The sequence below is a fragment of the Cheilinus undulatus genome, linkage group 5, assembly GCF_018320785.1.
Source record: "Cheilinus undulatus linkage group 5, ASM1832078v1, whole genome shotgun sequence".
NCBI lineage: Eukaryota > Metazoa > Chordata > Actinopteri > Labriformes > Labridae > Cheilinus > Cheilinus undulatus.
Genome location: NC_054869.1, coordinates 52,701,013 through 52,773,101, shown reverse-complemented (window position 1 = coordinate 52,773,101; position 72,089 = coordinate 52,701,013). Strand labels below are relative to the sequence as shown.

Here is a 72,089-nt window from a genome sequence, read left to right as displayed (position 1 = left end):
CCAAATAATTTGGTAAGACTTACATTGATAATGAATTGACACCAATTAAATAGAAACGCCTTATTGCCACAGACAGTGACATAGACTAAATAGGTCAAAGTTCATCATCATACAGTCAAGATTCAACAGGTCATAGAAGTAGCTTTGTCCCTTAAAATGTGTTCTCCATGTCAGCGGATGGTCTTTAAGGTCAGATTATTATGGTGGATGAACTCAAAAAAAAAAGTGCAAAAATTAAAAGTGAACACCCTTTGAAAAATCGACCATATTCCTGTAATCTAAAGGTTCAACTTCAGACCTGGTCTTCCTGAAAACCCTAAATATGGCTTGATCTAATGTCATTATTTAACTTCCTTTCCTCGTAACTTTAAGAAATCAACTGTCATCAGAACTTCATTGTACTTTGTAAAATATATTTTCTTTAGAGAACCTGTTAATACCAATTTTTGATATAGAATTAGTTCATTTAAGGGGCCCAGCTTCTTTTCTGATTTGTCTAAAAAAGCAAAAGTGACTGATTAAAAAATGCAATATTTCTTATTAGAGTACTCGATTAATTCCCAGAAGAATCAATAGAGTACTCGACTACAAAAAAAATCTATTGCTGCAGCCCTACTCTGAAAGAGGTAATGTCAAAATGTGGTGCTTTGGCCTACTGGAGATTTTTGGACTTCAATTGCATTATTTCTATGGGATATATATGCTAAAATTGCAAAATAAATAAATGAATAAATTAGGCAAAAATGAAATTTTTAACTTGCTAACTTGATTCTCTCTGATCCAGTAACATATATACACATATTTACGCTTCTGAATAAATTTCCCAAGTACCCTCTTCTTTATTGTACCTTCATCATTCAAATAGACCTTGTAGTTACAGAGTTATACTCATTTAAAGATGGGCTGTAAATTTTGAGCAGTAGCCTAATTAAAGAGGCTAGGGCTTAAATGTCAGGTGAAACCTGTGTTAGTGTGGTTCTTTCTGGGTTTAACTGGCTCATTTTCTGAAAAACAGATGCAAACTGCAGAGTTTCTGGTGTCCCTCCCTCTGGTGCTCATGGTAGAGATGGAAAACTAAAGAATGAAAAAACACCAATGCGTTCCACCCAGAAGAAGGGTTTGTTTTTCAGTTTGAAATTTGAACAGTTTAACCAGAAAAATCACTGTAAAGAAGAGACGAAGGGCTTTTCCTTAACTCTCAGTAAACAGTTTATTTATATGAATTTTTCACTTTACATGAATCAGGACAATCATTTTCTCTCATTTTTGGTTAGATTTTTTTTTTTTCTTATCAACTTTTTGAATGGTATAAAAATACTTCATGGATCTACCCAGTGGTTTTTTTAATACTAACAAAGAAAAAATACATTTTTCTTTCAACAGACAGCACATTGCAAAAAAAAGTTTTTTAACATAGTTTTAAAAACAAAACATCGATCCCATTTATTTACGCTTTATTGCTCTTATAGTAGTAGTAGTATAGAAGTTGAACAGTATACTACCACCCTGCAGCTGCATCATACACACATTTAGTATTTTTCCAAGTGAAGATTGATTCAGTAGATCTATGATGTTTCTCTGCAGCAGAATTTGATGTTGAATCAAGGAAAGCAGTTGACTATTGGATGTAATCAGACGGACCATCTCCTAGAAAAGACCGTCATGACTCTGAAGTCTTCTCCTGTGGCCGTTTAGGGGCAAGGCTGAGCGTTCGGCAGAGGCACGCATCGATCCACAACAGAGTGGATCCCTCCAATGTTGACTCCTCTGAACATCCCGCTGATGGATGTCGATGTGGTCCGTCCGTTTCTGTACGTGCGGCTGAGGCGAGCCGTGAAGGGGATATCTGCCTCATACTTGCGCCCCACCATGCTGACGCTGCAGGAGTGGATCGGGGGAACGGTTTGCTGGATAGAGACGGAGTGAGTGGTCGACTTCATCACAGTGGTTCCGCTGGAGAGAGTTTCTGTTGTCTCAGTGCTAAACGAGATACCAATAGACCCAACGAAGGGGATGGAGGCGGTGATGCTGCTGCTGACCCCAAATGTGAGGGAGGTGCTGGAATCCCATCTTTTCTCCTCCTGATATGTTCTTGAGAGTTGAGCTGTCTTTACAACTGGGCTGCACTCATTATTGATGATGGATGACTGGCTTAAGACCTCTGGAGGGTGCTCTGTGACTTCTACATTGGCAGTGTCGTAGACAACATCATACATACGCTCTGAGTAGATATCTTTGTTGATGGTCAGAACCTGGTAGTCCCTGTACCAGTACTCATCACCCTCCCAGGGGAGATAGAAGCACTCGTGGCTTGAGTGCACCTTCCCAAGGCCGTACTTGTTCTTCCCAACATACTTATCTCCCCAACTGCAGGTCTGAACTGAGTTTTGATGCACCCCACCCCATGAGTTATCCTTCCACTCCAAAACCTCGAAGTTGTCTCTGTTCACCAGGATTTCAAATGGGTATGCATACTTCTCTACTCCTGCATAGGGGTAGTGGCAGTAAGAGCCCATACTTGGGTTGAAGAAGCCTGACTCGCAGCCGTACTTGCAGACGTAGTCGTAGCGTTTGGCATAACTGTTGTAGATATAAACAGCACCAGAGGGGATGGATCCGTACGACGTCTGCCATCTCAGAGTGGAGCCATGAATGCGGATGGTGGGAGATCCACCTGTTCTGTTAAAATCAGGAGTCAGAAAAGGCAGCCGTGACCTGTTGGTGGGGATTTTGGGGATTCTGTTCTCTAGCTCCGGGTTCAGGTAGGGAACTGCACATTGGAGATAAAAGAAAAGACACTGATTAAATTACCATACGGGGTGTTTAAGCCATTCTGATGGTGACTTTTTCAACTCGGGCTGTTGGTGACCAAAAATGTGCCATTGAAACCCATGAAAACACAGTCTTTGATCCTCCACTTTCCAAAAGGCAACCATAACAAATAAATAAAATCTTGAAATTTTGAACAAACAAAAAAAAGAAAAAGATAATAAAAAAAGCATAAAAATCAAGGCAGTTATAATCCAATTCAAGGAATCCACTTTGCATGTTTAATAATTAAAGGGAGGGTATTATACTTTTCCGATTTTTAAAACATAAATATAAAGTCACACTGTTGTGTGTCCATATGTGACGCCCACTAATGTGTGGTCACATGTGGGGTATAATTTTTTAAAATTTTTCCTTAATTTTTCTTCTGTCAAATTATTATTTAAAGCACAGTTAATAGTTTTTTTTGGACTATGAATACAAATCTGTATGCACCTCCAGACCAGTAGGGGCAGTATGGGACGGGCTCGGCTTCTGCAGAGTGTGAATACGGTAGAGCCGCCATCTTGCCTCCATTGTATCCACAGCAACGAAACAACTAAAGCCACGTCTCTGCCTCTCTTCTTTGTTATACTGTTTTACAGGTTTGTAAAGTACAAAACAAGTTGAAGTGACAGCGTTTCATTCACTAATACAATGTGTCGGGTTATAAACATGTAGATTGGGTCGTAATGTTAACAGGAAAAGCCGTTATGCCAAGTGAAAGAGTGTACAGTGTTATCAGCTAGCGCTAAGGTGGGAATGCTAACAAGCTAGCGGTTGCTACAACATTAGTTTCAAGCTCTGTTTTGGCTTATGTGTTTTGCTTGAGTTTAATGTTAGTTTCAGCGTTACTTGTATGCTTGTATGCTTTTCCTGAGCAGTGCTTTTGTGTCTGTGTTAAAGATGCACTTTAGTAGTTAGGATCATTTACAAATCATACAGAGACACACCTGAACACACACTACACATACCTGCGCACACACCACACGCACGCGCACACACGCACATACTCACGCGCACGCGCGTGCACACGCAAATCCATTCCATTTTGCTGAATAAGTTGTGTTAAATGTTTTCCCCAGTGCTTATTGAACTTAACCAGCAGGGTTTAAATAAGAAAGGTTTTCTAAAACAAAGGAAATGTTAGTTGATGAAGTGCTTAAGTGCATAGTAAAAGGTGACATTAAAAGACATTTTTCTGTGAAGTTGATGTGAAATAATAGTTAAGGTGAAGTTGTATATTTACAGAAACGTGAGAAAACTATTTCTACATTTATGTCAAATGGACATTCGTCATACAGCATAGTAATGCAAATAAATAAGTTTATGGGAGAAAATGTGTTAAATAAAGTATTGTATCCACAGCAACGAAACAACTAAAGCCACGTCTCTGCCTCTCTTCTTTGTTATACTGTTTTACAGTGTCACCCAGGATCAGAGACAGAATTAAACATTATTAACTGTATACATGGTCTTAGCTCTGGGACCTGTAACACATACTTCATGTATGCAAATTTTCAAACTGCAAGATGAATGTATGTGGCAGTTATCTTGAATTAGCGTGTAGACTGATGAAACTGTTGATTAAAAATCTCTCCAAGATTTATCCGAGACAAGATTTTGATGGAGCGAACTGATGAGGGCATCGTAATTGGATCTCCTGACTGGTTCGTCCGTGCTGCCAGCAAAGTGGAACAGATTGCCCCCACAAGGCCTTTTAGCCATTTAGCAACACAGTCATGAAACACTTACCAAACAGATATGTCCTGCTCTGTCCTTTGCTGCTGCTGGTTTTCTTCCCCCTCTCTCTCCAAACTATCAGGGTCAGACTCTGGGTCTAACACGTACGGACGTATATCAAAATTCACCATATTTTACTCAGTCAGACCGGTTCATTCAAAGTTTATAACTACTAGCATAATAACACTAGCCACATTGGAGGGGGCGGGCACAAAACATTGAGTCCTGCCCTGGCCAGTCTCCGGAAAATCAGCCAATCAGAGGAAAGCAGGTCCGTGGGGGGGGTTAAAGAGACAGCAGCGAAAACGTAGCGTTTCAGACGGAGGTTAAAATAAGGGTTTTTCAGGACGCCAGTGTGAGAAACATGAGGAGTTTTTTGAGCTGTAAACCATATGACGCTACTACATGGGTATCAGAGAGATGGTGTAAAGGCTTGAAAAAAGGCATAATACCCCCACTTTAAAGTCTTTTTTTTTTTTTTTTTGCTCCAGCAGTGAAAGGGTTAAATTCCCCAAAATAATCAGAATTTAACCCCATAAAGCCTGTTATATCATTTTTGATACATACTTTTATGATACCACTATCTAATCAATACAATCAATAAATGACAAAAAACAAACAATAACAAACAAACAAAAAAAACTTGTGAATACAATCTGATAAATTAAAAAAAAAATGCCAACAACTTATGTATCAAATGATATACAAAAAAAAAAAAAGTGTTCAATTTTAGGGAAATTTGGATTTTTTTGGATTTCAGTAGAAAGTAAAAAAAAAAACATTAACACACATAATAATAATAATAATAATAATGATAACAATTATAATAGTAATAGTATAATAATAATAGCAACATTTATAATAGTAATAACAATGATGATGATAATAATAATAATAATAATAATAATAATAATAATAATAATGATAACAATTATAATAGTAATAGTATAATAATAATAGTAACATTTATAATAGTAATAACAATGATGATGATAATAATAATAATAATAATAATGATAACAATTATAATAGTAATAGTATAATAATAATAGTAACATTTATAATAGTAATAACAATGATGATGATAATAATAATAATAATAATAATAATTATTATTATTATAATGATAATAATGATAAAATAATAATCATAATGAAAATAATAATAATAATGATAAAAATGATAATAATAATAATAATAATAATAATAATAGTAATAATAATTATTATAATGATAATAATGATAAAATAATAATCATAATGAAAATAATAATAATAATGATAAAAATGATAATAATAATAATAATAATAATAATGATAATAATAATTAAAATTGTTGCTCATTGTTAACTAGTTCAAGGCTGTAATAATCCCTGTCAAGGAAATTATTTTGGATGTAAAATATTAAAAATGTTTCACTTTTCATTTTCGTGTTTTTTCATTCCTATGATCAAGTCTGATTTTGAACTATGATTAATGCTTTTTTTATGTTAAGTGATTTTAAAATGAACTTGTTGCTCGTTATTAACATGTTCAAGGCTGTGATAATCTCCCTCAAGGAAATCCAGTACATATGCACGTGAAGAACAATCCCTTTCTTGTATATTTTATAATACAAACACTAGAGATTTTGCACTTTAAAAAAATTAAATAAATGAAATATTCCTTCATAGTAACACAAAGGGAAAATTCCAAACTTCTTAAAGTGGCATTAAAAAGGTTTACATTCTTAAAGAATAAATGAACATTTGGTATAAATGATCAGGTCTGATCTTGAGCAGAAACAAATAAAAAAGTGGATTTCTTTTTTTATCTTAAAAAAATGCATAAAAATCAAAGCTGTGGCTCATTATTAACATATTTGAGTCTGTGGCAATCCCCTTTGAGGAAATCTAGTTTGCATTTAGTTTATTTTTTTCTTTTTTTTTTTACTTCACAAAAACATTTTTTTAGCACTTAAACTGACACTGAAAGGGTTAAATTCCAACAATTTCAACATTATCAATATTAGTATTCATGATCAGATCTGATATTGATTTTAAAATAGGGCAACAAAAGGTGAATTATAAAACATAAAAATGATGCCTATGATGACTATCAGCAGCATTTATGTGACCTAATGGATATGACAGGTAATTTCACTGAAACGGTGTCCGTTTACCGTCTGTTATCTGTGAGTCGTTCTTCATGGCATCCTGCAGAGAATCCTGCAGAGAATCCTGCAGAGAATCCTGCAGAGAACCCTGCAGAGCGGCTGAACTCAGAGCCAGGAGGGAAGACAGCAACAACACCAAAAGCTTCATCTGAAACACAGAGAACATCCATTTATGATAAAAAGTCTAAAATCACAAGAAATTCTAACAAACAGGGATGATTACTGGTGACTGGGAGAGGTCATGGACTTTAGTATCCCAGTCATGAACCTCTGAGCTGCTCCACTGACAGACTGAGGAGATCCTTCCTCTTCATCAGCGGTATGCCACACTGGGATCCTGGACTAAGTAAAGGCTGCTCATCTCCACATAAACTCACCCTCTGAAACTAGACTTGATGTTTTGTACATTCATTTCCCATAAAAAATGAAGTATGAAAGCCCATAGATGCAAAAATCTTTTCAACACCAGTCCTAAACCTTAACCCTCAGGCATCACCAGGGACATTTTGGTCCGTTTGGGAAAATGTTTCCTCTTTCTCTGCTCACCATTTTGGCTGTGTTAGTGCATGTGGTCTATTTTTTTTTGCAACAAAGTTTCTTTCTTGGCAAATTTTCAAATTCAACTTTCAATAGCTCTAACAGGTCAGGGGAACACTGGGAAACAAATTTACTATCCTTGAAAGCCATTAAGAACAAAAATGTCCACTTCCAAAAAACTGCTATAAAAACTTAAGAGATTCATATTTTTTCTGCTTTTTTTGCATAAATCTCTTAAACAACTTCAGCTGTGCTCAAAACTACCAAACATTTAGTCATTTTGAGGCTTTTAACCAGGGCTTGACACCCACCAACTAGCCAAACTAGCCACGACTCTAACTAGCCACGATGGCGAGTTGAATTTATCAGTGTCAACTTATGCTTCACTCTGAAAGTGCTTGTTAGTTAACCCTTATGATTTAGACTTGTTACGGAGAGGCTGTTTGGCACATAAAGGCTCGACTTTCCCTCCTAAATAACTGAAAAGTGTCTGGTCTCTTCATCCGTTCGTGCGTATTTTACGCAGCGCCAATGGCTTTGATGCTGTATGACGCACATAAACGCGACACTCACAGACGTATACGGACACACACTCGCACTGACGTGTTGGTCAGACTGAAGGTTTCTATCTGTTTAGGGAAAATGTTTCAGAATTTGCAGGATAAACTCAGACCTGAACTTTCTCTTTCTGCGTTAAAGTGCCTCTCTGTCCATGTGCGTCAGCACCGTTTATGTGTGTGTGCTCTCCAGCTGTGTGTGTCTGTGAGCCAGGGCGGGCGGTGTGTCTAAACATTGTTGAATTAATACTCCATCTATATTCTTTGTTTGTTGAGGGCGATCTAAATGATAAAAACCTCCTCAAAGGTGCGCGTATACTTTAAATGTCATTGAAACTTTTAAACGTTTGTATATTCAGGGTTAATTATAAATTTGCCATAAATCAATAATCAACGGTTATAAAAGACTAGAAAAACTCCAAAACTTTAAATCAGTTCACTGAGGCAGTGAGAAACAGAGGCAGAAGGATGAAAGTCTCTAACTGATCACTTAGGAGTCCAAGAGAATTCAACTAAACGGTGATTTTTTTTTCTTCTTATATTATACATCCGTTGTTTAATGTTCTCCAAATGTGAGCTTCACCACCAAATGTAAGTCATCTATTATTTAAAGAGATATTTGAATTAGTATTACACACAAGTATGAAAACATTTCCTCCATACAGTATAGAGCAGAGGACAGGAGAAGCTGGACACTTAATTTCTCTGGTGGAGATTTGTCAGAGTGAAAATTAGAGATGTTCTTGTAATCTGCTGCAGCTTTTCTAATAAACAGCCGATTAACAGTATTTTAATTTTAGCATAAACTTGATACCCATTAAGAAAATAAAAATCTAAGAGTTTTGACTCTTAGATGACTGTCTCTAACAGTCTGACCCATATCTCAGTAGTGTGCTGTTTCATATGAACAGGGAGAAGTGCTTTATAAAGAGGAGAGCTGATGTTGATCATATTGGTGAGGGAAAGTAGAGAACGTGTGTCGTATCATACCCTTTGTACCAAATTTGGCATATAGCTCATAGTTACCAAACACCAAAGTTGTGGCTAGTGGAAATACTAAGTGGCTAGTAAGTTTGCAGAACCACTAGCTACCATGGCTGGTGAGCAAAAAAGTTAATGTCAAACCCTGATTTTAACCCTTTAAAGGCCAGTTTGATTACTTAAAGTCAATGTTGTTTTTTATGAAAAAAAGTGAAAAAAAAGTGAAATCCTCCTTAAACCAAATGTTGAATAGTTGGGGCATTATTTCTAAATCCAGCATGGACATGTCAATGATTAGCCAAAATATTGACTTTGATGCATTATTAGTTTTTAAAATTTACTACCCTTTCGAGTCATTAAGGACAAAAACGTCCACTTTCAAAAACGGCAATAAAAATAGTAAACATTTATATTTTTTTCTGCTTTTTTTGGTCAGATCTTTTGATCAACTTCAGTTCTAATCAAAACAATCAAATAATGAATAATTTTCAGGATCTTAACCCTTTAAATGCCAGTTTGATTACAGGATGGTCATATTTTTTCTAAACAAAAACACAAAACATTAATTATTTTCCAGATAAGAAATGTTGGGGGGATGGGGTTTTTAAATCAGTCCTGGGTGTGTTAAAGATTAGACAAAATATTGACTTTGATGCATTATTAGTTTTTGTGTAGCATCCAATTTAAAACGTACTACTCTGAGGTGATGCCTGAGGGTTAAAACTAAAGCAGCAGCTCTCACAGTGTGACCTGTCTGATTACTGCTTAAGAACTAAACTACAGTCAAAAATGAATGGAAATGATCTTACCTCTGCAGTCCTTTGTGTTACCTCTGCAGTCCTCTGTGTTACCTCTGCAGTCCTTTGTGTTACCTCTGCAGTCCTCTGTGTTACCTCTGCAGTCCTCTGTGTTACCTCTGCAGTCCTCTGTGTTGCCTCTGCAGTCCTTTGTGTAGTCTATCTCTCGTCTCCTCCATATATATATACATCTCTTCTTTATGGCAGACCATAAATCACAGCGCTCTAAAATGACTCTGACTGATAAGATCAGCCACGTTCAACAGTTAAATGTTGACACATGTGAGGTTCCAGGTCAATCTCTTTATCAAATGCATTCAATCTTTGAATACACCAAACCTTTTCCATAGAAAGAGTTTTAGAAAGTTAGTTCTCACATTTTCACGAACGTGCAGTCTGAGCAGCACTGATACCTGATACAGCACAGAGCAGCGCCATAGTAGCTCACGTGATCTTGATGTTGTGAAGAGTTGTCGTGAGTTGCGGTTTAATGACACATTCAGTTATTTTCCATCTAAAAAGTTCACTTTTCTTTGTCAATGGCAGTGTAGTAGTTCTGTGACCCCCTGGCCTCCTGATGACCTTTGTGCTGCAGGATGAGACCTTATTTAGATGCAGTAATGATTTCCTGTCAGGAGTCAGAGCATTGTGTTTTATTTTGAAATAAAGGAACTCCTCCACAAACCACTGTGCCATTTGAACACTGAAGACGAGGGTTTATATGATGAAAACTAGAATAAGAATGACAACACCTGTGTTCAGAGTGATGACAATTGTGCCAAAGTTAATGCTGAAAATGTGGAATATCATGATTTGGATAAAAAAGGCTGCGCTAAAAATAAAAAAGGCAGTGCTGATATACTAAAGTTTATGCTGAAAAAGTTTAATATCATATTTAGAACTAGAAAAGCACTCGGAGAGCGCAGACCTCTGCCATTAGCCCTATCTCCCAATTGTAAAGAATCCTTTATAAAAATCTCAGTATGACCCAAACTTTGTGATAGGAGTAAATTTGCTCATCTAATTTGCATATTCTGACATCACCAGGTGGCCTCCACCGTCACTGGCTGTGCATTTTCTCCCATGGCTTCTACTCCAGGCTTCTACCACATTTCTACCTCTGCAGTGTTTGTCATTCCCGATAGCCATCACTATTCGCATTGTTTTGAACCCCCCCTAAGATACCCCAACCACGTCCCCATGTGCCCTCCACCATGGCATCTGCCGACCACTCCCTCCCCGGTGGTGTGGAAGTTCAGTGAGGCAAAGCATTGGTTTCACTACGGGTGGACCGTCATGGCAGAAGCATTGCCTGCCGGTGCCAACAGACGCACTGACAGTCTCACCCATGGTCTCACCGGACGACTGGAAGGCATAGCAGAGGGTGAATATTCCTCTATTCCTCCCAGCATTGTGAGTATTCTCGCTACAATTCACTGTCTTTCTCTCTGTTACGCTCTGACTCGTCTCCTCAACCGGGCGTGCATCTTTCAAATCCTATAAACTCCAAAACTTTGAATAAAAACACACCCACAAATGCTGCTGGGATTGAAGTTACTCATGTCCGCCATCTCCTGGTGTAAAGTGGTAACAGCGCAGACCTCCGCCATTAGCCCTATCTCCCAATAGTACGAATCCTTTAAAAAATTCCTGTATCCAGATGGTGATCCGGATCAGTCTCAAAATGTAGTCAAATCTTCCTTATGCCATTTCTGACATGTCCTGAAAATTTCATGAAAACCCGTCTATAACTTTTTGAGTTATGTTGCTAACAAACTAACTAACAAACCCTCCCGATCACATAACCTCCTTGGTGGAGGTAAAAAGAAGGCTGCACTGAAATGAATCAGCCAGTGCCGAAAGAAAACAAACCTAGTGCTCAGAGTTATGGATCCAAAGTTTATGCTGAAAATGTTGAATATCATGAGACCTGTTTCTTCCAGAAATGGAAAACATGGTGTTGACAGTTTCCTGTTATGAATGTCGGCCAGGTACAGTACACTCCAGGACTTCCAAAGAAACTAGATAACACTCAGAGGAGAGATAGCTTTGCATTTGTAGCACCAATAAAGATGGGACACCCTGGTTGGCCCTGGCTTCCCTCTAATCAGCAGAGAGGTGGGATGCTTACGGCTTATCAGCACATTCAAATGTAAAGCTAGAGCTGTATGCTGATTGACCCATTTGACAGCGCACGTGTGGTGTGAGTCACTTGAAGTGCTGTGGTGTACATCAGAAAATGGGGTCCCCCGCAAGCCACTTTTTCATTTGAACACTGAAGGCTTCTACAGGAATAATAACACCACACCAAGCTAAAACAAAGATAATATGAGCTATTTAGCCTCACCTGGTGGTGTAGGTGTAGTGTGGGCGAAATTAACCACTCTGTGTTTTCGACACACTGAAAAAAGTGAAACCACTGTGTCATTTATTTATATTGATCTGATTGAAACTTGTAGTTTCTGCTATAAACTTGCTTTTTCAGTTTGCCTTGAAGCAAATAACACTCCCCCTGGAATAAATATAAAAACAACACTTCAACTTAAATAGTGTTTTTACTTCAAACCAAAGGTTTCTTTATCATGTGACCACATGTCGTCACATCAGGGCACTCCCTATTGGTCTGTTACTTCCACCTTCTGCAAGTTTTTTCTGGCCTCCATATTCGAACCGCCTGGACTTCAAGAAAACTCTTTTAAACAAGGGAAGAATTTGGAATTTGCTGTTTGAAGAGCAAGGTGTGTTTTAAGCTTTGTGCATATTTATGGTTGGACAACAAATTTACCGACTATCGTCATATTTCTCTACCTGTAGCTAAACCAGGTTAATAGAAACCAAATCAAAAATATAGTTTGAGATAAACTGGTAAATTTAGGAGCAACAATTTACATCTATTTTTATGGCCATGAATTAGTAGTTTGTGGCCATGAATAAGTATTTTGTGGACATGAATTAGTATTTTGTGGACATAAATTAGTACTTTGTGGCCATGAATTGGTACTTTGTGGCCATGAATTAGTATTTTGTGGCCATGAATTAGTATTTTATGGACATGAATTGTTATTTTATGGACATGAATTAGTATTTTAGTATATTGTGTCCATGAATTAGTATTTTGTGGCCATGAATTGGTATTTTGTGGACATGAATTGGTATTTTGTGGCCATGAATTAGTATTTTGTGGACATGAATTGTTATTTTATGGACATGAATTAGTATTTTAGTATATTGTGTCCATGAATTAGTATTTTGTGGCCATGAATTGGTATTTTGTGGACATGAATTGGTATTTTGGTGCCATGAATTAGTATTTTGTGGCCATGAATTGGTATTTTGTGGCCATGAATTGGTATTATGTGGCCATGAATTGGTATTTTGTGGCCATGAATTGGTATTTTATGGCCATGAATATGCATTTTGTGGCCATGAATTAGTATTTTGTGGCCATGAATTGGTATTATGTGGCCATGAATTGGTATTTTGTGGACATGAATTGGTATTTTGGTGCCATGAATTAGTATTTTGTGGACATGAATTAGTATTTGAGTATGTTGTGTCCATGAATTAGTATTTTGTGGCCATGAATTAGTATTTTGTGGCCATGAATTAGTATTTTGTGGACATGAATTAGTATTTTGTGGCCATGAATTAGTATTTTGTGGACATGAATTGGTATTTTGTGGCCATGAATTGGTATTATGTGGCCATGAATTGGTATTTTATGGCCATGAATTTGCATTTTGTGGCCATGAATTGGTATTTTGTGGCCATGAATTTGCATTTTTATGGCCATGAATTAGTATTTTGTGGCCATGAATTAGTATTTTATGGACATGAATTGGTATTTTGTGGACATGAATTGGTACTTTGTGGCCATGAATTGGTATTTTATGGCCATGAATTTGCATTTTGTGGCCATGAATTAGTATTTTGTGGCCATGAATTGGTATTTTATGGACATGAATTAGTATTTTGTGGCCATGAATTAGTATTTTGTGGCCATGAATTGGTATTTTATGGACATGAATTGGTATTTTGTGGCCATGAATTAGTATTTTGTGGACATGAATTGGTATTTTGTGTCCATGAATTGGCATTTTGTGGCCATGAATTAGTATTTTGTGGACATGAATTAGTATTTTGTGGACATTAATTGGTATTTTGTGTCCATGAATTGGCATTTTGTGGCCATGAATTAGTATTTTGTGGCCATGAATTAGTATTTTGTGGACATGAATTGGTATTTTGTGTCCATGAATTGGCATTTTGTGGCCATGAATTAGTATTTTGTGGCCATGAATTAGTATTTTGTGGACATGAATTGGTATTTTGTGGCCATGAATCAGCATTTTGTGGCCATGAATTAGTATTTTGTGGCGATGGATTGGTATTATGTGGCCATGAATTAGTATTTTGTGGCCATGAATTAGTATTTTGTGGCCATGAATTGGTATTTTGTGGCCATGAATTTGCATTCTTATGGCCATGAATTAGTATTTTGTGGCCATGAATTGGTATTTTATGGACATGAATTTGTATTTTGTGTCCATGAATTAGTATTTTATGGACATGAATTAGTATTTTGTGGCCATGAATTGGTATTTTATGGACATGAATTAGTATTTTGTGGCCATGAATTCGTATTTTATGGACATGAATTAGTATTTTGTGGACATGAATTGGTATTTTTAAGGACATGAATTAGTATTTTAGTATGTTGTGTCCATGAATTAGTATTTTGTGGCCATGAATAAGTATTTTGTGGACATGAATTGGTATTTTGGTTCCATGAATTGGTATTTTGTGGCCATGAATTGGTATTATGTGGCCATGAATTGGTATTATGTGGCCATGATTTGGTATTTTGTGGCCATGAATTAGTATTTTGTGGACATGAATTAGTATTTTGTGGACATGAATTAGTATTTTGTGGCCATGAATTGGTATTTTGTGGCCATGAATTGGTATTTTGTGGCCATGAATTGGTATTATGTGGCCATGAATTGGTATTATGTGGCCATGATTTGGTATTTTGTGGCCATGAATTAGTATTTTGTGGACATGAATTAGTATTTTGTGGCCATGAATTGGTATTATGCGGCCATGAATTAGTATTTTGTGGCCATGAATTAGTATTTTGTGGCCATGAATTAGTATTTTGTGGACATGAATTAGTATTTTGTGGACATGAATTAGTATTTTAGTATGTTGTGTCCATGAATAAGTATTTTGTGGCCATGAATAAGTATTTTGTGGACATGAATTGGTATTTTGGTGCCATGAATTAGCATTATGTGGCCATGAATTAGTATTTTGTGGCCATGAATTAGCATTTTGTGGCCATGAATTAGTATTTTGTGGCCATGAATTGGTATTTTATGGACATGAATTAGTATTTTGTGGACATGAATTAGTATTTTTATGGCCATGAATTAGTATTTTGTGGCCATGAATTGGTATTTTATGGACATGAATTAGTATTTTGTGGCCATGAATTTGCATTTTTATGGCCATGAATTAGTATTTTGTGGCCATGAATTAGTATTTTGTGGCCATGAATTGGTATTTTATGGACATGAATTGGTATTTTGTGGCCATGAATTAGTATTTTGTGGACATGAATTGGTATTTTGTGGCGATGAATTGGCATTTTGTGGCCATGAATTAGTATTTTGTGGACATGAATTAGTATTTTGTGGCCATTAATTGGTATTTTGTGTCCATGAATTAGTATTTTGTGGCCATGAATTGGCATTTTGTGGCCATGAATTAGTATTTTGTGGCCATGAATTAGTATTTTGTGGCCATGAATTGGTATTTTGTGGCCATGAATTTGCATTTTTATGGCCATGAATTAGTATTTTGTGGCCATGAATTAGTATTTTATGGACATGAATTGGTATTTTGTGGACATGAATTGGCATTTTGTGGCCATGAATTAGTATTTTGTGGACATGAATTAGTATTTTGTGGCCATGAATTAGTATTTTGTGGACATGAATTGGTATTTTGTGGCGATGAATTGGCATTTTGTGGCCATGAATTAGTATTTTGTGGACATGAATTGGTATTTTGTGGCGATGAATTGGCATTTTGTGGCCATGAATTAGTATTTTGTGGACATGAATTAGTATTTTGTGGCCATTAATTGGTATTTTGTGGCGATGAATTGGCATTTTGTGGCCATGAATTAGTATTTTGTGGCCATGAATTAGTATTTTGTGGACATGAATTGGTATTTTGTGGCCATGAATTGGTATTTTGTGGCCATGAATTAGTATTTTGTGGACATGAATTAGTATTTTGTGGCCATGAATTGGTATTTTGTGGTCATGAATTAGTATTTTGTGTCCATAAATTGGTATTTTGTGGTCATGAATTGGTATTTTGTGGTCATGAATTAGTATTTTGTGTCCATAAATTGGTATTTTGTGGTCATGAATTAGTATTTTGTGTCCATAAATTGGTATTTTGTGGTCATGAATTAGTATTTTGTGTCCATAAATTGGTATTTTGTGGTCATGAATTGGTATTTTGTGGTCATGAATTAGTATTTTGTGGTCATGAATTAGTATTTTGTGGTCATGAATTAGTATTTTGTGTCCATGAATTAGTATTTTGTGGACATGAATTAGTATTTTGTGGACATGAATTAGTATTTTGTGGACATGAATTAGTATTTTGTGTCCATGAATTAGTATTTTGTGGACATGAATTAGTATTTTGTGTCCATGAATTAGTATTTTGTGGACATGAATTAGTATTTTGTTGCCATGAATTAGCATTTCATGCGCATGTTATAGCTATATTGCGGCCACAAATTAATTTTTTTTTTTTTTTTTTTTTTACCATGTCATGTCTGGGGCGCCGTAGTTTATAGACTGAACAACAGCACAGAGAGAAACCCCAGTCAGGCAGCTTCAGTTTTAATACAGGCCATATTACATTTTATTTTTTAGACTTTGCTGGGGGCCGATAAAAATGAAACACGGGCCACATGTGGCTCAGGAGCCTTAGTCTAGAAACCCCTTCTGTACATGTTCATCACTATTAATCTCAAATTAGTGGCTTTTTAAAATCCCACAACTTTTCATTTAAATGCTTTTGTTTCATTCTGGATATTGTTTTTTAACCCTCTTAATGGTAATTGACTTACTGTTTGGACACAGACCTGCTTTTATTTTGAAAGTAAATAAGGAACGTTGGATTGATCAGAGATTCTGACCTAAACTTCCTGCCTTGTTATAGAAGTAAAAGTGAAGTGAAACGGTGAAAATGTAAATGTCTGGTGACTTCTGGCGTGTCCACTGAGCTGTCTGTGAGTTTTTAAAGGTAAGTTAAAGAGCAGTGGTGAAGTGATTTTACGTCTCTGTGTCTGCAGGGAGATGCTGACATGGATTAACTAAAGAAAGGGACGATAACGCAGGAGATTAATCATTCTTAATCAAAGTTATTGCATTAATTATGGACCTTTTAATGCATTATTGCTGGCAGGCCTGGTAAAGATACTAGGATGTTTTCACTCAAGAAAAAAGACACATTCTTTAATGAGGCATGTTTACCTGAGTCTTTTAATGGGTTTAATCAATATTGACAGATGTTATAACCTCAAGATTTTGGCAGAATCACTCCAGAGTGGACATTACATTCCAACAATACCACCTTAAATGTCCAAACTGGGACGTCCCCACCGCCTGGTTAGAGTTGACAGATTGGTGCATGTTCACTTTGGGCTCTATCTGACCCTGTACATGTGCTCTTTGTGGGGTCTAGTTTACAGTCAGGACATCGTAGCTCCCAAACCACCTTGCTTGACCCTTCAGAGGAATGACGATGCCTTTCCTTCCAACTGACACCATCCCAAGACCGTAGCCGTTCTTCCCAACATATAAACCTCCTGAAGGGCAGATCCTGACTGAATTTTTGGGCAAAGCACCACCTGAGCCGGACTTCCACATCAAAAACTTTGAATAGTCCACCCGTACCAGGATTTGAAACGGGGTGCCAAGTTTCTCTTTGCCTGCAAAGGGGTAGTGGCAATGACCTCCCAACCTGGGGTTATAAAAGCCTGCAAAACACCTGAATCTGCAAACAAAGTCGTAGCGATGGGCGTAACTGTTGTAAATCCTGACGGCACCACCGGGGACGTAACCATGTGAAGTGTACCATGACAGAGGGTAGTTTTTAGATCTGAAGGAGGACGGCCGGCTGGTTCGGTTCTCCTTTGACACAGCAGAAGTCCAAGAAGTAATGACCGGTCCCTTTGAGGTGATTCCATGGATCCTTCTCTCCAGATCTGGGTGGTAAAAGAAGAGGCTATAACAAATCCACAACCTCCAAATAAAACCAGTCTAAAGAACAGACAGAAACAGGGCTGGACATTTTTAACCCTCTGGTATCCAAACTGCTGCCTCATTTTCTTCCTAGTGTGCAAAAAAATGCATAGGGGGGTTATTACTCTAAATAAAAGTTATTTTAGTTTATTTTTAATGGTTTAATTTTTCCTTGTTTCATCAACTTGTGCCATTAACAAAAATACCAAATACTAAATAATTGTCATATCTTTTAACCCCTTAATTGCCATGATTGTGATGTAAACAAACAACATTTTTTGATGAAAAAAAAAACACAAACTGATTTTTTTCAAGATGCTACACTGAAAGTGAATAACTTATTTATGGATGATTGCAGCCTGGCATATGTCATTGATTAGTAGCATCATTGGTTAAAATGCATTATTAGTTTTTTGTGAGGTCAGTTATTCTAAAATACTCACGTTTTTCACCCTTCTGTGCAAAAAATGCACACCTTGAAATCGTGTTAAAAATATCAAACATTTCAAAATTGTTTTACTGTTATTGAATTATATTTTTCTCATTTAAGGTCAGCCCTAACCATAAATGTCAAATACTCATTCATTTCCATTTTTTAACCCTTTAAATGCCACGTTTCATTGATGATGTCACTGCATTTTTAGACCAAAACACACAAAAAATGATTTTTTTTGCAAGTTACTACATGAAAATTACATAACTTATTTTTTTGATTATTGCAAAGATCTGCACTTAAACACAACCTCAGAGAGTTAGTGAGAAGGGGAGCAGAGGGCAGTAGAACACTGAAATCTGGTGGAAAAAATATGTATTTCCTGCCCTCGCCCATATATGGTCAAAGTGACATCACAGGGTAAAAAAATGGTCCAGGTGCAAATGTAAAGCCCCAACTCTCAAATGAAGCCCAGAAAACAGAAAATGCATGATTCATGCCTTAATGGTGTATGGATCAAAAGAAGTGGTTTGAATGGGTTTCAATGGGGACTTTTTGCACAGCAGGGATATTAACGCTGTATCAAAGGTTTACTTTATTTATGTCGGGCTGATTGTTGTGGCTGCGACAGAATTTTGAAAATTGTGCAAAAATGAACAAAAAATACAATACATGATAACATTAATTGTGGAAGAGGACAATTTTTTTTTTATATCAACTAAGTGTGCATTTTTGGCACACAAGGGTTAAAATCCGGGGCTAAGCCCAAACAAAAGATGGCTGAGGGGTGGGCACATCCATAGGATACTTTTGTTTACTGGACAGTGTTGTGCACTATTTTTGCACACTTTTCAATAAAATTTTAAATTCAAAATTCCAACAAATCTACACATCATTTAGGTGAAAATAATGTTGTTCAACCTAAAATAATACTCAATTGATAACATTGTTTTCATAACCTGAATGAGCTAAAAGTGCGTTATCATTCTAAAACCATGATACATCATCCTGAAGTCCAAAAATTTTCACTTCTACCTCCTGAAAATGTTTGCATTCATTTATAAGTTTATATATTCAGTAACATTGTATATACGGCAGGAATGTGGTTAAAAAGTTTACAATTGAAGCTGTGAGCGACAGTCTAAAATCCTGCCGTCAGATGTTGCTGATTTTCCTGTTTTACACGCTCACCTTTAAACTTCATGCATACCTGTGTCTACCTGGTGAAGTGAGTCTGCAGAGGCTATTTCTTACATCAGTTTCTACTTACTTTTATCAGACTGCAGCTCCTCCTTGTCCCGCAGAGTGGCTGAACTCAGAGGCAGCAGAGCCAGCAGAAACACAAAGAGCTTCATCTACAACACAGAGAACATTCAACTACAGGTTTAAAAACCTTTAATAGAATCAGAACAAGCTGATAAAGAACTCACCTTAGCAGTCCTGTATGGTTTAATCCACCTCTGTTCTCCTCCTGGTTTAAATACTGGTAATCTTTTATTGCATTATCATAAAAATTAACGTTTATTCAGCTCGCCTCTGACCTCGGTTATATTCATGTTACTTTCACATTCAGGAGTTCAAAGTTCAACACACCTGCTCGTTTTTTATTCATGTATTTATCAGATTCATCAACATCTAGTGTTGAGTTCTCAGTTTTTAACATTTCAGGTTTGATTTGAACTCCTCAGGTGGAATTTAACTAAATTCTGAGTGAAGTGCTCTTCAGTGTTGGAGTTATTGGAAAGTATGGATCCACAGTGCAGATCGTAAAAATCCACCCACTGCAATTACAAATCAGGGGGGCCGAGTTTTCCCATCATGCCCTTCGGCAGATGTATTCACATGTATCTAGGTCAGGGGTCATCAACTACTTCTGTACAAGGGCCATTTTTTTCCTAAACAGGCACTTTGGGGGCCAAACTTTCAAATAAATGAAATAAATTTTCATAAAAGTCCAATTTAAGTATTTTTGTATAGATACTTTTATTTTCTTTCAAATGTACACTTTTTTTTTTTTTTTGGCTCAATCAGTGAGATCAGTACCGATATCTCAACCAGAGGGCGACTGACACATTTATCTAAATATTTCTGTGGCTGTCAGGTTGTCCATCTCTGGGTTTGATGCTGATATGCTGTGTAGTGATAAATGAAAAACCCAAGCAGAAAAACTGCATCCAAAAACACCTGAAGCTGAAAGTTTCCATAGAAAACAGCAGTTAAAAAAAAAAAAATCAAGAATCAACTGAAAAATACAAATTTCAAATTTTTATTCCCATAATTATATTTTTTATTCTTTATTCCCATTTCTGATTTTTTTTTCATTTTTCACCATTTTTATATTTTTATTCTTTATTTCCATTTCAAAGTTTTTATTTATTCCCATTTTAATATTTTTATTCCTATTTCTTATATAAATTATTTTTTTTATTTCATTTTCACATTTTTATTGTTTAATCCTATTTTAATGTTTTTATTCTTTAATTTCATTTTCATATTTTTATTGTTTACTCCCATTTTAATGTTTTTATTTTTGAATTTTATTTTCATATTTTTATTCCATTTTTCCATCTTTGTAATGTTATATTTTTATGCCTTATTCCAGTTTAAATGTTTAATTTTTTACTCTAATTTTTATATTTTTATTCTTTGTTCAAATCTTAATGTTTTCATTCTTGATTCCCATTTTATATTATTACATTTCTTTATTTCCAGTTTTTTACTTTTTTCATTTTTTTATATTTTTATTGTTCATTCCCATTTTTATCAAGAATCACTGATAAATAAATGTTTAACAAACATTATAGTCAATAATGACTAACAGGTGGATTTCTAAAAATGCAACATAAAGTCAAGTCAAGCCAGTTAAACTGATTGAGTCTCAGTAGTTTTTGAGTTGTTTAAACAGCTGTAGGGAGTTTATTAAGAAAATATAATATCAATAAAAACAGTCTCAATTATCGCTTACCGCATAAAATACTGATCATGTTCTGGGGGCCGGATGGGAAGATATGGGGGGCCTGACGCGGCCCCTGGGCCACTAGTTGATGATCACTGATCTAGGTGTTTCCTGTTGTGCGGTGGTCTCTGCTGGGATTCCTTCGCTCACGTCTGTAATGAACTGTGGTTGTTTCTGATGTTGGACGCTCCTGCACCGTGGCTGAAGTTATCCACTGAGTCGGCTGCTTCCTGCCTGTAGGATGCCATGCTGAGTGTGGGGGCTGTGTGTGAAACAGTGAGAGGTTATTATTATTATTTTAACTTTCAAAAATGAGACATGACGGTGAAATATGATGTATTTTTGGGACTTTGTGTGTTGGCGTGTGCATTCAAAGGATTATGATTTTAGAGAAACTTCCCCGGATCAGTCTCAGTCTGAAGGCCTGGATTTCAGACACACCACACCTTTGTTCTTATCTTAACCTTAAAAGATTACTGGAGTCATGAACTCAGACTTGTTGTATTTTATTCTTTTAGTGTCATGTCTGGTTAAAGACAAACACCTGAGTTTGGATATTACGGGAGGCAGCTCCTTGTTTGACATGAAAGAGAAACTGCAAACGTATCTGACTGAAGAGATAAAGAAATGGGTCACTGTAGTTCCAGTTTAACCCTCACAATGACCCCTGACTGATCCCTCTGTGCCTGGAGTTTACATGGACCACAGGTGTTTTATATCTATGGTTAGAAATGCCTCAGAATGTGTTTGAATTGTTTGAATCTGTTCATAGTGAAGATGGAACAATGAGATTTTTTTTTTTTTTTTTTTTGCTACATGTGTTTACATGACATCCAATTTACACGTACGATGTATGTTTGTTAGATCAGGGGTTCTCACCCTTTCAGCCCGTGACCCCAAAAATAAAGGTGCCAGAGACCGGGGACCCCCACTGGACCTGAAGGTGGTTGAACACAGAGGCCAACAAAACCATGGTCCATTGTAAAGTTAAGCTGTAATATCCATATCTATATTTAACCTGAAAAAATAACCACTCTTATCAAAGAAACTAACATATTTTTAAATCATTTGGCTGGTAAAAAGCCTTCTTAAAATTGTATGTCCTGTTTGTCAAAAATAGGATTAAAATGGTTTTAAATTGCTAAAATGGGCTAAAAATGCCAAATGAATGGTGGAAAAGCTGGTGACCTTGGATTTTAAAAGAAGCAGTACTGGAGTTGAGGGGGGATGAGGGGGGATGTCATTCCCCTGAAATAAAGATGGTCAAAATCATCCCCCTTCTAAAACGGTCTTCCCCCCTTTTCATCCCTTGAGCCATCTTTATCAGTGAATGTGGAAATATCACTACGATTTTAACACTGGAAATATTACCACCATCTCAACATTTAGGGGGCTTTGACAGGGCTTGACAAATGCGGGTGGATTTTGGCCGTGGCGGGTAGCAGCTGTATGATAAATATAATCGAGGTGATGTGTATACAATGTTGACCAAACAAAAACTTCACCTGGTCATAAGGTTAGTAAATCAACCCTCAAGATATCTATTTTTGGAAATCAGTGCCATCAGTGATCAATGAGGTGCTGAGTGCGCACTCTCTCTCTCTCTCTCTCTCTCTCTCTCTCTCTCTCTCTCTCTCTCTCTCTTTCTTTCTCTCTCTCTCTCTCTCTCTCTCTCTCTCTCTTTCTTTCTCTCTCTCTCTCTCTCTCTCTTTCTCTCTCTCTTTCTCTCTCTCTCTCTTTCTCTCTCTCTCTCTCTCTTTCTCTCTCTCTCTCTCTCTCTCTCTTTCTCTCTCTCTCTCTCTCTCTCTCTCTCTCTCTCTCTCTCTCTCTCTCTCTCTCTCTCTCTCTCTCTCTCTCTCTCTCTCTCTCTCTCTTTCTCTCTCTCTCTCTCTCTCTCTCTCTCTCTCTCTCTCTCCTGAGCAGCACAGAAACTCTAACCACGTGTGTCCTGTAAATCCACCTGTTACTCTGCAACCTCTCTTGTCAAAAGTCATCTTCTGCTATAGTGGATCCTTTAGTTTGTGAATTCATGGTAAAACTCCTAAAGCTCCCGCCCTGGTTCTGATTGACGTCGTAGAACTTCTTTCTGCTGATCAGCTGTTTTAAAATCAGATCGCGGGTGAAAACAAATAAAGAAAACGTAGGAATATTTTAAGGTGATGTAATAAAATGAAGCCTACTGATAATGACATAGAAACATAGCAGGATCACTGGTTTAGGCTAGTTTAATTCTGAGGGGGAAAAAAAACAATAAAACAGAGCTAAAAATGTGGGATTAATGTTATGATGAAAATAACTCTTGAAAAAGTCAGATAGACATTAAAAATGTTATCTTTATTATTGCAATAAGGAATATGATCATTGAAAGCTCACAAAAATGTGAGAAAAATGGTCAAAAGCAGGAAAAACATGGCAAAAAAATGAGCATAAAAGTAACTAAAATAGGCAAAAATGTGGGAAAAATGGCCAAAGGGCAGCAAAAACATGGCAAAAAATGAGTGTGAAAGTGACTAAAATGGCCAAAACTGTAAGAAAAATGGTCAAAAAGCAGCAAAAACATGGCAAGATATATAAATGAATGTATATGGGGGGGGGGGGGCTCACTAATTTTGAAACCCTGGCTACAGCCCCGACCATCTCGACTACTGGTTAGAAGTGGCAAAAATCTGATAAAAAGGGCAAAAATGTGCATAAATAGTGGTTAGAGGAATTCAAATGTGCATTTAAAAATATATATGGTAAATAAGTTTGTGTTTTTGTGGTTCATATCTTACAAATTTGCCTTAAAAATTAAAATTAAATTCAGAATTGTGATACAATCAAGAAAAGAAATAATATTTTCAAATATCTTCCACCGTGCCCACCCTTATCGCCCCTGTGTGATGGTAAATCACCATAACTTTCTGGAAGAATCTCTCACTACAAGGCTTATGCTGCGTTCCAGGCAACCCGTAATTTGGAAATTTCCCAGATGAAATCTCCGTGTTCCGACCTGAAAGCGTTCCAGGCAAATTACGACTTCGGTTTGAGCGCAATGAATTCTGGTATGTAAACAAACCAACATGGCAGACAACATAAGATTTATGCTAAATCATTTCAGTCACCAAAGGAGCCTGCAACCTGCTCATCTGAGTGAAATGGAGGAAGGGAAACGGCGCATAAGGTAACAGAAACTTATACTTTATATTTTACGGTATTTGTCATTATTTTGAAACGTATTTTGTATTGATTAATGCACTGAAAACTAGCTAACGCCAGAGCAGCTGCCAATGATGCATTAACATCAGCAGATGAATAACGTTAGAGAAATACCTTGCTATGATAAACTTTTTCTAAAGTTAGAGGCAGTGATGTCACGTCACAAGTCATAACTCGGAGTACATTGATCTGGTACAAGTTCACAGGTGGGAAGTTACGAGTTCGACTGCCGTTCCAGTGCACATTCACGAGTTACAGGTGGGAAAAACAGGAGTTACGGGTTGCCTTGAACGCAGCATTAGTCACCGGTTATTAATGAATGAAGACTCTTCTAACGCTGTTTTTGCTTTCAGGTTTTCATAATGACTCGATTATCAATGAGATGTAAAAACAAAAGCTCAACATTAATATTATTATTATGGTCTTATGGGGCCCCTGGTAGTCTGGCGTTTTCCCCGGCTGTTATGAACAAAACGCGACTGCAAAGTGACGCATTTTGGCACATTTGACTTGCCGTAGTTGCTGCTCGGTAGCCGTTGTTGCTCTTGAACGCAGCTTGTCTCTGTTATCAAACGCTGCAGACTTCCTCCACAGCAGGGAAACACGGACAGGTGAGACTTTAGACATTTTTAATGTGAAAGGGTTAAAACGGAAATGTTCAGTTTTATCTGAAACAGCTAGTAAAGGTTAAAGTTTAGTTTAATGTGAACACATTTATGAGAGTGATGGACTAACAGAGACATGACTGCTGGATCCACAGGAGGACTAGACTATATCAGTCTGGTTTACCTGCAGACAGAGCTGCTCTTAAAGACTTTAACACGTCTGTTGTGGTGGACTGGACCTCAGAGACTGGTTTTAAGGTGTCCCACACACAGACTGGGTCCATACGACCAGGATTTAACCCATTAAGATGACCAAAGCAGACCAGGTTTAAAGTGTTCAACGTGAAACCCTACAGTATGTAACCTAAGGTTGACTGACAGCTGACTGAACCAATTAGAGCTGGAGACCCGCCCCCTAGATCCTGAGGAAAGCTCAAAGTCCACATAAACAGGTTTAAAAATCCTGAGAAGTGATTTCTTTGTTTGGAATTATCTTCTCCCAGTAATAAGGGGTCAGTAAAACCTGCTGCATATAAAACTTTAGCTTTGTCTTTAAACAGGAATTAGTTTTCACCTAAATATTGTATCTACACATGAGGACAACAGGCTTATCTAACCTTACAGCACACAAAAATATAGATTATTTTTATACATTGTTGAGAGCGTGTCTGTCAGTTAGTAGGGGCTGTCATGAATGAATGAGTGGAGTCCTTTTTCTCACGACAAACTTATTTAGGCCAAGCATGGACTAAATTTCCAAAGTTCTGGAGATCCTGGAAATTCCCTTTAAGACGGGGGTTTCAAAGTCAATCACAACAGGGGCTGGATTCTGGATTCAGGTCTAACCTGAGGGCCTAACAGGGTCACCTTTTTAACCATAAACTGTCAACCTTGTTTCACCGGCAATTACAGTGCTTAACAAATGTGTTAGACCACCTGTCATGTTTTTGTCTCAGAGACCATCCAGCATCATGAAGTGCTTTAATGCGGACTCTTTCATTTTCAGTCAGCTCTCCACGTTTTACCATTTTGAACAGGAATGAGGAATTTCAAACTGAATTCACCCAAATTTGAGCCGGCTCACTGGGCTTCTCTGAGAAGTCAGAAATAAATCAAGCATAACATTCAACCACTAAAACTCATTTTTCTGTTCAGGAATGCCAGTAAATAACTATAGTTTAGCATATTAATCAAGAAATATTAATGTGCTTTACTATTTTTTCCAGTTTTTTGTGAACAGTAAATTTGAAAATTCATGGATAACAATAATAATTATATTTTAGCATAAAAAAATATCATTTGGGTTAAAGAGCTTCTACATATTGGTGTATTAACCATTGCAGAAACATAAAAAATACCCTCCGATATCCTCAAATATTCACTAAAAGTTTAACTTAGCTTTTCTGAAAAAAAAAAAAAAAAAAGCTAAAAATGTGAGTGAAATTTTCACCCCAAAAAAATCCATGATGATTTCTGAAAAACTTCAAACAAATCCCCCAACATTTCTGAAAAAAGTCACACAATTTACCTATAAGTTCCTCTTAAATTCCATGGAACATTATGAAAAATGTCCAAACATATTCTCCCTAAAATCCAAACAAATTTAATTTGAAAAATCCCTGGAAAATTTCAAGTAAAATCCTTACAGAAATTTCCAATCAAATTCCCCAAATAAACAAATAAATTCCTCAAATTATCATGAAAGTACTAAAAAAACTAAAGCACACAGCCCCACAAAAAATAAAATAAAAATAGAAATAAACTCCCTAAATATACAAACCTATTAAAAAATCTGGACATTTTCTAAAAGTTACAAAGCAAATTCTGTGGAAATTCTGGACTGTTACCTTTTCATAGCAAAATTTCTGAAATTATTGTTGGAAAGTCCAAATACAACAGTGTCCTCATATGAGCACACAGGGTCTCAGGAGCTGAAAATGAAAACTAAAGCATGAATACCTGTAATAGATGGAGAGCTTTCTCTTTATTTGACTATTAAATCCTTTATTCCTTTCATATCTCTCCAAACGTTCGGTATTTCCTGTCAACTCTATGTACTTAAACATTTCAGGGCAGTCAGCCAGAATGACCAGCCTCCAGATGAGCGCCAAGGAGGAGATGGTGGAGAAGTTTCTGGATGCTGCAGCCCGAGGAGACCTGACCCAGGTGTCCTCCATGCTGACCCACGCCCCCTCGCTCATCAACCAGAAGGGCTACAGCGGCTGGACGGCGCTGATGCTCGCAGCTCGAAACGGACACTACAGCGTGGTGGAGAGGCTGCTGTCGTTGGGGTACGACAGATTCAAGCCTCAGTTATGTTTGAATTTAAACAGTATAGGATTAGCTATCCAAATACTCAGAATGTCCTAATGTTGGGGTGATGTTTCGTTCTCAGCTGCTGGTTCAGGACTCAAAAGTGGGTCACTAAGCGTGTTCAGTGTCAGAGATGTGTGCCTGGAACCAAAGATGTGGTAGAACGTCTCTGATGTGCTTTTATTTTGAAGGAAATGCATCCAGCTCTTTGTTCACAGCTTTTAACTGATTGATGAGTGATTGAGAAATTGAGGAAATTTGGGTTGAAGGAGGTGATGGTGGGTCCTGATGCTAGACCTGTTAAGAACCACTGATCCAAATCAACATCCCCAAAGTCTCTGAGATTTTTGGAGGGTTCTAAATGAGTTTCTATGGAAGCCCATTTACACCATTTACAAGGAAAAATATGTATGTTAGGTAATCAATTAAAAAAGACTACTAGTATAATGTGAAGTCAAAGTTACATGATGAAAAGTCAAAATTATGAAATGAAATTTGATCATTATTAGATTAGAAATTAAAATTATTAGATGAAGTGATAAAAACATGAAAAACGTTGAAATTCTGAGATGAAAGTCAGAACTCTGAGATTAAAAAAATAAATCACGAGATAAACGGTCAGAATGATAAAGTCATGAGTCATACTTATGAGATTTCAAATAAAAATATGAGATAAAAATTAAACTTAAGGAAAAGTAAATTATGAGATTAAAAATCAGAATTATAGGATAAAAAAATCAGAATTATGGGATTATATATCACAATTCTGAAACTGAAAAGTATGAGATAAAAGTCAAATTTAAGGGGAAAAGTCAATTATGAGATTAAATTTCAAATTATGAGGTTAAAAATCAGAAGTAAGGGATTATAAATCACAATTTTGAAACTGAAACAACAATGAGATTAAAGTCAAATTTGTGGGAAAAAAAGTTGATCATGAGATTAAATGTTAAATTAAGGATCAGAATTATGAGATTATATATCACAATTCTGAAACTGAAAATATGAGATAAAAGTCAAATTTATGAGAAAAAGTCCATTATGAGATTAAAAAGTCAGAATTATGAGATAAAAAGTCAGAAATATGAGATTAATCACAATTCTGAGACTGAAAAATATGAGATAAAAGTCAAACGTTTGAAATTAAAAGCCAGAAATATGACATTAAACATTTAAATTATGAGGTTAAAAGTAAAAGAAAATATATGTATGTCATAACAATTGAATAAAAAATCAATTTTTTTTTTGAAAAAGTCATAATTATGGGATCAAAAGTCAAAAGTGGAAATTAAATTATGAGATAAAAATAAAAATTAAGAGATTAGAAATAAACAGTTTGAAACTAAAAGTCAAAATTCTGAGATAAAAGTAAATTTATTAGTTAAAAAGTCAGAATTCTGAGATCAAAAATTAAAATTATGAGTCAAAAATCAAAGTTATAAAATCAAACGTTAAACTGTTTAGCGTGGCTAACATTTATCAACCCTCTCTGGTCCTGACCCGGTGCTGTTAGGAGCCTTGAACGTTCCACATCACCTCTGTCATGTTGGGTCCCTCGGGTCCTCAGACGCTGTCTGGTCTGGAACCAGGTTTTTCTCTTCTATTAGCCAAGCATCCATGATGGTGACTGTAGCTCTGCCTCCATGGCCTTATTCTTGTTGTGTGTTTTTTATGGTGAAGGGGACCAGTGTGTTAGGGTGAAGATCTTAAAGGTGAACTGCAGACATAAATGTCACGTTAAAGTCTGAAAACTCATTTGGTGACAGCTAGAATAAGCATTGATTTCAGGCTTTTCTGTACATGTCTCATGGGTTTTTTGTGATGTTCATTAATGAAACTGATCCAAATGACCTTTTAAACTTTATTTAGTATACGCTGACTGCTTTGTTATTAAAAACCTGTAACTAGATAGATGGCGTCAGGGATTCTGAATCCTTTTTTCTTCTCTTTTATTCATCAAGATGTGATAAATTCTCGGTAAACAGCTCGTCTCAGACCGCCTACGATATCTCAAAGTTCTGGGGCCACAGAAACATCTCAAACCTGCTGGGTCGCACAGACGACGGCTGTCAGAGAGTCCTGCCGGACTCTGACCTCCACCAGCAGGAAAACTTCTTCAGCAGAGAGATGTTGGACCGTCTGAGTGCAAAGAGAACCGATAGAGTCTGGTTAGAGGCCAAACAGAGCGCTGCAGACACCGTCTACCTCCTTTTCTCTGACCTCAGCCCCATGGTGAGCAGCTCCAAGAACAGCGACAGTGAAGAGGTACGCACGCATTTTTTATCTGGAGGCGTTTAACAGGAAGTCAATTTTTATAGGTCCATATTTGGAAAACAGCTGGAAACAGCCATCCTGAAATTAGTTCAAAATCTCCCTTGTTGCAGAGGATTTGGGTCCAATAAAAGCAGAAGTGTGGTGGCTGAAGTGTGCCTCTGTGCTGACAGGGTTGTAAATGAACAGAACTGTATTTTTAAACCAACATGGTCTTTACAGGGTGAGGCCAGGCTCTGCCGGTTCAGCTACGAGGCCGTTAAAGATCTCCTCCTCAAACCAGAGACAGTAGTCATCTTTCTAGGAGTGGAGAGGAGGAAGAGATCGCCATCTTCCTCTTCCTCCTCTCCCTCTGAGACAGACGATGCCATCTGGGAGCCTCCTGCCTGGTTCGCCATCAACACACGTGAGGACGCCGCTGAACTTCTGAAACGCTGCCGAGAGGGGAACTGCTCTTTCCCAAAGTTACTCCACAGAGACCTGCTGAAACTCAGAGAGGACGAGGCAGGTGAGGAAGACATGACATCACTTATTTTACGTTACAGGTTTTTATCTAATTGACATCACTTTGTAGATATCAGTTTTCATTTTGGCATCAATTATTTTGTTGTCAAAAAAAGCAAAATTGACTGATTTATAAAATCATTTAAAGGGTAAAACATCCGCAGGGGTGAATACTTTTTTAAGGCATTCTGTATAAAGCTGGATGTTCCAGCTTCCTTTTTCCCTGTTAACCCTCAGGCATCGCTTTAATTTACTACCCTTTAAAGCCATTAAGGACAAAAATGTCCACTTCCAAAAAGCTGCTATAAAAACTTAACAGATTGATATTTTTTAAAAACTTTTTTGCATAAATCTCTTAAACAACCTCCGCTATGCTCAAAACTACCAAACATTCAATCATTTTGAGGATTTTAACCTTTAAATGCCAGTTTGATTACTTAAAGTCAATGTTGTTTTTTACGAAAAAAGTGGAAAAATGTGAAATCTTCCTTATACCAAATGTTGGATGGCTGGGCCATTATTTGTAAATCCAGCTTGGACATGTCCATGATCAGCCAAAATACTGACTTTGATGCATTTTTAGTTTTTGTGTAGCATTCGATTTAAAATTTACCATCCTTTCAAGTCACTTGTGGACAAAAACGTCCCATTGACTCCCATTCAAACCACATTTTTTGATCTCACAGTGTTGCCCTGACCTATTAGAGCAATTGAAAATTGAATTCAGAAATTTGCCCAGAAAGAAATTTTGTTGCAAAAAAATAGACCATTTTGGCACTAACACAGCCAAAATGTTGAGCAGAGAAAAGGGAAAAATTTGCCCAAATGGAAAAAAATGTCCCTAGAGATCCCTGAGGGTTAAGGTTTTGTCTCTGTTTTATGCTGTAAATCAGATGGTGTGGATCCTAACAGCAGCTCAAATGGTGCTGTGGTACTTAAAGGTTTGGTTGAGATATACACATGCTGTGATTGAACCAAGGAAATCATGATTTAAAGGGTTTAATGGTATGATTATAATGATAAACTTCATTATATAATATACTAGCAGCAGTTTTTTACCATTATCTCATCCTGTATCTATGCCACTGGATGATTAAAACACTGTTTTTATTTGATTATAGAAAAGAGAATATTCTGCTGACTTTCTGGTCTTTCTTTCTCGTCCTCCAGGAGTCGTGGCTCAGGCTCGGTCGGTGTTGGCCTGGCACAACCGCTACAGTTTCTGCCCGACATGTGGCAGCAGCACCGACATGGAGGAGGGAGGATACAAGAGACGCTGCCTGAACATCGACTGCAGGAGCCTGAAAGGGGTTCACAACACCTGCTATCCTCGAGTCGGTATGAAGACCTTAAAGGGGACGTATTTCACCCTTTAAAGACAAGTTTATATCGGTCTCAGAGGTCCCCAAAGCATGCCTGTGAAGTTTGTTTAAAAAAAAAAAAACACTCCAGTATTGGATTTTTGTATGTCTAAAAACCATTCTGTTTCAGCCCCGCTCAGAACGAGCTGTTTCTGTTTCTGTGGCTTAAATCAGTGATACTCAACGTGTAGCTCTTGAGCTTTTATAACTTAATCTTAAATATTATTCCCCCAGAAAACCTTAAAAAAGGTCAAATAAATTTGGCCCTTTTTTACAATTTTTTGCCACTTTTCACCCATTTAAGCTACCTTTTGTCATTAAATACCGCTTTTTTCCTAGTTTTTATCCCATCTTGGCCACTTCTTTTTGCCATTTTTCACCCAGTTAAGCTACCTGTTGCCATTAAATACCACTTGCTTCCTCATTTTTTGCCCATTTTTGCCACTATATCCCATTTTTGCCCTTTTCACCACTTTTCACCCATTTCAGCTACCTTTTGCTACTAAATACCACTTGTTTCCTATTCTTTGCTCATTTTTGCCACATTTGCACCATATTATGTCACCTGTAACTCATTTTTTTGTCACTTCTCACCCATTTTTTTGCTACTTTCTGACCCCTTTTCCACTTTTCCTCCCCGTTCTCACCCCTTAACCTGTTTTTGTTGCTTTTTGACCATTTTTGCCACCTTTAACTTACTGTTATTATACTTTAAGCTGTTTTGCCACTTTTCACCACTTAGATTGTGGCTCTTGCAAAGGTATTTTTCATCAATTTGGCTATTTGGTTGAGCAGGGTTGAGTAACAGTGACTCCGCCCCTCTTAGGAAATGGATGTGGCTTATTGGATGAGGCTCTCCTGGTCCTTTTCTCAGCTGCCAGCTGAAAGGAGGATCAGGAGAGGAGGGCGGAACTTTCTCCGAAGCAGGGAGGGCCAACCGAACCTGGGGGCAGGGCTAACTCCCAACATGACATCATGAGGGGAAAATCTGAGAACGGCTTGTTTTAGCACACATTTTGTGAAAGGTGGAGAAAGAGAGGGAGGGAATGGATTTTTCTGGTACTTGAGAGGATTGTGGACAGGCCAGGGGCCATATTTTTGTTAGAAAAGCCTGAAAGGGTGATTTTGCATAATATGCCCCCTTTAATTTAAGCTGACAGTCTAAAGGGAAGAGAGCTGCTGTCTGTCTGAGAACATCATCATTTAAGATGGTGCATATGAGCAATGAAAAATCTGAAGGAGGAAAAACAGTTGTTGAATGTTGAGGAGGTTACCTGGGCAGGTTAAGCCACAGGAACACTATTTTGTAGGTCATGTTTTCAGACAGCTCTGTTCTAGATTCATGCTGATAATTTAGTTTGATAGTAGAGCTCTTCAAATAAAGGTTTGAGTTTTTATTCTACTTCTGTCTTAATTTCTGACCTTGGGGACAGCATAAGTAAAAATGGGCTCATTTTACCCCGCTCTCCCCTACTGAAATCAGAGTAATGTTTAAAAAATCCTTAAAATTTAAGTCTGAACATGACTGTTCTTAAATGTGCACGGCTGAGTGCAGCTACGCTTTCACCACCTCCAGAGACAGTGGGGTCCCTGTGTCTGGAGTCGTATTTTGGGGGTCACAGGCTGAAATGTTGCTGACCTCTGGTTTAAAACTCTTGGTGATAATATTTATATCAGCCACAGAAGCTAGGCTATTCTCTGATACGGATGGGCACAGAAAAGCTGCAAAAAAGTGTTGGACCAGTTTTGATTTACTCCTATGAAGAAGGTAATTGGAAATGCACACATTATTGATGTGAAAACACCCCCTCTCTCTATATGCCTGTGTGATCCAGATCCTGTGGTCATCATGCTGGTGATCCATCCTGATGGAAACCAGTGTTTACTGGGAAGAAAGAAGATCTTTCCTGCTGGTCTCTTCTCCTGTCTGGCTGGCTTCGTAGAGCCTGGTAACAAACCAACTAGCCCGTATGTGTCTGTGTGTTTGTATATGGTAGGACTAACAGGAGATGACACCCCCCCCCCCCCAACCCACAGGTGAGTCGATGGAGGAGGCAGTGAGGAGGGAGGTGGAGGAGGAGAGCGGCGTGAAAGTCGGACCGGTCTCCTATGTCTCCTGCCAGCCGTGGCCGATGCCGTCCACTCTCATGATTGGCTGCCTCGCCGTTGCCATATCGACTGACGTCAAAGTGGACGAGAGCGAGATCGAGGATGCCAGGTGGTTCACACGGCAACAGGTACTCCAGATAAGGGCTGTCAAGATTAATTGCATTAATCACAGTCAATTAAGGTCCATAACCTAACATTTATTTTGATTAATCTCCTGCTTTATCATCTCTTTCTTTGGTTAACCCACATCAGAGTCTCCCTGCAGACACAGAGATCCTTTATGTCTCATTTATCTTTAAAAACTCACAGACAGGTCAGAGGTCATCAGACATTTACCTTTTTACTGTTCATTCATGCCGGCCTTACACTAGACCTGTGGTTCCAAACTGGTCTCGCCTCAGGACCCACCACCACCTCCTGCATGAGCAATCACAACCCACATTTTAGCAAATGTTACACAAATCAAATGTATTTGACAATGAATACTGAAGTTTGCAGTTTATTTGAACAAGAAGACAGAAAAAGCATGTCATTATAGAAACCTTTGATATGCATACGTAGTTGTGTTTTATTCACTTTCCCATGAAAGACGTACATTTTACTTGTTTTCTTGAGATTCTGAGAAAATGTAGAAAATAAAAACTAGTTTTGTTTTACTCAGAACGGGAGTGAAACTGTTGTGGATCTCAAGAAAATAACCAAAATACCCTGGTAATCATGGAAAAGTAAAATAAACTGGATGGATGTATTTGGCCTAGGCCAGGGGTGTCAAACTCAATCACAGCAGAGGCCAGGTTCTGATTTGGGTCTAACCTGAGGGCCTACCAGGGTCAATATTTAACCACTGGGTGTCAACCTAAATGATTTTGAGATTAAAAGTTCAACATGATAAGTTAAAAACTCAAAATCTAAATCATAATTTTTAAGGTAAAAATGAGATAGAAGTCAAAGTTCGGAGTTGAAATGGTCAGCAAAACTGACAAGAAATTCAAAATCATGATATTTAACAATCAAAATATGAGTTGAACATTGAAATTGTGAGTTTAAAATGTCAAAATATGAGATTAAATATCAAATCCATTAGTTTTAACAGTCAAAATACGAAATAAAATTCAAATCATAATTTTTAAGGCAAATAAAATGAGATAAAAGTCAAAGTTCAGAGTTGAGATGGTCAGCAAAACTGACAAAAATTCAAAATCATGATTTTTAACAATCAAAATATGAGATAAACATCAAAATTGTGAGTTTAAAATGTCAAAATATGAGATTGAATATCAAATCCATTAGTTTTAACAGTCAAAATATGAATTAAAATTAAAAATCATGAGTTTTAAAGGTAAAAAACAAAATAAAAGTTGAAGTTAGGAGTTGAAAAAAGTCAAAACATGAGGTAAAGTGAAAATCATGACTTTAAAAGCTCAAAGTAGGGTTCAAAATTCAAAATTATAAATCTAAAAGGTAAAAATACGAGATTAAAGTCAAAATTTTGAGATGTAAAGGTTAACATATGAAATAAAAAGTCAAAACTATAACTTTTAGTCATAACTGTGATGTGCAAAATTGAAAATACAGAGAAAACACACATTTCTCCTGCATTCCTGACCTTTTATTAAATAATTTTTACTGTTTACTTTTTCTAATTTTTATGAATCAACAAGGATATTATAAATCATCAAAGTTGAGTTTACATTTTTATACTGAAGGAAATCTGCAGACCTCATACTGGTGGGCCAGTTCCAATACAAATATGATATATGATCTGGTGGGCCGGGTATTAACTGCACCAAAGGCCGGATTTGGCCCCCGGGCCTTGAGTTTGACACCCCTGGCCTAGGCCATCCATACATTATGGACATTTTGCTATCCACTTTTGGGTCCCAACCCAGCAGCTGAGAATCAAAGCACAAGGGGACTTTGCTGAAACTTGTAGATGACTAAGACTAAGATTCTGCAAAGACCGGAGCTCTTACAGGGTCACTGATTACAAGACTAGAATTAGATTCTTTTAAGATTATTTCCCATAATGCACCTGGTGGAATTTTACAACAAAAACTTTTGGGCAAAGAACAACTGAGCAGAAACAAAAGCAGCTTTAAGCCTCAGCTTAATATGTGCAGAACTTTTAGGCATGTTGGGGACAAAAATTGAGTTTGAATGAAGGCGTGTAATGGCGAGTAAGCCCACCAGGGGGCACCATCAGGCAGGAAGGAGGATCAACGCAACCCCAGTCGTGCTCTGGATGTCCTTTCATATCACCAGGGGCATGGGAAAATAATCTGTTGGAAAAATAACAAAATCCACACAGTAAGAGCAGAGTAAAGGGTGGATGAGGTGAGTAAGCATAGTCTAGAGCAGTGGTTCTCAACTGGTGGGTCAGGGACCAAAAGTGGGTCACAAAGCTGATTTTAGTGGGTTGCGATAGTGTGCCTGGAAAAGAAATACAGCATAACATACAGCACAATCACACATTTTTTATGTTTTCCTGTGATGTCCAAATTATGTAACCAATCATGATTTTTAAAAGAATATATGTTTGACGTCAGGCCAAAACCTCATGTCACCTTTTTTTTTTAGATTTTAATTTTCTTTCATAAATCAGTGCTATGAGTCCTCCTTTACATCTATCAGAGGGTTTAAACCAATTTTAAAGCAATAAAAGGTGTCAAAAATAATCTGACTGTGACCATTCAGTGTTAAATTAATGAAATATACAGCTTTTTTAACCCTTTAAAGCCTGAAAACACAATTTATAGCCAGAAAATTCTAATTTTTATATATCTCTTGAAAAAGTGACTTTAAAGAAAGCAGAGTCAGCCGACCTGATTTCCTCCTACATAAAAAATACTGAGACAGACGTAATGTGCTTGTGCTTATTCCTGCTTAGAATCCTGGCAGCAGAGTTCTGCTCCATCTGCAGCCTGTCCCAATATTTTTGGTTAAGAACGGTAACAAGGCTGGTGTGATAATCCAGCCGTGATGAAGCAAAAGCATGTAAAAGTGTCTGTTGTTAAAAGTTAAACGGGTTGATTTTTGAAATATTTCTGAGGTGATAAAAACAAAAGTTTGATTGTATACTGCAAGAAATTCAAACTCCAGTCAAACCAGAGTTTCTAAAAATTAGTATTCCATGATAAAAAACTGAATAAAGTGTAAACTACAGATCTCATTAGAAACTCTGACACAGATTTTAAAGTCTATGTTTATAAAATAAACTTCAGATATTTCTGGTTAGTATGAACATGTATGATCATTTCTAAAGACAGAAACCTTTATTTTGTTTTGTTTTGTTTTTTTTTTAGGTGGTTGAATCTTTGCTCAAAGGTTCCCGTCCGGCGCTCATCATCCCGCCCCGACAGACGATCGCACATCAGCTGATCAGATACTGGATCGGTATGAACTCTAACCTCTAACCTGGACTACGGACAGACGGGTCTGATCTAACTACAGTTCTGGACTGATACTGGTTTAACTGGTTAACTGGGACAAATCAGCTGACTGTGAAAGAATCAGCTGATTTTACACAATGCAGTTTTATTCTGGTTTTTATGACTCCACATGGTTTGTATTCTGAGATCTGTTCTTCATCTTACATTTGAAGGCTAAAATGACGTGTGCCACAGAAGCTGATGGTAATAAACATGTTCAGGAAACTTCCTTTGTCTCCCTCAGATATCTGAAGTTCTGGCCGAGAGGCGTAGCTGTCTTCAGTGTCAGCAGTGAGGTCATGAGCAGTGAACAGCCATGATGCAGTTTTCCCTCCGTAGCCCCACTCCTCTCTCCTCTCTCAGACGATTAACAAGGAACAGAACAACAGGAACCAGAACTCAGAGGTTTAGGAAAATAGTATTTATAATTCTACGGTTTCAACAGTTAGCGCCATGTTTGGTGGGTTTATTCCTTTCAAAATAACTGTTCTTGGTGCAGAGTCCCTTTAGAAAGCCATTGGGTTAGACCATTTTACTTTACATGAAGCTCCTCCCACATTCATAGCTCCAGTAGAGCCTCCAGGAATAAGAACGACAGTGTTACTCAACCCTGCAAAAGCCAAATTGTTGAAAAAAAATAGTGGCAAAAATAGGCAAAAATGGGCAAACACTGGGGGAAAAGTGGCAAAAATGGGCAGAAAGTAGAAAAAATGGGTGAGAAGTGGCAAAGACGGGCAGAAAAACGAGTGAAAAGTGACTAAAATTGGCAAAAATTGTCAAAAAAAGTGGAAAAATGGGAATAAAGTGGAATTTAATGGCAGGAGGCAGCTTGAACAGGTGAGAAGTGGCAAAAATAGGTTAAAAAAGGACCAAAAATTGCAAAAAGCATGATTAAAGTGTCAAAAATGGGTGAAAAGTGACTAAAATAATGGGCTACAGCAGCAAACACTGGAAAGAAAGTGGCAAAAATGGGGAGAAAAAGGGCAGAAAGTGGCAGAAATTGGTGAGAAGTGGCAAAGATGTGGAGAAAATTGGGTAAAAAGTGACTAAAATTGGCAAAAATCCGCAAAAAAAGGTGGAAAAATGGGAATCAAGTAGAATTTAACTGCAAAAGGCAGCTTAAATGGGCAAAAAGTGGCAAAAAAGGTGAAAAAAGGGCAAAAACTTGCAAAAAGCAGGACAAAAATGTCAAAAAGAAGTGGAAACAATGGGAATTATGTTTCAAATTAAGACATAAAAGAGCCACATTGAGTATCACTGAAGAAGGATGTGTTTTTACTTCAGTATTAACAGGCTAAGATTTAGGATGACTGTTTGCTTTAAGAGTTAGCTCTGATGGATAATCTTCAGAGGATGCACACAAAGCTCTGTGGTGTTTCTGTGAAAATAAGCCATACATGTCACTGGATTTATTATCTTTATTAAATCAGAGACAGGAGTGAGAGGTACAGTAACACTAGAACATTCACATCTTTGGCTCAATAGAATTCACATTTTTACACACATGAGAAGTTCATGAGTTTAACAGCTTAAGGTTGGCTGCACATTAGACGATGCCAGGCATAATTTACCCTCCAAAGATTGAGAGGGAGCAGTCTTTTCAGCTACCAACATCTGACGCCCTCTCACAGCTGATGACAATCTGTCAACAAGCCACTGTGTTTTGTTATGGACTAAGATTTTGGAGTTCTTACAGGGTCACTGATTACAAGACCAGAGTTAGAGACCAGAATGCACCTGGTGGAAATTTGCACCAAAAACTTTTGGGCAGAGAACAAAAGAGGCTTCTGGCCTCAGCTTAATATGTGCAGAATTTAAAGGCATGTTGGGGACAAAAATTGAGTTTGAATGAGGGCGTGTAATGGCGAGTACTTCCACCAGAGGGCGCCATCGGACAGGAACATGGCCGATAGTGAAAAAAATCCTGAGCCTGAACTTTTTCCCGGGTGGGGGATGCATACATAGGAAAGCCAATAGCGACAAAAGTACTGGATCTGACTGCAATATAGTAAAAGTTAATGGTCACAATGTTATGGGGGCATCTGAGGCTTCTTCTAGCTGTTGTACAATAACATTTGATTAGCAACCATTCATTAAAGCAGGGCTGTACATAAACTTTTTTTGCCCATAGCGCTGGTACTACAGAGGTTGACAATCTTGCAGCACAGAACAAAAACCTGTAGCACAATATATAAAACGTTTGTTTCATCTCTAAAACCAACATGTAACCAAAATATATGCTTAGTAAGTGAATGTACTTGAAATACAAAACCAAAACAGCCTAAATTACGGCCCTCATTATTGTCTACCAAAGCAAACGGCCAATCACAGAGAAGAGAGATGCTGACGGTTTATCTCCACATTCAGACGCAAAACAAGAGCAAACTGCTGGAAGCTGACTAACTTTACAGAAGCTGTGGTGCTTGAAGATGATCAGAGCAGTTTGATTTAGAAATCAGACTTTGAGATCAGACAGAGGAGCAGATGAGCTCAGTTTGTGCTGCTGGAATCCTTTTGTTTGTATTCATCTTTTTTTTTTCTACTTTTGGCAGGACCAACAGACAGCTGAAGTCTTTTTCTGTGTTCATCCTTATTACTTAAACTTTAAAGTGTGTTCTAGAGACTTAAGCATGTTTCTTTGTTCATCCTTAAACTTTGTTTCAAGGACTGACGTGTTAGGTCTAAACTACATTTTTATATTGGTTTTGATATCAGCTAAATTTAATTTGTAAATGACCCCATATTGTATAAACCACAATATTGTTCATTCCTAGTCAAACTAAGAAATATAGTAAAGTTTTAGGTTCTTATGTGGGCCTTTTTAATGGATTCCTTACAAGCCAATTCAAAAGGATCAAGGGCCACAGTTGGCCCACAGGCCAAAGTTTGGACACCCCTCATATATTTACTGATACTCACAGTAATAGGAAAATATTCCAAACATTTTTAAACACTCATTAAGCACTGTTAAGAGTTTGATCCATATAGTTGTATCACAGCACATTTTTAAATTTAGCATCTCACAGTTTGGACTCAAACTTAGGATTCTGACTTTTAATTTCATACTTTTTAGCATTTCAACTCATAATTTTGACTTCTAATATAATATTTTGAGCTTTGAGATTCATAATTCTAATTTTTTGGTGATACTTTGACCGTTTTAACCAATTACTTTGTATTTTATCTCATATTTTCAACTCCAACTTTTGACTTCATAATCCCATAATTTGACCTTTAAGACTCACAATTTAAAATGATGGATCATATTTTGACTTTTAATTTCGTGATTACAAATTTTATTTCATATTTTGACCTTTTAAACTCATGATTTTGATTTCTTTCTAATATATTTGCCATTTAAAAAAAAAAAAAAACATTTTTTTTTTTCAATTTCATGTTTTAAGCTTTTTGAGCTAATGTCAAAATCATTTACTATCAGTGCTAAGTTTTTTTTTCATATTTTATTACTGGTGAAACAAGGTTGACAGTTTTATGGTTAAAACGGTGACCCTGTTAGACCCTCAGGTTAGTCCTGAATCCAGAAAGTTTGACACCCCTTATTTACAGCTTTGGCTCAATAGGATTCACATTTTTACAGACATAAAAAGCTTATGAGTTTAACAGCTTGAGGTTGTTTGCACATTAGGTGATTTCAGACCCATTTCCCCTCGAATGTGGCCTTATTTGAGGCCTACAGCAAGAGAGAAGTGGGATAAAAAAGCCTCTAAGGCTAAACATGTTTGATTTGTACAATTCCAGATCGGGCTGGATTTTTATGCTATTTTCAGCTATTTTTGTGCTTTTGGCTATTTTTAGCCGTTCTTCCACATTTCAGCTCTCAGCATCCCCACACAATTTGAGCTGAAATTGTAATTTTGATCTAGTTATCATCTATTCTTAGAAGAGTCTCTGCTGTAAACCACAATCCAGAGGAAAATAAAACTTCAGGAGGCGACTGTTTCAACCAGAGTTTGGACCAGAGTTTATTTATGTATTTTTTATTCTTTATTTTTATTTCTATTATTTTTTGTCTAATTGTTTTATCTAATTAATCAGATTTATTTCATTAAAAAATTATTAGTGAAATTATTTAATATGCAAATTTATAAAATGTGTAAATATTTAATGCATTTTTATTTTTTACACTGCTTTGGCAGTAACTGATCTGTTCATGTCAGTAAAATAAATTGAAATTGAAAATGAAATTGGATTGGCCTTTCTCAGCAAAATGAACTTTTAATGATATTCTATATTTATAGATGCACCTTTAATGCCTTTGTATTATTGGCATTATTAGAGCTTATTTTTCTGCAGCATCATTTGTATTGCTGGCGTTATTAAAGCTTATTTTTCTGCAGCATCATTTGTATTGCTGGCATTATTAAAGCTTATTTTACTGCAGCATCATTTGTATTGCTGGCATTATTAGAGCTTATTTTTCTGCAGCATCATTTGTATTGCTGGCATTATTAAAGCTTATTTTCCTGCAGCATCATTTGTATTGCTGGCATTATTAAAGCTTATTTTCCTGCAGCATCATTTGTATTGCTGGCATTATTAAAGCTTATTTTCCTGCAGCATCATTTTTATTGATGGCAATATTAAAGCTTATTTTTCTGCAGCATCATTTGTATTGATGGCATTATTAAAGCTTATTTTCCTGCAGCATCATTTGTATTGCTGGCATTATTAAAGCTTATTTTCCTGCAGCATCATTTTTATTGATGGCATTATTAAAGCTTATTTTTCTGCAGCATCATTTGTATTGCTGGCATTATTAAAGCTTATTTTCCTGCAGCATCATTTTTATTGATGGCATTATTAAAGCTTATTTTTCTGCAGCATCATTTGTATTGCTGGCATTATTAAAGCTTATTTTCCTGCAGCATCATTTGTATTGCTGGCATTATTAGAGCTTATTTTTCTGCAGCATCATTTTTATTGATGGCAATATTAAAGCTTATTTTTCTGCAGCATCATTTGTATTGATGGCATTATTAAAGCTTATTTTCCTGCAGCATCATTTTTATTGATGGCAATATTAAAGCTTATTTTTCTGCAGCATCATTTGTATTGATGGCATTATTAAAGCTTATTTTCCTGCAGCATCATTTTTATTGATGGCAATATTAAAGCTTATTTTTCTGCAGCATCATTTGTATTGATGGCATTATTAAAGCTTATTTTCCTGCAGCATCATTTTTATTGATGGCAATATTAAAGCTTATTTTTCTGCAGCATCATTTGTATTGATGGCATTATTAAATCTTATTTTCCTGCAGCATAATTTGTATTGCTGGCATTATTAAAGCTTATTTTCCTGCAGCATCATTTTTATTGATGGCATTATTAAAGCTTATTTTTCTGCAGCATCATTTTTATTGATGGCATTATTAAAGCTTATTTTCCTGCAGCATCATTTGTATTGCTGGCATTATTAAAGCTTATTTTCCTGCAGCATCATTTGTATCGCTGGCATTATTAAAGCTTATTTTTCTGCAGCATCATTTGTATTGCTGGCATTATTAAAGCTTATTTTCCTGCAGCATCATTTGCATTGCTGGCATTATTAAAGCTTATTTTCCTGCAGCATCATTTGCATTGCTGGCATTATTAAAGCTTATTTTCCTGCAGCATCATTCGTATTGCTGGCATTATTAAATCTTATTTTCCTGCAGCATAATTTGTATTGCTGGCATTATTAAAGCTTATTTTCCTGCAGCATCATTCGTATTGCTGGCATTATTAAATCTTATTTTCCTGCAGCATAATTTGTATTGCTGGCATTATTAAATCTTATTTTCCTGCAGCATCATTTGTATTGCTGGCATTATTAAAGCTTATTTTCCTGCAGCATCATTTGCATTGCTGGCATTATTAAAGCTTATTTTCCTGCAGCATCATTCGTATTGCTGGCATTATTAAATCTTATTTTCCTGCAGCATCATTTGCATTGCTGGCATTATTAAAGCTTATTTTCCTGCAGCATAATTTGTATTGCTGGCATAATTAAAGCTTATTTTTCTGCAGCATCATTTGTATTGCTGGCATTATTAAAGCTTATTTTCCTGCAGCATAATTTGTATTGCTGGCATAATTAAAGCTTATTTTTCTGCAGCATCATTTGTATTGCTGGCATTATTAAAGCTCATTTTCCTGCAGCATCATTTGTATTGCTGGCATTATTAAAGCTTATTTTCCTGCAGCATAATTTGCATTGCTGGCATTATTAAAGCTTATTTTCCTGCAGCATTATTTTTATCCGTGTCTCCTCAGAGCACCTTTCACTGAGCATGTGTGCAGTTCTGGTGTTGTGCGATCAGGCTTCGTGTGAAGTCCTTGCAGGAAAGCAGCTGTTTGCGATATAATCGTCACAGATCAGAGATCTGTTGGTTTCAACATTAATGTTCCCCTTAAAGGAAGACGAGCCGACCACACACTCTACCCTGCTGATGGGCTGATAAGCAAAACCCCTGCTTGTGTTAGCTGTGAATTCATGACATGGACTTTGTACAACCGTTTCTCTCTGCTGTGAGAACTCAGAGACTCGTCCATTCTCTTCCTCTTTCTGAGGAAAGTTGCTGTTAGTCTGAGGAGGCACGTTGGCGTGGTTCCTCTTTGGCAGAAGAACTTCTTGATCCTGGTCCTGGTCAGCATGAGAGCAGCTCACAGAGTAGACCGGATGATAGGAGGTCTGAGGAGACGGCAGCACTGGCTCAGTGAACACTAGAGCCTCAGACACATAGTCTGGGTCCATCTTGATGAGGAGCTGATTGCTGGACAGCAGAGAGGCGTCTTCATGAAGCTCCTTCTCTGATGGCGGCTCACAGTTTGGACAGACGGTGATGGAACTTTTCTGTTCCACAACGTCTGTCACCTCAAAGGCGTATATGTCCAGGACGGGTTTCCCTGCAAGTTTCTGATTCACAAAACCACAGATATCATGTTATTCTTGGAGGACAGACAACCCCATTTCCAAAAAAGTTGGGTCGCTGTGTAAAATGTAAATAAAAACAGAAATCAATGATTGTCAAATCTCATAAACCCATATTTGATTCATAGTGGAACATAAACAGTATAACAGATGTTAGGCTGAGACATTTTACCATTTCATGAAAGTATTAGCTCATTTTGAATTTGACAGTAGCAAAAAAAGCTAAAAAAAAAAGTAGGGACAGGGCAACAAAAGCCTAGGAAAGTAAGCGGTACAAAAGAAAAACACTTTGCAGCTAACTAGGTTAATTGGCAACGGGTCAGTCACATGACTGTGTATGAAAGGAGCATTTTAGAGAGGCAGAGTCTCTACTTAAAGAAGTAAAGATTGGCAGAAGCTCACTAATCTGTGAAAAACATATGTGAACAGGATCCAGAAACACCGCCGTCTTCTCTGGACCATAGCTCATTTAACATGGACTGAGGAAACATGGAAAACTGTTCTGTGGTCAGAGGAAACCACAGACGCCGTGTCCTGTGGACTATAATAATAATAATGATGATAATATCTTGAATTTATATAGCGCCTTTCAAGAAACCCAAGGACACTTTACAGGAACACATAGACATGGACAAACTATGTGAGGGGTAGGATGGGTGTAAGGCTGGTTTAGTGAAGACTGTAGGCTGTGGTGCACAGGTGGTGCTTGAGACGTTTTTTGAAAATGTCCAGAGATGGAGCGCAGGTGGGGTTGCTTGATTTAGTGTGAAGTAGTCGTTTGGGCTTTGCCAGGTTTCAGTCAGACATAAGAAGTCTACTTTCCTGTCTGTGATGATGTCATGGAGGAGGTGGGCTTTATTGTTTATGGACCGGGCATTTTGCAGCATAAATGTCGTGGAAATGTTTGAAGATGATAAGCAGAGGGGAGTGGGAGGGACGTCGGTGCATCTGAGAGGTCTCAGGTTACTGAGCTGCACGTGTGGTTTGTAGTGATGACGTCGTCGAGAGTGGGCGGGGCGCCGGTCCGACTGGACTGTGGGGACAGCATGGCTGGAGTAAAGAAACTTCTGTTTCTGTGCTCTGTGGATATAACGAGGACGACGCAGAAGGCCAAGGGATTTAATGTCTGTAAGACAGGTGGGAGTGGAGAAAGAGATGAGGTTGAGAAGCTGCTGGGGCGAGTATTTGAAGAGCACCATGTTAGCTGCGCGAGGAAGCAGTGGGAACAGGCTGCTGCTAGCTAGCCACTGGCCCACAGAGGCCAACAGCTGATCGGCGGCTACGAGCTAAAAGCTAATCCGGCGTCTAGCCGGGAAATCCTGATGGAAGATTCACAGGTGGTCAGGAGACAATGCTAAAGATTCAAAGTGGAAAAGCACGGTCAGAGCTCCGGTGGGACACTAGCCAAGCCAGGAGGCTAGAGGTTAGCCGGAGGATGCTAACAGCTGATCCGAAGCCAGGAGGCTAATGGTTAGCCGGAAGGGCTAACAGCTGTGGGGCGGTGAGTACTTCGGCTGATGACAACACAAGGTTCGTTGTAACAAAGTTAGAGCTAACCGATATCAATCAGCGCTCGACTGGATGGTTTAGCAACAGCAGAGGAACAGCAGAACTACAAGAACTAATCGACGTTAAGCGAAAGCAGACAGTTTTCTCAGGATTGTGAAGCGGTGACAAACACGCCAGCGTCCTCACACATCCGGCGCCAGTAGACTCTACCTTCGTCTCCACGACTAAAGAGGAGAGGGAGCATCCAGCTGGCTCTCCTGGCTCAGGTCTAAAGCCTGCATCTCTGATGGTATGGGGTTGCATTACTGCCTATGGCGTGGCAGCTCTAACACCTGGAAAGGAACTATCAATGCTGGAAAGTAGAGAGAGCTTTAAGATCAGTGTTACTGAACCCTGCTCAACCAAAAGGCCAAATTGATGAAAAATACCTTTGCAAGAGCCACAATCTAAGTGATGAAAAGTGGCAAAAACAGCTTGAAGTTGCAATAACAATAAGTTAAAGGTGGCAAAAAATTGTCAAAAAGCAGCACAAATAGGTGAAAAAGTGGAAAATAGTTAGAAAGAAGCAAAAATGGGTGAGAAGTGACCAAAAAAATGAGTAAAAAGTGGCAAAATGGGCAAAAAAAAAAAAGAAAAAGAAAACAAGTGGTATTTAATGGCAAAGGGTAGCTTAAATGGATGAAAAGTGGCAAAAATGGGATAAAAGTGACAAAAATTGAAAAAAAGTGGCAAAAATGAGCAAAAAAGTAGGAAAAAGTGGTATTTAATGGCAAAAGGTAAATTAAAGTGGCAAAATTTGGAAAGAAGTGGCAAAAATGGGCAAAAAAGTAGGGAAAAAAGTGGTATTTAATAGCAAAAGGTAGCTTAAATGGGCGTAGTTGAAAAAAAAAAGGTAAGAAAGGGCAAAAATGGTATAAAATTGCCAAAAAGAAGTGGCTGAAATTGGAACAGACAAGGAAGAAAGTGGTATTTAATGACTAATGGTAGCTTAAATGGGTGAAAACGGGGAGAAAAAATGGTGAAAAGTGTCAAAAAAGAAAAAGAAAGTTGAAAAAACGTGGCAAAAATGAGCAATAAAGTAGGAAAAAATTGGTATTTAATGGCTAAAGGTAGCTTAAAACCGGCGAAAAAGGGCTAAAAAAAAGTGGTGAAAAAGGGCAAAAATGGTTTAAAATTGCCAAAAGAAGTGGCTGAAATGGGCACAAGTGAGGAAGAAAGTGGTATTTAATGACAAAACGTAGCTTAAATGGTGTTTTAATTTGGGAGAAAAAATTGTGAAAAGGGGTAAAAATGGGATAAAAGTGGCAAAAAAGGAAACAAGTGGTATTTAATGGCAAAGGCTAGCTTAAATGGATGAAAAGTGGCAAAAAAAATCAGGAAAAAGTGTAAAAAAAAAGACATTGCAAAATTGGCAAAAATCATTTTTAAAAAGTGGTATTTAATGGCAAACAGAAACTTAAATGGGCAAAAGTGGCAAAAATTGTGAAAATGGCAAAGTGTCCCTTTTTTAAGGTTTTTTTGGGGGAATAATATTTAAAATTAAGACATAAAGAGCCACAAATAATCACCAAAGAGCCACATGTTGAGTATCACTGTTTTAGAGCAACATCTGCTCCCATCCAGACAACGTCTCTGTCAGGGAAGGCTGCCACTATTTCAGCAAGACCATGCTAAACCACATACCACATCCATCACAACAGCATGGCTTCACAGGAGAAGAGTCCAGGTCCTGAACTGGTATGCCTGCAGTCTAGACCTTTCACCAATAGAAAACAAGAATGGGACAACATTCCTCTCCCATCAGCTGGTCTCCTCACTTCCCAGGCGTTTACAGACTGATGTTAAAAGAAGAGGAGATGCTACACGATGGCAAACATGGCCCTGTCCTTACTTTTTTGAGATGTGTTGCTGCCATCATATTCAAAATGAGCTGATATTTCCATGAATGGTAAAATGTTTCAGTTTTAATGTTTGATATGAGGTTTGAGATTCATTGACTTCTGTTTTTATTTGCATTGCAGTGACCCAACTTTTTTGGAATTGCAGTTGTACATAGCTGTAGAGCTAAACTGGCTTGTAGACTGACAGTTACGGCACTACAAAAAACCCTCAGGTTTAAAATGTTGTAAGTTTATAACTGTTTGAAAAGTGCTCCTAATTTCATCTAAAAACTGAGATCAGATCTGATCAGATAATAAAACCACTTCAAGATGAACTCACTCCATCCGCCACTCCAGGGGCCAACAACTACATCTGTGCAAGAAAAAAATCCCTCCAAGCGTTCTTGAATTAGAACTAAAGACCTTGATGGATGTTCAGACTAAAAACCCAATGCCTCCAGTCCCTGGAGACGTGCAGGGATGAAACACAGGGTCAAAGTTTAGAAATGGAGGACTTCTCCTTTAGGAAACTCAAGTTAAAAGAAAGCAGATCACCTGGGGGTTCGGGTCCATCAGCCACTGGCCTGTTGTGCTGCCTCGAGGGCTGGAGATCGGCGGGAAGAAGTACGACTTGTACCTGCACAGCAATGTTTAAGATTATTTAGATTTAGAGAAATGAACGACAGGAAGGAGGGATTTCTGTGAGACAAAACGCGGTGAATATCTTGGCTGAATTTTTAGCTCTCATGCTTTTGTGTTTAAAGAAGTTCTTTGGAGAAAACAGTGAAATAAAAGTGAAATATTGCCCTCTGGCTGCTACCACATTAAAACAAAGAATGTTTCTCCTGTGTTTATTTGAGCTCTGATGTGATTGTGCTGACTCACACAGTCCGGGACAGGATGGAGATGATGAACACGACGATGGCGAGCAGCAGCAGAGGAGTGACTGTGGCCACCACCGGGACTTCATCTGAGAGAGAAAACCGCCAGCATTTACTCGCTTTAAAAACCACAGCTGCAATCAATGACCGTGTGCTCGTTTATTTCCCTCACAATAAAATCCCACACACCAGATGTTAACACAGTCATTCTGATCTGGATCTAAACCAGTGATACTCAACCTGTGGCTCTTTTATGTCTTAATTTAAAAAATATTATTCCCCAGAAGACCTTACAAAAGGAAAACTGTTTTGCCCCTTTTTGCCATTTTTTGTCACTTTCTGCCCATTTTAGCTAACAATTTTTTTTGGCTACTTTTATCCCATTTTTGCCCCTTTTCACCATTCCCCCCCCCCTGTCATTAAATACCACTTTCTTCCTCACTGGTGCCCATTTCAGCCACTTCTTTTTGGCAATTTTAAACCATTTTTGCCCTTTTTCACCACTTTTTTTTGCCACTTTTCGCCAATTTAAGCTACCTTTTACCATTTAATACCACCTTTACCTACTTTTTTCCAATTTTGCCACTTTTATCCCATTTTTGCCACTTTAATTTACCTTTTGCCATTAAATACTTCTTTTTTACCTACTTTTTGCCAATTTTTGACACCCCTTTCTTTTACTTTTACCAATTTTTTGCCTCTTACATCCCCTTTTTGCCCCAATTCACAATTTTTTCTCCCCATTTTCACCCATTTAAGCTACTTTTTGTCATTCAATTCCACTTTCTTCCTCACTTGTGCCCATTTCAGCCACTTCTTTTGGCAATTTTTCCTCCCCATTTTTGCCCATTTTCACCATTTTTTTTCACTTTTCAACCATTTAAGCTACCTTTGGCCATTTAATACCACCTGTTTCCTCTTTTTTTTTGCCAATTTTTGCCACTTCTTTCCAATTTTGCCACTTTTCGCCCATTTTTGCCTTTTTTCATAACTTTTCACCCATTTAAGGTGCCTTTTGCCATTAAATACCTCTTGTTTCCAATTTTTTGACAATTTTTGCCACTCTTGGCTGCTTTTTGCCATTTTAGTCACTTTTCACTCATTTTTTGCCAGGTTTTTTTCCACTTTTGGACCATTTTTTGCCACCTGTAACTCATTTTTTGTCACTTCTCACCCATTTTTGCTGCTTTCTGACCCTTTATGCCTCCTTTAACTTATTGTTATTGCTGCTTTAGCTTTTTTGCCCCTTTTCACCACTTAGATTGTGGCTCTTTCAAAGGCTCTTTGGTTGAGTAGGGTTGAGTAACACTGATCTAAAGGTACATTATTATTCTACAGCAGAGCCTGATAAACCAAAGAACCAAACCGTTAAAAAAATAAAAAAAACCCTGAGGCTAAAAGGCTAAAATCCTGTCTCGTTCTGCTACAGAAGCCGAGAAAAAAGATTTTAGGAAACATTAAGATTTTGTGTAGTTTCTTATATATATTTATTCTTTTTTTTCAGAAAGTCCTCCAGGTTTTGGAGGATGGTTTTTGACCAAGGATTTTTTAAGGTCTAAATAGGTTAAACTCACCAAAGTCTGTCGTCAGGGGGATGATGCTTCGCGAATAATCATCAGCCATTAGGACAAGAGAATAGTCAGTGTTGGGTTGCAGGTTGACAAAGGTGTGCTGCTGTTGGTCAGGCCACAGAGGCAGAGCTGGAGGGGTGATGGTTTTTAATGATGCAAAAAAAAAAGGGGATTTGTCATCACAAAACATAAATAAGATACACAGACAAAGCTTCAAACAGGAAATGTGAATAAATATTTTAATAAAGGCACACATTTAAAGACAAACATAGAAATCACTGTGTTCCATAGATAAATTCAGCTGTTTTTCATTATGGATGGATGGATGCCTGGATGGATGGATGGATGGATGGATGGATGCCTGGATGGATGGATGCCTGGATGGATGGATGGATTGATGGATGGATGCAGGGATGGATGAATGCATGGATGGATGGATGATGAATGGATTAAATACATGGATGATGGATGGATGGATTGATGGATGGATGGATGGATGGATGATGGATACATTAAGTACATGGATCATCAAACAGGACAGTGGATAATTCAGCTGCTTATTTGAGAAAAAAACAGATTAAAATGATCAATTAGTGATCAGCGATCAATCTCTGTTAACGTACTTTGTCTCTCTGAGCCTCTCCTCAGCATCACCCTGTATCCCTCCACTTTGATTGGTTCAGACTGCGTTTGCTGTGTCCTTCGCCACGCCCACATAACAGTCACAGTCGTCTTGGTAACATTCACAACTTTCAGCTTCACCACCTCCATCAGAGCTGAGAACAAAAAAGTCAAAACTTTACTTTGAAATACTGAACTAAATATCCTGTTTACATTTGGCTCCTTATGAATTCCGTTTAGCTCAATATATGTTTTAAAATTGATTTATTCCTTCCCTTTTTCTGCTGTTTGTTTTGAATATTTTCCACCATGATTTTAAAAAGCAAGCTTACAGCAGCTCATGAAATCAATAACAAGTACAGCTTAGGTGTAAAAATCCTAAAAACACAAATAAAGAATAAAAAAGTACATTTTCCTACATCTGTATCTAGGAGTAGAGTATGCTGGAGAGGACCTGTGTTAGTTTATTTCTAATGTTAAATGGTTGAAGAAACTTCCTCTAACTAACTAAACTAAATAATAATTATTATTATTATTTATTACTATTATTATTATTATTATTACTATTATTATTATTATTATTACGTTTACCTCCATGCTGCAGACTGGCAGGCAGAGACTGTGGAGCTCCACACTGATGATGATAGCATGGGAACACAGAGATCCGATACGACTCATCAGGATCAATTTCTACGGAAAAAAACGTTAATGAAACACACCTTATAATATATATATAGTGACTTCTGATGACTTCTGTTTTTATTTACGTTTTACACAGCATCCCAACTTTTTGGAAATGGGTTCTATTATGCAGCATTCATGAACCTCCCATAGGAATAACTGCTGTGTGAAATTGGGTTTCACCTTGTATGACAGTGGAGGTGTTGGGGTTGTCCACGGTCCTCCAGTGGCTGCTGGACTGTTGATCCTCAGAGCGCCACTGAACGACATAATGACTGACAGGCAGAGACAGGGACAAGGGGTCTTTGGGGGTCTCCCATCGGACCAGAAGACCATCAGCTGAACTCAGAGCCCACAAGTGTCTGACCGAAGGAACAGCTGCAGAAAACAACAAAATCATCAGAGAATATAAGGATCAGCTGCATCTTTACCAACTTTAATATCGATCACAGACATCCTGTGCTGTGCAGCATTGCCTATCAAGCTGTTATTCATTCTCATAATGCATGCTTTAAAGTTTACAACAGTGTTACTCAACCAAAGAGCCAAATTGTTGAAAAAAAAACCTCTGCAAGATCAACAATCTAAGAGGTGAAAAGTGACAAAAACAGCTTGAAGTAGCAATAAAAATTAGTTAAAGGTGGCAAAAATGGTCTAAAAGTGGCAAAATTGGGAAAAAAATTAGAGAAAGGTGACTTAAATGAGCAAAGGGCAATCAAGATCAGCAAAATAGGCCAAAAAATAGGAAACAAGTGGTATTTAATGGCAAAAAGAAGCTAAAAAAGGAAAAAATTGCAAAAAGGGTTAAAAATGGGATAGAAATGGTTAAAAGAAGTTGCAAAAATGGGTAAAAATTTGGAAACAAGTGGTATTTAATGGCAAAAGGTAGCTTAAATGAGAAAAAAGTGGTGAGAAGATTGTGAAAATGGACAAAAATGGTCCAAAAGGGGCAAAAATGTGGCAAAAAATGTAGGGAAAAGTGACGAAAAATGGGCAAAAAGCAGTCATGACCGGAAAAATAGGGCAAAAGGAAGAAACAGTTGGTATTTAATGGCAAAAGGAAGCTTAAATGGGCAAAAACTGGTGAAAAAAATTGGGGAAAATGGGCAAAAATGGTCCAAAAGTGGTAAAATCTGTCAAAAAATTAGAGAAAAGGGATTTTAATAGACAAAAAGCAGTCAAGAGTGGCAAAATAGGGCAAAAAAGAGGAAACAAGTAGTATCTATTGGCAAAAAGTGGTGGAAAAATGGCAAAACCTGGCAAAAAAGTCAGAAAAAAAGTAGCATTTAATGCAAAGGTAGCTTAATCAGGTGAAATGTGGCAAAAAAAAAAAAACAGTTAAAATGGGCAAAAATGGGATAAAAGTGGCTAAAAGCAGTTGCAAAAATGGGCAAAAAAGAAAAAACTAGTGGTATATAATGGCAAAAGGTAGCTGAAATGGGCAAAAAGTGGTGAAAGAGTTACAAAAATGGGTCAGAAAAAAAGTGGCATTTAATGGCAAAGGTAGCTTAATCGAGTGAAATGTGACAAAAAATGGTGAAAAGGGGCAAAAATTGGATTAATGGGACAATTAAGTTTGACAATTAAAGCCTTCTGTATAAGTCTGGAAAATAAACTGATTAGTGTCATTAATTTCTGAGGTCAAAGTTGCCCTTTTTAAGGTTTTATGGGGAATAATATTTCAGATAAAAGAGCCACAGGTTGAGTAACACTGGTTTAGAATAATTCTGATTAAAGTGTGCAGCCTGGAGATAACTTCTACCAACAGCTGACCCTTATGCTCGAACATTTTTATTTAGTATGGGAAAAGTGTCTGCAGAAGTGCTGTGTTGCAATAATGTTATCTGTACATCGTGTTATTGCTGTTTCCTCATGCTTTGCTCACACAAACAGGATGTTGCTTAAGGTAAATCTGATACTATCCGTCTGAACGTTGTGGGCGTGCCATCAGTGTGAAGGATAAACATGTCTACATGTGATTGTGTCAGATAGTCTCAGTGCTCTGACACCCACTGAATTCAGCGTCTGTCCCACTCACTCGTCTGTCTCTGCGTGTCGATGCTGATGTTTGCAGCAGGTCCATAGCCGGCCATGTTGAAGGCTCTAACTGAGACACTGTAGTTCCCAGCATTCACCTCCAGGACAGCCGTCACGTCTCTGACATTCTTGATTAATCTGTCCTGTGTCCTCATTGGCCCATAGCTCACCTGGTATCCAAGGATACGACCTCCAGCATCAAGGAGGGGGAGGTCCTGCAGAAAAATGGAGAACATTTAAATAAAATGTGTATTTGTTTGGAGACGTGAAATGCTTTAGTGTGCATAAAAAATAGAAACTTAAAACTATGATTAAGGGGCACAATGGGTTCAGTTATGGCTCCTCCTTCTCTTTTGTCATCCCTGTTTCTGACCCTGTCCACTGTCCTCTACACCATTTATCAGCCAGGATATCTGACATTTCCGGTTAACTGTGTGTCCAGAGATCCTCCAGAACTAAAGACAAATACTTCAGCTCCCTGTGATGAACCGTACCTTCCACATGAGATGAAGGAGAAACGATTCAGCAGCGTCTGCTTTCTCCAGTCTGTAACAGACGTCAGGAGACCTGGAGGGTACTGACGGAGGAAGAAGACGTTAAAACCACCCTCTGACAGCATCCATCCTTTGGTTTGAGCTACACAAACAGCTGTGGAGAACTATGAGATAGAGAGACTGTTTTCTACCGTTATAGACAGAGATATCATGGAAAATCAGTTATATGTTCAAAAAAGCTTATTCCCTGATTTATCACTCAGTACAGTTTATTTTTGATACTTTATTGGTAGTTCTTTCCAATGTTCAACCTATTTTTGCCCTTTTACACCATTTTTACCACCTCTTTTTAACTGCTTATTGCCTATAATGCCACTTTTGCTTTTTAAAGCCCATTCCTGCAACATCTTTATACAACTTTCTTATTGTTGCCACTTTTCATCCGTTGTTGCCACATATTTTATCTTTTTTCACCCATTTTTGCAGGTTTTCCTGCTATTTTCCCTTATTTGCCATTTTGCATGTTTAACTTTAATTTACCACTTTTAACCCATTTTTGCATTTTTTAAACAATTTTTTTGCCCGTTTTGCATTTTTTGCCACTCAACCTTCCAGCCACTGGGGCAGGCAACCAAAACCTTCAGATCAGAACCGAGCAGACCTGATCATCTGTGCTGTGGTTATTAAAGGAAAGCTGTAATGTTGGCTGTTTTTATGTTGGGAAGTATACTAACTAACTGAGTGTATTGTGAGGTTATTTTAGAGATTTAACAGATGTTATATCAACCTCTGTATCACCAGCCTGTGGGCAAAAACAGCTCACACACAGCCCTGGAGGGTGTTTCACAGTCCTGAGCATCGGTCTCAAAGTGAATTCTGACCTCTTTCCAGCGTCTTCACAAGGGCGTCGGCGCTCCACTGACTCCAAAACACAGACGACTCTCTGCAGCGGACAGCGGCTCTGTAGTCAGTGAACGGTCTGAGGTCGGAGAGGGTGTGGTTCAGTTTGACAGAGCGACCTCCAGAGATCAGATCTGGAGCCTGAAAACAAACAAACAACAGAAAATCATAAAGGATGACATTCTGAGTGGACTGATTCACTGTTAAAAAATACAGACTCAATCCAATAACTTTTTAAGCACACTTATACACTTTCAAACATCAAACTTAAGACATTTTAAGACCTTTTTAAAACCTAAGCTGAAAAAAATTAACGCCACTTTTTGCACTGCAAAAATGGAAGGCATGTAAGATTGTTGGGTACAGCGGACCAGGACTGAATTCACAGAGAATTTAATTAATGTTTTTTCTTTAACTTTGTGACCTGGGGACAAGGGACAACAGACAAAAATGAGCATTTTTGCTAACTCTGGCACATTTACAGTATGTACTTCATACGTTTGTTCATTAATGTGCACTGTCCCTGTCAAATGAATAAATAAATAAATAAAAATAAATAAGAAGTTCCACAGAGGCCTGGGCAGATAAGATGCAGTGAAATGGGGATACGAGTATTTCTCCAGGCTTCTCTGTGTGCATGCAAACTCAGTATCCTGAATACGATCAGAACCAGGATACGGTTCAGTACTCCAGTCCACGTTAACAGCCAGTCAAGAACCAGTCTGAGACACCTCATGTTTGATTTTTAGTCCTGCCCTCTACAGTTTGTTCGATGAAGCCAGTAAGGCTGACCAATCAGAGCACAGGGCAGCTGTAGCATCATAAACAAGGCCGTCCATAAGGGGGGGTATAGGGGGGAACTGTCTGGGGCCCAGCCACACAGGGGGCCCATGGAGGTCAGCAAAACCATGGTCCATTAAAAAATTAAGCTGTGAACACAATATTTAATTTTTAACATGAATATTATCCAAAGGAAAAAAAAATCAGTTTCCTTTATTAATGCTGCAGAACAACAAAGCCTTTCTGAAAATGTAAAGCCCTTTTCTTAAAACAGATTTGATCAGTGACGTGAACAACACAGATGGGCACAGAGAACTAAACCACTAGGAAAGTCAGACTTCATGTGCAAAATTAAGAAACGTGACAACTTCATTGGAAAAGAATGAATAATAGTGAAAAGTGGCAAAAATAGATTTAAATAGTAAAAAAAAAGTCATAAATTGGTTAAAAGTGGCATGAGTGGTAACAATGGGTGAAAAGTGGAATAAATTGATTAAAAGTGGTAAAAAAAAAAAGTGCAACAAGTGGCTAGAAGAAGTCAGAGATTTACAGAAGGGGCTAAAAGAGGATAAATGGGAAAAAAAATTAAAAGTGCAAAAAAATAATGCAAAAATGGGCATAACTGGGCAAAAAATGGGTTAAGATCAGCAAGATTGGAAAAAATGGCAAAAATGAACATAACATGGCAAAAACTGGGCAAAAGTGAAGCAAAAATGAGCAAAAAGTCTCTAAAAATTGGCAAAGTGTGGATAAATGTGGCAAAAATGGGCATATATTGGCAAAAACTGGACAAGAGGTAAGTAAAAATGGGCAGAGTTGTTAAAAAACTTGGAAAAATGTTGATAAATTTGGCAAAATTGGCAAAAACTGGGAAAAAAAGTAAGCAAAATGGGCAAAATGTGAATACATTTGGCAAAAAAAAATGGCAAAACTGGGCAAGAGGGAAGCAAAAAAGGTCAAAGAGTTGTTCAGTTGAGTGAAAAGTGGCAAAACTTGCACAAAGGTGACAAAAATGAGCAAAAAATTAAATTAAAGAAGTTGCGGAAATTAAGTAAATTAATGATAAAGGTGCAAAAAAAAAAGGAACTGTGTTCAGGTGGCACAAAAGGGGTTAAAAGTACCAAAAAATTGGAGAAAGGCTACAAGAAGTGGCATTATTTGGGAGAAATGGGTATAAGGTGGCAAAAAACTGGGGAAAAAGAAAAAAAGTGACAAAAATGTGGCAAAAATGGGTGAAAGGGGACAAGAAGGGGCAAAAGTTCTCTAAAATATGCAAGGAATGAGCATAATGTCTCAGGGGCCAAAATATCAGGGGCCATTCTCTGGGTTTACTTGGGGCCATTCTCTGGGTTTACTTGGGGCCATTCTCTGGGTTTATCAGGTGCCAATTCTCTGGGTTTATTAGAGGCCATTCTCTGGGTTTATTAGGGGCCATTCTCTGGGTTTATCAGGGGCCAACTCTCTGGGTTTATTAGAGGCCATTCTCTGGGTTTATTAGAGGCCATTCTCTGGGTTTATTAGGGGCCATTCTCTGGGTATATCAGGGGCCATTCCCTGGGTTTATCAGGGGCCATTCTCTGGGTTTATCAGGGCCCATTTCTGGGTTTATCAGGGGCCAATTCTCTGGGTTTATCAGGGGTCATTCTCTGGGTTTATGGGGGGCCATTCTCTGGGTTTATCAGGGGTCATTCTCTGGGTTGATTAGAGGCCATTCTCTGGGTTTATCAGGGTCCATTCTCTGGGTTTATCAGGGGCCATTCTCTGGGTTTATCAGGGCCCATTCTCTGGGTTTATCAGGGGCCATTCTCTGGGTTTATCAGGGGTCATTCTCTGGGTTTATGGGGGGCCATTCCTTGGGTTTATCAGGGGCCATTCTCTGGGTTTATGGGGGGCCATTCCCCGGGTTTATCAGGGGCCATTCTCTGGGTTTATCAGGGCCCATTCCCCGGGTTTATCAGGGGCAATTCTCTAGGTTTATCAGTGGTCATTCTCTGGGTTTATCAGGGGCCATTCTCTGGGTTTATCAGGTGCCAATTCTCTGGGTTTATCAGGGGCCATTCTCTGGGTTTACTTTGGGCCATTCTCTGGGTTTACTTGGGGCCATTCTCTGGGTTTATCAGGTGCCAACTCTCTGGGTTTATTAGGGGCCATTCTCTGGGTTTATCAGGGGCCAACTCTCTGGGTTTATTAGAGGCCATTCTCTGGGTTTATTAGAGGCCATTCTCTGGGTTTATTAGGGGCCATTCTCTGGGTATATCAGGGGCCATTCTCTGGGTTTATCAGGGCCCATTTCTGGGTTTATCAGGGGCCATTCTCTGGGTTTATCAGGGGTCATTCTCTGGGTTTATGGGGGGCCATTCTCTGGGTTTATCAGGGGTCATTCTCTGGGTTGATTAGAGGCCATTCTCTGGGTTTATCAGGGTCCATTCTCTGGGTTTACTTGGGGCCATTCTCTGGGTTTATCAGGGCCCATTTCTGGGTTTATCAGGGCCCATTTCTGGGTTTATCAGGGGCAATTCTCTAGGTTTATCAGTGGTCATTCTCTGGGTTTATCAGGGGCCATTCTCTGGGTTTATCAGGTGCCAATTCTCTGGGTTTATCAGGGGCCATTCTCTGGGTTTACTTTGGGCCATTCTCTGGGTTTACTTGGGGCCATTCTCTGGGTTTATCAGGTGCCAACTCTCTGGGTTTATTAGGGGCCATTCTCTGGGTTTATCAGGGGCCAACTCTCTGGGTTTATTAGAGGCCATTCTCTGGGTTTATTAGAGGCCATTCTCTGGGTTTATTAGGGGCCATTCTCTGGGTATATCAGGGGCCATTCTCTGGGTTTATCAGGGGCCATTCTCTGGGTTTATCAGGGCCCATTTCTGGGTTTATCAGGGGCCATTCTCTGGGTTTATCAGGGGTCATTCTCTGGGTTTATGGGGGGCCATTCTCTGGGTTTATCAGGGGTCATTCTCTGGGTTGATTAGAGGCCATTCTCTGGGTTTATCAGGGTCCATTCTCTGGGTTTACTTGGGGCCATTCTCTGGGTTTATCAGGGCCCATTTCTGGGTTTATCAGGGGCCATTCTCTGGGTTTATCAGGGGTCATTCTCTGGGTTTATGGGGGGCCATTCCTTGGGTTTATGGGGGGCCATTCCCCGGGTTTATCAGGGGCCATTCTCTGGGTTTATCAGGGCCCATTCCCCAGGTTTATCAGGGGCAATTCTCTAGGTTTATCAGTGGTCATTCTCTGGGTTTACTTGGGGCCATTCTCTGGGTTTATCAGGTGCCAATTCTCTGGGTTTATTAGGGGCCATTCTCTGGATTTATCAGGGGCCATTCTCTGGGTTTATTAGGGGCCATTCTCTGGATTTATCAGGGGCCATTCTCTGGGTTTATCAGGGGTCATTCTCTGGGTTTATCAGGGGTCATTCTCTGGGTTTATCAGGGGCCATTCTCTGGGTTTATCAGGGGTCATTTTCTGGGTTTATCAGGGCCAATTTTCTGGGTTTATCGGGGGCCTTTCTCTGGGTTTATCAGGGGTCCATTCTCTGGTTAATCAGGGGCCCATTCTCTGGGTTTATCAGGGCCAATTCTCTGGGTTTATCAGGGGCCAATTCTCTGGGTTTATCAGGGGCCATTCTCTGGGTTTATCAGGGGCCATTCTCTGGGTTTATCAGGGGTCATCTCTGGGTTTATCAGGGGCCATTCTCTGGGTTTATCAGGGGCCATTCTCTGGGTTTATCAGGGGTCATTCTCTGGGTTTATCAGGGGCCATTCTCTGGGTTTATCCAGGGCCATTCTCTGGGTTTATCAGGGGCCATTTTTGGGTTTATCAGGGGCCCATTCTCTGGGTTTATCAGGGGACATTCTCTGGGTTTATCAGGGGTCATTTTCTGGGTTTATCAGGGGCCATTCTCTGGGTTTAACAGGGGTCATTCTCTGGGTTTATCAGGGGCCATTCTCTGGGTTTATCAGGGTCCATTCTCTGGGTTTATCAGGGGCCATTCTCTGGGTTTATCAGGGGCCCATTCTCTGGGTTTATCAGGGGCCATTCTCTGGGTTTATCAGGGGCCATTCTCTGGGTTAATCAGGGGCAATTCTCTGGGTTTATTAGGGGCCATTCTCTGGGATTATCAGGGGTCATTCTCTGGGTTTATCAGGGGCCATTCTCTGGGTTTATCAGGGGTCATTCTCTGGGTTTATTAAGGGCCATTCTCTGGATTTATCAGGGGCCCATTCTCTGGGTTTATCAGGGGCCATTCTCTGGGTTTATCAGGGCCAATTCTCTGGGTTTATTAAGGGCCATTCTCTGGATTTATCAGGGGCCATTCTCTGGGTTTATCAGGGCCAATTCTCTGGGTTTATCAGGGCCCATTCTCTGGGTTTATCAGGGGCCATTCTCTGGGTTTATCTGGGGCCATTCTCTGGGTTTATCAGGGGCAATTTCCTGGGTTTATCAGGGGCCAATTCTCTGGGTTTATTAGGGGCCATTCTCTGGGATTATCAGGGGTCATTCTCTGGGTTTAACAGGGGCCATTCTCTGGGTTTATCAGGGGTCATTCTCTAGGTTTATCAGGGGCCATTCTCTGGGTTTATCAGGGGTCATTTTCTGGGTTTATCAGGGGCCATTCTCTGGGTTTACTTGGGCCCATTCCCTGGGTTTATCAGGGGTCATTCTCTGGGTTTATCAGGGGCCATTCTCTGGGTTTACTTGGGCCCATTCTCTGGGATTATCAGGGGTCATTCTCTGGGTTTAACAGGGGCCATTCTCTGGGTTTATCAGGGGACATTCTCTGGGTTTATCAGGGGCCATTCTCTGGGTTTATCAGGGGCCATTCTCTGGGTTTATCAGGGTCCTTTCTCTGGGTTTATCAGGGGACGTTCTCTGGATTTATCAGGGGTCATTCTCTGGGTTTATCAAGGGGTCATTTTCTGGGTTTATCAGGGCCAATTTTCTGGGTTTATCGGGGGCCTTTCTCTGGGTTTATCAGGGGTCCATTCTCTGGTTAATCAGGGGCCATTCTCTGGGTTTATCAGGGCCAATTCTCTGGGTTTATCAGGGGCCAATTCTCTGGGTTTATCAGGGGCCATTCTCTGGGTTTATCAGGGGCCATTCTCTGGGTTTATCAGGGGTCATTCTCTGGGTTTATCGGGGGCCATTCTCTGGGTTTATCAGGGGCCATTCTCTGGGTTTATCAGGGGTCATTCTCTGGGTTTATCAGGGGCCATTCTCTGGGTTTATCCAGGGCCATTCTCTGGGTTTATCAGGGGCCATTTTTGGGTTTATCAGGGGCCCATTCTCTGGGTTTATCAGGGGACATTCTCTGGGTTTATCAGGGGTCATTTTCTGGGTTTATCAGGGGCCATTCTCTGGGTTTATCAGGGGTCATTCTCTGGGTTTATCAGGGGCCATTCTCTGGGTTTATCCAGGGCCATTCTCTGGGTTTATCAGGGCCCATTCCCCGGGTTTATCAGGGGCCCATTCTCTGGGTTTATCAGGGGAGGTTCTCTGGATTTATCAGGGGTCATTCTCTGGGTTTATCAAGGGGTCATTTTCTGGGTTTATCAGGGGCCATTCTCTGCGTTTATCAGGGGCCATTCTCTGGGTTTATCAGGGCCCATTCTCTGGGTTTATCAGGGCCCATTCTCTGGGTTTATGGGGGGCCATTCCCCGGGTTTATCGGGGCCCATTCCCCGGGTTTATCAGGGGCCATTCTCTGGGTTTATCAGGGCCCATTCTCTGGGTTTATCAGGGGCCATTCTCTGGGTTTATCAGGGCCCATTCTCTGGGTTTATCAGGGGCCATTTCCTGGGTTTATCAGGGGCCAATTCTCTGGGTTTATTAGGGGCCATTCTCTGGGATTATCAGGGGTCATTCTCTGGGTTTATCAGGGGTCATTCTCTGGGTTTATCAGGGGCCATTCTCTGGGTTTATCAGGGCCCATTCTCTGGGTTTATCAGGGCCCATTCTCTGGGTTTATCAGGGCCCATTCCCTGGGTTTATCAGGGGTCATTCTCTGGGTTTATCAGGGGCCATTCTCTGGGTTTATTAGGGGCCATTCTCTGGATTTATCAGGGGCCATTCTCTGGGTTTATCAGGGGCCATTGTCTGGGTTTATCTGGGGTCATTTTTTTGGGTTTAACAGGGCCCATTCTCTGGGTTTATCAGGGGCCTTTGTCTGGGTTTATCAGGGGTCCACTCTCTGGGTTTATCAGGGTCCATTCTCTGGGTTTATCAGGGGCCATTCTCTGGGTTTATCAGGGGCCCATTCTCTGGGTTTATAAGGGGCCATTCTCTGGGTTTATCAGGGGCCATTTCCTGGGTTTATCAGGGGCCAATTCTCTGGGTTTATCAGGGGCCATTCTCTGGGATTATCAGGGGTCATTCTCTGGGTTTATCAGGGGTCATTCTCTGGGTTTATCAGGGGCCATTCTCTGGGTTTATCAGGGGCCCGTTCTCTGGGTTTATCAGGGGCCATTCTCTGGGTTTATCAGGGCCCATTCTCTGGGTTTATCAGGGGCCATTCTCTGGGTTTACTTGGGCCCATTCCCTGGGTTTATCAGGGGTCATTCTCTGGGTTTATCAGGGGACATTCTCTGGGTTTATCAGGGGCCATTCTCTGGGTTTATCAGGGGCCATTCTCTGGGTTTATCAGGGGACATTCTCTGGGTTTATCAGGGTCCTTTCTCTGGGTTTATCAGGGGACGTTCTCTGGATTTATCAGGGGTCATTCTCTGGGTTTATCAAGGGGTCATTTTCTGGGTTTATCAGGGGCCATTCTCTGTGTTTATCAGGGGCCATTCTCTGGGTTTATCAGGGGACATTCTCTGGGTTTATCAGGGGCCATTCTCTGGGTTTATCAGGGGCCATTCTATGGGTTTATCAGGGGACATTCTCTGGGTTTATCAGGGTCCGTTCTCTGGGTTTATCAGGGGACTTTCTCTGGATTTATCAGGGGTCGTTCTCTGGGTTTATCAAGGGGTCATTTTCTGGGTTTATCAGGGGCCATTCTCTGTGTTTATCAGGGGCCATTCTCTGGGTTTATCAGGGCCCATTCTCTGGGTTTATCAGGGCCCATTCTCTGGGTTTATCAGGGGCCATTCTCTGGGTTTATGGGGGGCCATTCCCCGGGTTTATCGGGGCCCATTCCCCGGGTTTATCAGGGGCCATTCTCTGGGTTTATCAGGGCCCATTCTCTGGGTTTATCAGGGGCCATTCTCTGGGTTTATCAGGGCCCATTTCTGGGTTTATCAGGGGCCATTCTCTGGGTTTATCAGGGCCCATTCTCTGGGTTTATCAGGGGCCATTTCCTGGGTTTATCAGGGGCCAATTCTCTGGGTTTTTTAGGGGCCATTCTCTGGGATTATCAGGGGTCATTCTCTGGGTTTATCAGGGGTCATTCTCTGGGTTTATCAGGGGCCATTCTCTGGGTTTATCAGGGCCCATTCTCTGGGTTTACTTGGGCCCATTCCCTGGGTTTATCAGGGGTCATTCTCTGGGTTTATCAGGGGCCAATTCTCTGGGTTTATTAGGGGCCATTCTCTGGATTTATCAGGGGCCATTCTCTGGGTTTATCAGGGGCCATTGTCTGGGTTTATCTGGGGTCATTTTTTTGGGTTTAACAGGGCCCATTCTCTGGGTTTATCAGGGGTCCACTCTCTGGGTTTATCAGGGTCCATTCTCTGGGTTTATCAGGGGCCATTCTCTGGGTTTATCAGGGGCCATTCTCTGGGTTTATCAGGGGCCATTCTCTGGGTTTATCAGGGTCCATTCTCTGGGTTTATCAGGGGCCATTCTCTGGGTTTATCAGGGGCCATTCTCTGGGTTTATCAGGGGCCATTCTCTGGGTTTATCAGGGGCCATTCTCTGGGTTAATCAGAGGCAATTCTCTGGATTTATCAGGGGCCATTCTCTGGGTTTTTCAGGGGCCCATTTTCTGGGTTTACCTGGGTCCATGTTGAAGTGTTGTCAACTTTATAACGAAGCTGACAGCTGCATTGATTCGTGCACGTCCAAGAGACGATGGCAGAGTGGTTGGAGGAGCTGAGCACGGTTAAATCAGGTGGAGACGGCTTGGCTGAGGAGGAGAAATGACTTTATTATAATCTAAGTTTTTCTGTAAATGAAGATCAGTCATCAGTCAAATAAAACAGGTTTGGTCTACTTACTTGCTCTTCTGGCGTCCAGAGTGTGAGGTCTGGACCAGATCTCTCTGCCTGTTTGGTAGTTTTTTATCCTGACTGTTACATCAAAGAAAGCGAGCCGGTTGATAATCGTCTTGCATGAAAAGATTGTATGATGGCTGCAGGGAGAAAAATGATCAAAAACAGATTAGGGACCATTAACATTGCAAAAGACATCACTTTAGATGATGCATTGGTCTTGTATGCATGTGTGTATTTAATATTAATATATATATCTCTAATTTTGTTCTTTATTTGTCATCTTTATTATATTTTACTATTAAATTGGTTTACTTTTCATAAGTGCACTTTTATAATTAGATAATAGTATACATTACTATTACTTTACTATTATCATTATTATTGTTATTATTATTTACGTGCTGTCATGACTATGTATGGCGAATTTATTTATTATTTTCATTTTTTGTATTTGTATTTATTTATTTTATTTATTTATTTTTATTTCATATTGTTTAATTTTTTTGTCATTTGATTTAATTTATTTAAGTCTTAAAATCATTATTATTGTCCATTCCCTTTAACCTCTTACATATTTACTTACTTTGTTTTGTTTCTTGTTGGAAACATGCAAAAACTGTATAAGCCAGAAGTGGATACTATTTGTGTATTTTGCAATTGCTAATAAAACAATCTTTAAAAAAGAAAAAACAGGTAAGGGACCAAGTATTTGACTGCATAGACCTGGAGACATGGGAGGAACCTGGGATAAATTTATCTTGTTCTTTCAAAGGCTCTGAATATTCATGTGGATGTGATAATTCAGTTTTTGATTTTTCATAAACTTGCAAAATTCCCAAACTCTGTTTTCCATTTGTCATGATGGGGCAGTGAGTGTAGATGAATGAGAATATTTTTCAGTCTGGGACAGAACAAAGCTGAAACAGTGAAGGGGGTCTGAATGAGCTGTCCATCTCTGCAGAGCTTCTCCAGTCCCTCTGAGTGTTTACCTTCTGACGATGACAGAAACTTTTGGCTCTGTGTGGCCGTCCGACTCCTCGCTCCACTCACACGTAAAAGATCTGAACCAGTTCTGGTTCTTCCTTTTCTCCTCATAGTAACAGGATATGTTCAGGGTCTCTGCACAAAAACAGCACAGAGAAATACTTCACTAATCAGATTTGAAGCCATTAGATCATCAGACTGGTGAAAGATCTTTGCAGCTCAACAGAAGCAAAAATAAATTAATTTCCTCTATAGCAGGTTTGTTTGATTGTTAGCCATGTTATCAGAGGTATCCCAGCTTTTCTTCAGTAATAAAATTCTACTGTACACTATAATATTACAAAATGATAGAATGCCAGAGGAAGAGAATTCAGTGTTTGGCTTCTTAAATAGGACGTATTTTTAACCTGCTTTTTAAAGGCAGAGGAGAGTTTTACTCCCAATAATCGAACTAAATAAACCTGGAGTTTGTGTTTAAGAGCTGACCATAAAAACACAAAATAACTTTAGATCAGATCAGAATCACAGAGTATATCAGTCATTTTTTTCTACCTTTTTGGCACTTTAATCCCATTTTCCCCCATTTCTGCCAGATTTTTAATATTACTGACATTTTTGCTGCCTTTTTGGTACTTAATCTAATTTTTTTTTTAACTTTGCGCCCATTTTTGCAACTGTTTTGCAACATTATGGCTGTTTTTGGTACCTTTTTTGGCACTTTTATCCCATTTTTGCCACTGTTTTGCAACATTATGGCCTTTTATCAACCTTTTTCAGGAGTACCTTGATGCAGGCAAGACATCTGACATACATCCAATCCTTACCAGAAGTCTCAACCGGAAGTCCGTACGTCTAAGGTTAGGCTTAGGCATTAAAACCCAAGTGGTTAGGTTCAGGGTAAGGCAGTGGGGACGGTGATATATTTGAGATCCAGTACCAAGGGTTAGGCTTAGGGGCTGGCAGCTGAGTCTAACAAAAAGAAGAAACTTCTGCCTGGGACTTCCGGCATGGACTGGATGTATCACAACGCCCATGTCGGCCATCTTGACTGCAGTTGGGTCCCTCTCACCTTTTTTGGCATTTTTATCCCCATTTATGACACTGTGCACCCATTTTTACCACCGCTTTCTATCATTGCAGACAGTTTTGCTACTTCTTTATGCCATTTTTACTGCTTTTTGCCTTTTTCTCAAGAGTACCTTGATGCATCAGAGGATGCATCAGAGGAGGTCCCTCTCATTTTTCTGCCACTCCTTTTCCACTCTTGAGCCATTTTTACTGCTTTCTTCCTGTTTTACCCTCATTTTAACCTATTTCTGGCTCTTTTTGGCCATTTTCCTCTGCCAGATTTAGCCCATTATTTTGCATGTATATAATTGTTTTCGTTTCTTCTTTGTTTTCTGACACCCTGACATTTGTGCCCAGCATGGCTTAGCTCTGAAGTCTGAGTGGTCAATCCATCCACATCATACCATGATCAAAAAGTTAATTCTGTTTTAAGAGTGGGGGCGGTTACATTTAGAAAAAGGCTTTATCTGTACTACAGCATGAATAGATAAAATTCATTTTTGCTGCTGATAAGAGTGATCATTAAATATAATATGATTACCACAGCTTAACTCTGTAATGGACCATGGTTTTGCTGACCTCCATGGGTTGGCTGAACCCCAGAAAGCTCTCCCCTTCATGGGCGGCCTTGCAGCAGCTGCACGTGTCTGTGTGTGTTTTTCTGTGTACTCACGCTGTAGAGATGTAGGCGGTTGGAGGTCGCAGTCATCACTGTCGTTGACACAGGCTTCTATGCGGTTAGATTTTTCACATTTCTCCAGACGATACACTGTCATCTCTAACACACAAAACCAGAATCACCAGCACACACATGAATCTTTAACAGACCACAATTATCAGTTATAAGAAGTGAAAAGGGAAAATCACAGTCGTCTCACTTTAAAAACATAGAAAGGCCTGCTTTGGTCTCTAGTTGTCTTGGTTCTTTATTCATCTGGATTATATCCACAGTTAAACATGTTGGGATTAGGAGAAGAACCTCTGGGTATTTCGTGTTTCTTTCCTTTAGAGTTAAATTCTGACAGCTTTCAGTTTCCCATGTTCAAATTCAAGAAGTCTAGAAAAGATTTGTTGATGCAAACCCTAAGACTTTAGATGTGCGAGAGCTGCCCTAGATTTATTCTCAGCAACACCTGAAATACAGGTGCATCTCAGAAGTTCATTTTTTCCCACGATTTATTTCAGAAAGTTCAACTTCTATATATTCTAGATTCATCCACTTTCAAAAAATTGCTATAAAAACTTAACAGATTCATTTTTTTTGTGCTTGTTTTTGCATAAATCTCTTAAACAAATTCAGCTGTGCTCAAAACTACCAAACATTCAATCATTTTGAGGATTGTAACCCTTTAAAACGTGCACACACACGTGCACACACACACACACACATATACACACACACTATCTTGAAATAGCCTAATAAGCTCAATAACACAAGCATAAAAACTAATGAAATGACAGGCTTTTCATGCATAGGCCTATAATAGGGAAATGGCTGCTTTTAGTGATGAACAGTAAAAATGACAAATTTGACTATTTTTCTCAATAATGATACCACAACATTACAGAATGCATGATGATATCATGCAAAGGCTACGAGATAAAATAATGCGGTTTGAATGGGAGTCAGTGGGACGTTTTTGTCCCTAATGACTCAAAAGAGTAGTATATTTTAATTCAGATGCTACACAAAAACTAATACTGCATCAAAGTCAATATTTTGGCTAATGTTTGACATACCCAGGACTGATTTAAAAAAAAAAAACACCCCCCACCCCACCGCCATTAGTTATCTGAAAATAATTACTGTTTTGTGTGTTTTTTTTAGAAAAATATGACCATCCTGTAATCAAACTGGCATTTAAAGGGTTAAAATCCAAAAAAGAAAATATTCAAAATTTGATTGTTTTGATCAGAACTGAAGTTGATCAAAAGATCTGACCCAAAAAAAGCAGAAAAAAAATATTAATGTATACTATTTTTATTGCTATTTTTGGAAGTGGACATTTTTGTCCTTAATGACTCGAAAGGGTAGTACATTTTAAATCTGATCCTACACAAAAACTAATAATGCATCAAAGTCAATATTTTGGCTAATCATGGACATGTCCAAGCTGGATTTAGAAATAAAGCCCCGGCCATCCAACATTTGGTTTAAGGAAGATTTCACATTTTTTCACTTTTTTTCATAAAAACATTGACTTTAAGTAACCAAACTGGCATTTAAAGGGTTAAAATCCTCAAAATGAAGCTGAAGTTGTTTAAGAGATTCATGCAAAAAAAAAAAAGCAGAAAAAAATATTAATCTGTGAAGTTTTTAGAGCACTTTTTTAGAAGTGGACATTTTTGTCCTTAATGGCTTTAAAGGGTGGTAAATTAAAGTGATGCCTGAGGGTTAAATAATGTCATGGATTTACTTTTGCATCTGTGTTGTTTTTAGCTGGAGATGAACCAACAACTGAACATAAATCATCAAATCTACCAGGGAATTAGAGTTTCTAATCCAACCTTGGCTGCAGAATACAAAGATGAGTGATATATGTACTAAAAAATGTAAAAGCGACCTAAAGGGTGAACCAGAAACCAAATCTTCAGATCATCTACATCTAGGACCAAAAAGTCCTGCTAAATATCAATATCACTGAAGGTTTTAATCAAAAAAGATGGAAAACTCACTATGAGAAAGCACACAGAGGAGGAGGCTCATCACTGCACAGAGAGAAAGGTGCAGTCCCACAGTCCGCTCCATCTTCACTCTTTCATTAAAACACTGGAATCATTTCTGTCCTCGAACATCCACCTGTCCTCTAAATCCACCTACTGAGCTGGAAACAGCTCAGAGCTTCTCAGTTAAGACATTTTCACTCAGATGAGGTCAAGATCTCTGCATGCAAAGAGGAAACCAAAAGATAAGCAGCTGAGGTCATGTGACCAGGATATTGCTTAATGCCTCGCCTACATTGATTTCCTGGGAACCACCCCGACCCCTCAAACTGTTTCAGAAACCTACAAACCACCTGAACCACATACCCAAACTGGACTCTGACACCCTATTGACAGAGAGCATTAGCAGGGATTCACATCAGTGTAGGGCAGGGGTCATCAAGTACATCTGCAAGAGGGCCGGTTTTCGTCTCAACAGAAACTCTGGGGGCCAGACTTTCAAATACACAAAAATTAAAGAAATGTTTTATTGATTTTAGTCATTACCAGTGAGATCTATCCCTATTATCTACGACAGCAGGCCACAAGGAGACAGGCCTGACAACAGAATAGGCCAGACCCCTGAAAATCACAGAGAATGGGCCCTCCCCAGTTGTCATTCAGCACCAATATTAACCCATTTTTGACACATTTAACCCTTTTTGCCCCTTTTTGCCTCTTTGACACAATTTTTGAAAGATTTTAATCCCCTTGAAACACTTTTCCTGCATGTTTTATCCCCTTTGTGACACTCTTATCAATTTTTCCACTTTTTAACCCATTTTCATTACTTTCTTGCACTACTTTAACCTCTTTTCACCACTTTATTTTTGCAGCACTTTTGCCAACCTTAACCCTTTTTAAAATACTTACTAATAATGACAGTAAAGCTCTCTAAAAAAAAACAGATCAAATGTTTAGTCATTCTAAATCTATTTCAGTGTTATTTTTTGTGGGATGGATTTAACAGCTGCAGACGTTTAAAGCCAAAAATCTTCTTTTCCTCCTTTTCTGAATTTAACAAGCTTTTGGGGGCCTGATAGGAAGCTTTGGGGGACCTGATGTGGCTCCCGGGCCGCCAGTTGATGATCAGTGGTAATCCTTAACCCTGAGGCCCTTCTAGGACCCTTTAGGGCCTTTCACTTTTATTTTTGCTCTCATTTAGGCCATTTTTTTGCTAATGTCAGGATATCTGACAAAAATGTTCACTTTTTAATGAATTTTGGAATTTCAGCATCCACACTGTGTGGATTAAAAAAAAAACAACAAAAAAAACAAAAAAAAAAAACAAAAAACAAAAAACTGACACTCTTGCCCCTGGAGCCCCTTTTGGGCCCACTGACTATCATTAAAACCACCTATTTCCATTTCCATAAGTCTGATTAAAGGTCACATATTTTCCTCCTTTAACACAAGGTTATATCAGTCTCAGAGGTCCCCAAAACATGCCTGTGAAGTTTGTTAAGAGGGGGGCCAACCAAACCTGGGGGCGGGGCTTACTCCCCACATGACATCATGAGGGTAGATTTGAGAACAGCTTGTTTCAGCACACATTTTCTGAAAGGTGGAGAAAAAGAGGGGGGAATTGATTTCTCTGATTTTTGGGGGTATTGTGGACAGGCCAGGAGCACATGTTTTTGTTAGAAAAGCCTGAAAAAGTGATTTAGCATCATATGTAACCTTTAAAGGGGAGGCTAAGGGTTAGACGTTTGTTTAGAAACACCTCAATGTGGACTGAAAATAATTTAATATCTGGAATTTCAGACTACATACTGTTTTTTTTTTTCTTACATCCATCTGTTCGTCTTTCATATTCATCACGCATGACGACAACTCTCAAAATATTCCACTGTTTCAACATTTATTTTTTTCTTCAAAAGCAAATTGTCAGCTCATCTCTGCTCACTTTTCTTTTTCTCATAGAAAAACAGGAAACCAAAAATGTCTTGTACAAACATTTAAAAATGACTAACAGCAAAAAAAACAAACAAAAACCAAAGAGAAGAAAAGAAATAACGGCTGTACACACAAGTGAAGAAAGAGGATTCAGTTCTTCCTCTGCTGCAGAGAAAAACAGCAGTAAACAAGCTTCCTAAGCTCAGACTCTGTTTATTTACACAACGGCAGAGGAAAGAAGTACTTTACGTTGAAGTTCACTGAGGTGTTTTGACCTTTAGGTCCCTGAAGCTGCTTAAATGTCGAGTTAATGGATGTCAGACAAAACTTTGACCACCTTAAGGTGTAAAAACTGATCTCATTCAGTGGTTTTTCAGTAACGGAGACAAACATGAAGAAATGTGCACAAAAGAGCGTGATTATTTACAAAAGAAGTAATCACAAAAATATTTAACATTTCACCACTGGCCCTTTCTGCTCACTGCCCGGCTGATTCCATGTTAACATGATTCTACCGTCGTGCTCAGATTCTAAACTCAGGTTAAAAAGCTTCACTGGACTTTTGGAGCAGGAACTGTTGAATGCAGAAGACGAGGATGAGATCCTGGAGCTCAGAAAGGCGTACAACAGCTCCCCGTATTTACATCAAACATGTTTGGATATGAGAAGTTCAAAGGTCGGAGAAAAACCTGCTGGGGATCCAGAGTTTTTAGTCCTGTTTGTGTTCCTGCACAGATATCAGTAGGATATGATCTGAGATAAACTCAGGACTGAGGAAAATAGAAAGTGTGTCCATCTCATATTTTTAAATCCTTTATAAAAATACTTAAGAATGATTTCCAGCACAGAGATGCTGATTACGCTCAGGTAGAAACTGAACATGTGCTGAAAGACTTGGACATTAGAGTTAAAAGGCTGGAATGCCGAGATCAGACGGACGTTTAAACAGGGACAGGCGACTCTGGAGGGCTGCATTATTTTCGTTCTCAATGCCAAAAGGCCAAATAGAGGAATATTCTCACTTTAACCACAGAAGACAGACAGAATATGTTGCTTCCAATCAAACTAACAGTTATGTCTTTAAAACCTAGAGGAAATAGAAGTTACTAGTTTCACAGAATTGCATCAAATTAAAGCAGTTTTAATACTTTGAGTATTCTATTTTTAGCTTGCTTTTTTTAATGCATGCATTCAGTGATGCATTTGTAAAAGTTTGGCAGAAAAAATGCAACCACTCCTAATTTAATCTGGCAGAGAATGACACATAGACCAGTAACCAAAGCTTATGAGAAACACTTCTATTTTTATGACAGATTCAGTCGTGTTGGTAATTAACAGTTTGATTTACTAGGGGCTGCAGTAGCATGCTACATGTAGCTCCTGGGCTTCCTTAAAAACATGATAAACACCTGATCTGACAAATGCAGGTTTCCAGCAGGACGCGCCTGCTGGAAAATCAGAGGTTTTATCTCCAGAATATGTTTGAAATCTGATTCCAGATGACCAAGGTTATATCAGTTTTGGATTTTTCATCTGTTTTAATTTTTATTAGTTTCTACTGCTTTTTTGTGCAGTTTAGTTTTTAATTTTGCAAAATTGCTTAGTTTTTATCAGTTTCAGTTTTGTTGGGAATGTGGGATACCTGCCAGGGGCGACACCCAAAAGGTCTCTTCACTTTTCACTATAATTATTCAATTTTAATGTTGGCATACAAATCAAGATCTAACATTACCATTGTGTGAAGTTATCTTCAATCAAATCAGGCAGTTTTGCTCTCTCCAGGCGTGTGTTCATGTCAGACAGTATGCTAGTATCAAAGACTAAAACTAAGGAGATTATGTCCCTAATTACATTTCATTTTAGTTAGTTTTGTAAGCACACCGTACAGTTTTAGTTGGTTTTCATTTTA

The 72,089-nt window shown here is 38.7% G+C and overlaps 3 protein-coding genes across 3 annotated transcripts; 1 reads left to right on the top strand and 2 right to left on the bottom strand.

Moving 5' to 3' along the window:
• Window positions 1-1,691: 1,691 nt before the first annotated feature.
• Window positions 1,692-3,334, bottom strand: LOC121509794 (natterin-3-like). Its single transcript, XM_041787455.1, has 2 exons — window positions 3,265-3,334; window positions 1,692-2,770 (listed from the first exon to the last, which is right to left on the bottom strand). The coding sequence occupies exons 1-2, from the start codon at window positions 3,332-3,334 to the stop codon at window positions 1,692-1,694; spliced, it is 1,149 nt and encodes a 382-aa protein (XP_041643389.1).
• A 21,700-nt stretch (window positions 3,335-25,034) lies between these two features.
• Window positions 25,035-37,317, top strand: nudt12 (nudix (nucleoside diphosphate linked moiety X)-type motif 12). Its single transcript, XM_041786675.1, has 8 exons — window positions 25,035-25,108; window positions 27,174-27,393; window positions 29,377-29,680; window positions 29,909-30,194; window positions 31,361-31,528; window positions 33,387-33,500; window positions 33,589-33,788; window positions 36,963-37,317. Exons 2-8 carry the CDS (start codon window positions 27,188-27,190, stop codon window positions 37,071-37,073), a joined length of 1,389 nt encoding a protein of 462 aa, XP_041642609.1. The 5' UTR covers window positions 25,035-25,108; window positions 27,174-27,187; the 3' UTR covers window positions 37,074-37,317.
• A 3,215-nt stretch (window positions 37,318-40,532) lies between these two features.
• Window positions 40,533-68,424, bottom strand: LOC121509454 (interleukin-6 receptor subunit beta). Its single transcript, XM_041786844.1, has 15 exons — window positions 68,258-68,424; window positions 66,255-66,359; window positions 64,519-64,648; window positions 63,533-63,666; window positions 63,311-63,441; window positions 54,578-54,737; window positions 53,697-53,779; window positions 53,204-53,417; window positions 51,349-51,543; window positions 51,076-51,174; window positions 50,487-50,639; window positions 49,867-49,992; window positions 48,297-48,381; window positions 47,967-48,048; window positions 40,533-44,007 (listed from the first exon to the last, which is right to left on the bottom strand). The coding sequence occupies exons 1-15, from the start codon at window positions 68,328-68,330 to the stop codon at window positions 43,408-43,410; spliced, it is 2,370 nt and encodes a 789-aa protein (XP_041642778.1). The 5' UTR covers window positions 68,331-68,424; the 3' UTR covers window positions 40,533-43,407.
• Between the last annotated feature and the right edge of the window lie 3,665 nt (window positions 68,425-72,089).

Coding starts and splice junctions, on each gene's coding strand:
- LOC121509794 (XM_041787455.1), bottom strand. CDS start 3,334: ATGGCGGCTCTACCGTATTCACACTCTGCAGAAGCCGAGCCCGTCCCA. Junction 2,771..3,264: donor CTGCCCCTACTGGTCTGGAG/GTGCATACAGAT, acceptor TCCAATGTGCAG/TTCCCTACCTGAACCCGGAG.
- LOC121509454 (XM_041786844.1), bottom strand. CDS start 68,330: ATGGAGCGGACTGTGGGACTGCACCTTTCTCTCTGTGCAGTGATGAGC. Junction 51,544..53,203: donor CGACACGCAGAGACAGACGA/GTGAGTGGGACA, acceptor TGTTTTCTGCAG/CTGTTCCTTCGGTCAGACAC. Junction 48,049..48,296: donor TCCATCCTGTCCCGGACTGT/GTGAGTCAGCAC, acceptor ATTGCTGTGCAG/GTACAAGTCGTACTTCTTCC.
- nudt12 (XM_041786675.1), top strand. CDS start 27,188: ATGACCAGCCTCCAGATGAGCGCCAAGGAGGAGATGGTGGAGAAGTTT. Junction 27,394..29,376: donor GAGAGGCTGCTGTCGTTGGG/GTACGACAGATT, acceptor TTATTCATCAAG/ATGTGATAAATTCTCGGTAA. Junction 30,195..31,360: donor ACTCAGAGAGGACGAGGCAG/GTGAGGAAGACA, acceptor CTCGTCCTCCAG/GAGTCGTGGCTCAGGCTCGG.